At 40.8% G+C, this 72,089-nt stretch overlaps 2 protein-coding genes and 1 long non-coding RNA gene across 6 annotated transcripts; all 3 read left to right on the forward strand.

Moving 5' to 3' along the window:
• Positions 1 to 471: 471 nt before the first annotated feature.
• LOC116323218 (hemicentin-2-like) lies at positions 472 to 5,121 on the forward strand. The gene is made up of 7 exons (XM_031743492.2): positions 472 to 656; positions 1,877 to 2,055; positions 2,816 to 3,070; positions 3,224 to 3,478; positions 3,777 to 4,103; positions 4,299 to 4,562; positions 4,695 to 5,121. The coding sequence occupies exons 2-7, from the start codon at positions 1,965 to 1,967 to the stop codon at positions 4,853 to 4,855; spliced, it is 1,353 nt and encodes a 450-aa protein (XP_031599352.2). The 5' UTR covers positions 472 to 656; positions 1,877 to 1,964; the 3' UTR covers positions 4,856 to 5,121.
• Positions 5,122 to 12,432: 7,311 nt separating this feature from the next.
• Positions 12,433 to 31,946, forward strand: trip10a (thyroid hormone receptor interactor 10a). Of its 4 annotated transcripts, XM_031743495.2 has the most exons (16): positions 12,433 to 12,792; positions 18,391 to 18,506; positions 19,122 to 19,178; positions 19,620 to 19,767; positions 20,456 to 20,518; positions 22,528 to 22,632; positions 22,734 to 22,862; positions 23,206 to 23,352; positions 23,499 to 23,684; positions 25,912 to 26,073; positions 26,369 to 26,392; positions 27,137 to 27,246; positions 27,501 to 27,633; positions 27,831 to 27,919; positions 28,008 to 28,141; positions 30,402 to 31,946. In XM_031743495.2, exons 1-16 carry the CDS (start codon positions 12,769 to 12,771, stop codon positions 30,551 to 30,553), a joined length of 1,779 nt encoding a protein of 592 aa, XP_031599355.1. In that variant the 5' UTR covers positions 12,433 to 12,768; the 3' UTR covers positions 30,554 to 31,946. The 4 variants fall into 4 exon arrangements, with proteins under 4 accessions (XP_031599355.1, XP_031599356.1, XP_031599357.1 ...); XM_031743496.2 differs by lacking the exon at positions 26,369 to 26,392; XM_031743497.2 differs by lacking the exon at positions 25,912 to 26,073.
• Positions 31,947 to 49,234: 17,288 nt separating this feature from the next.
• LOC120439807 lies at positions 49,235 to 60,279 on the forward strand. The gene is made up of 3 exons (XR_005612784.1): positions 49,235 to 49,367; positions 51,379 to 51,459; positions 60,169 to 60,279. It is a non-coding gene; the product is annotated as an uncharacterized LOC120439807 (long non-coding RNA).
• The last annotated feature ends 11,810 nt before the right edge of the window (positions 60,280 to 72,089 follow it).

Raw genomic sequence — 72,089 nt, forward strand, 5'->3', positions numbered from 1 at the left:
AAAGGTTGGATGTGTATGTTGGATGGCATTACTGCAACCTAAACAAATTAAATAAAGTAGATTATTTTAAGGTGTAAAAAATTAATTTTCGGTGGTTAATCGTTGTAATCACGCAGTAAGTGTCTGCCAGCATCAGTCAGAGTGTTATGTAATGACTGAGGATAAACTCCATGGCGGGATTCATGTGGGGAAGTGTGGGATGGTCAATTAGGGAAGCGCAGAATTCCTTGAGTGTGTAGGTTGTGGAACATGCACGTCTTGCATAAATGTATCACTTTAACCAGTTAAGGGATTTAGGATGAAGCACAGTCTCCTGGCTAGTCTCTGTGTGGTTTAGGGTGATGTCCCTTTAAGATTTATAAGGATCTGGGAGTGGCGTGGATAGGAAACCTATTTTTATCCCATATTTCCTTCCTTATGTTAATTAACCAGACCCAGAATAACGAATTACAGCCCAAATTAACAGTTTGATCATTCTGATTCAGTATACATGCACAAAAAAGAAAAGGTGGAGCAGAGAAGCATTTACATTTGTGCTGGGATAATACTCACCATGGCCGTCCTTTGAGCTTTTGAGATAACTTTGGAAAAGTATTTGGAATAATCTGACAGTTTAACCAACAAGCTGAATATCTGATTTGGGCAGAGATCACTGGGTGAGTTTGTCAGCTGCTTGGCTTGTATGATATTGTCTGTATATCAAAAATGCAATTTTTTAAAGCAGTGCAAGCTGTGAAAGAAAGTGTGTAATTTTCACAATATGTCAAGTAAACTTAGAAGTACTTAATCCCTCCATTCAGTTTAATACAAAAAGTGTTTTTAGCTCGGTCAGTGGTTTCCTATCATGCTGAATAGAACATTAACTTAATTTTATAAATAGTTTTAATACTAAGAGTCAGAAAGTAGGAAAATTCAAGACATTCCTCCCATAAGTCCTGTAAATCCCATATTAGAGTTACTGTTATTCTTGCAATGTCCAACACCATTGCATGAGATCATGGGTAGGGCAAATCAAATTTGGCCCATTTTGACATTTGCCAGTATAAAACTCCCCAAAATGTCCTAAACTGACCCAAAATGTACACGAAAGCCTTACATTTTTCTGAAAGCATTAAATTTGGTCTTGTTTTACAGGTGCTGCAAATTTTTGTACACCGAGGCTGATCTGGGTCAAACTAGACCTGTATATATCCCAGTCAATTTAAGATCCACCAGTATGAGTCAAGTTTTTCATTAGAATCTGTACATCTATGGATGTCTTTTTCAAGATACATATTGAAGAAACTTAAGAAACTAAAACCGTCTTGGAGTGTGTTCACAATGTTATTGCTCAGGACCACTGAAAACCAACTACACTTTCATTAACCAATAGTTAGTATTATGGTGGCTGCATCCATCTTTTATACAGTCAGTATTAACACCAGAGGTCCTCTGTTAAGAAATGAATGTGTGGAAACTCTCTTATGTTTGCAAAATTGTGCATTCATAGACATGGCCCCATGCTTTCCCAGTCCTTTTATTTAACATTTAGTAGTTGAAGAGTGGGTTTTACATTACTGACATGCAGCTTTTGTTCAAAGTGAATCTTTTTGAAATTTAACCCTTGATGCATGTTTCAATAGTTAGTTTTTATCTGGATCTTAGCTTTACAGCTATTTCCTCCTCTTGGTCAATCGAGTCCATAAACCACATCATTTTTTAAAACCAAATGATATAACATTAATATCTGCACTTAAAAAAAAAGACAACTAGCCTGGTATTGATGAAAGAGGTCACTGCATACTTGTCACAGTTCTTGTACTGATACAGTCAAATGATTTTCATTTTGTGAAATGTATTTTTGAGCTTCAGTAACTGCCATTTTAATGATTATCAGCTGAGGACCTTCAGTGATAAATTTGACTCCTGTGCCTCACAACATCTAATGCAAATCCTGAAACTGAACTTTCTCTGGACGTTCCTGAATGACACCTTATCTCCTCCATCCACCTCCATCATCCTGCATGCTGCCTGTCACGATGCTGGGCTTCCTCATGCTCATCTTTTCATTGTGTGGTGAGTGCTGAAGACATCTCTGTGGATCTGATATACTGTGTATTAATTCATTTAGTGGTTAGAGACAAAACTTTTAACTTTCCCTTTTAACTTCACTCTTAGTTTATTGTTGGAAATTTAATTTCAATGGCCTCCACGAGTTACAAGTAAAGGTAACTGGAAACAGCAAAAATAAAAATAATGATTTGTAAATACTGAGATTTGAACAAAAGACAAAAAAATTAAAATTACCATTGATGGAAGAGTTATGGGTATGTGTTATTGCGGAACAAACTTCTGTTGTCAATTAATAAAGTGAGTGTGGTGATCAACAATTCACGACAATTCATTGGTCTGTCGGTTGAAACTTTGCTCACTGGAAACTTTATGACCAATAGGAGCTACAGTAGCATTACTTACCTGCAACTCACGCAAAAACAATGAAAGGATCATCACACAGCCCTTCAATGACACAACCAAAACAGCAGTAAATAAGTCCTCTATTCTGAGAGTCAACATCACCAGAGAGAAAAATGTAGTTGAGTTCAGATGTGAAGCTCAGCTGGACTTTGGACTGCATGGACCAAAACTTCATGCCGTTTCTCAAACACACAGTGTTTCAGACCACTGTGAGTAAATATCCTGCTGTTTCTAGGAAAATACAACATTCACTTAATTTTCCAATTTTGAGTCAGTAAAACGATGTCAAAACGAGTGTAGTTAGGTGCCATATATATATAACTGTGTAAATAACAATCTTATGTTTTCTTCTTTTTTTCAGATGCTCTTGAACTAAAGACAAAAAACAGTACTCATGTCATGTCTTCAAGTGAGGGCACTAATATTATGTTGACCTGTGAAGCTGTGGGAAACCCTCATCCTGTCTATAACTGGACTTGTGATGGGGAAAATATGTTGGAGAACACAAACAGTCTCAATATCACCCTAGTAAAACGCAACACAACCTGCACCTGCACAGCTACCAGTTATCTAGGAAACATAACTAAGACATTCCATGTTCATGCTGAACCAAGAGGTACACATTCCTGTTTACCTTACAACTACTGTCCATGTTTTAGGGACTTATGTCTTTTTATATCCAAAATCAGTTTTAAATGTTAACTTTTGATGTATTACACGTTATGCCAAATCAGTTTAAAGAGTTAATATGTGTACTTGTGAATGGCAGGTTGCCCTTTAACACTGACAGCTTCTGAAATTGTTGTGAAATTTGGAGATCCAATTTCAATCAACTGCAGCACATCAGCCACAGATGTTGAAGGAATGGGCTGGGAGGCTCCATTTGGAGGAACAGGATTTGAACGTCCTCCTGTTGTCACTTGGAGGGTTGACCAAGTGGAAGAGTGGACTCCAAGTCCTTCCTGCTATGCTACTTTGGTTGATGGATCACAGTGTACTGTGAGTCCACTCATCACTGTTTATAGTAAGTATATGTGCACAGACTGTGTTAATGTATTATGACCTGCATAAACTGGAAAATGTATATGTAATAAAGCAATGATTAAACTTCCTGAAATTTCTGGTCTAAATGCTGAGACATGATAAAGTCCAGCAGCCTGTAATTGATCCAATTCAAATGTTACTTATGTGGAAATCAAAAAGTGACTCTGGCACCTGCAAACAAAAGTACTAGCACATTGATGTAATAATGTTAAAGATTAAATTTGGTTTTTACATTGTAAATCAACAATACCAAAAAACAAAATTTGTTTTATTTACAGAAACTCCAGACTTTGTGTCAGTGTCTGACATGGATCATGGTCCAATGGTGGAGGGCAGAGAGCATGATCTGAAATGTGATGTCATCAATGTGGCTCCTGTACAGAATCTCACAGTGACGTGGTACAGAGGCAATGAAACTGTGCAAACAGAGACATTTAATCACTTCAATATGACTCCAGTAAACACATCTTCTACTCTGAGAATCTCCCCTAAGAGAGATTACAGTGGATTAACTTTTAGATGTGAGGCTGAGCTGCACCTCGGACCCAAAGGACCACAGTTCCTCCCTAATATATGTTCACCACCTTACACTGCTGTTGTTCTCTGTAAGATTTCCACCCACATATTTCACGTTTTTTTTCCACCTCAGAGCTCTGCAACAGAATCACATGATCTTTTTTAAATAATTTGTCAATATTGAATATACGTAATTTTAGTGTAGTGTATTGTAGTATGTTTCAATAGTAGTTTGAAGCATACTATTTTTATCTTATTAAATCTCTCCTGTATTTCTTCCACAGATGCCCCTGAGTTCAAAAAAGGAAATGAAAGCAAGGAGGTGCTCCAGGGTGAGGATGTTACTTTAAGCTGTAGTGCTGACAGTAACCCGCCCTCAAACATCAGATGGATCTACACAGCTGCTGTAAATTCAAACGTGACCACTGAGGGACAACAGAAGATTATCAGTATCACAGGAGTCACGTCTGCCAATGCAGGCATTTACATTTGTGTTGCAGAGAATGAAGCTGGGAGAAATACACGATTCGTCTCACTGGTGATTAAAGGTATGATTACTTTTTGCAGAACAGCTATGGAAATGTATAAAGAAAAGTGATAACTGATGTTTAAAATGAACAATATATGACATCGAGAACTGATCTTATTTTAATGTTGTTTTTATTTTGCTTGTCTTACAGATAAAGTCCCTTTGCTAGTCATTGGAGTGTTGCTCGCTGTATTTGCCATTGGCCTCATCGTCCTCCTGGTCTTTATTTACTATAGAAACAGGCATTTTTTTCTTGACACAGTATCAAATGCCACAGATGTCCCTCTTACACCAGCCAGTAGTAATGCTTAGGATATTTCCTGCATTATGAAAAATGAAGTAAAATTTTAATTGCATATGTAATTTATGATTTGTCCTACAAGTCAATCAATAATATTGTATAAATGTACATTTAATTTTTCCATAAATTAATTAGTTGAATTAAACAACTTCATATACCAGAAAACAAATAGCAGAAATATCTAAAATAATAGGAAGGTTATGCTTCAGCGATAATAATGTTATGTACATGTCTGCTAAACAGTGCACGAAACTGCTGTAAAAACAATTAACACTAAGCAATATTATGTCTTATGTTTGAATTAATTTTTTTTATTGTTTTTATGTTTTTTGACTCACAGTTCATTTTAATTGTGAAATATTAAAAGCACAAAGTGTAGCCCTAACTGGGATTACTGCATTTAAACAAAGTAGCCTATTTTCATTTGCCAGAACTTAAAGGCGAGTTATTAATGATTTGAATTAGAGGATGATCATCTGCTAGTCCAGGACTCTCTGTCAGGGAATCACTGATTTCCAGAGTGCACAGAATACTTTTTATAACATAATTCATAGACGAACACGGATTAAACAATAGGATGATTTTAACCAGTGGAGGCTGTCGGGTTACAGCACTGTCTCCTGGCTGGCGTCCTGTGTGGAGATCAGATCGCTTCCTCTTTAAGGCTTATTATGATTTTTGAGAGTGATGTGAATAGGAAAGCTATGTTGACCTGATTTCCTTCATCATGTTAAATATTTGGAAAAACCAGGCTAAAGTCTGGCAAGCATAATTAATTGTTTAAGTGTGATGGTTATTAAACAATTAATCAGCTATATGTGCTGAAGAAAGACAAAGCTGGAGCAGTCAGTGTTTATATTGTGCTTGGATCCTATTCAACAGGACCTTCCTTCAAATTGCTGGGATAACTTTGGAAAAGCTTTTTTGCTTTCTGAATAATCTGACTGGCCTGAAAATTGATTTTTGCAAAGAGCTTTCAGTGAGTGTATAATCTGCTTCGCTTGCATGATATTAAATAGAGGAAGAAAAGAGGAAAAATGAGATTAACGGTCATAATATGAAAACTGAAAGCAACTTAGAAATGGCTTTTTTTTTTTTAACTCAAGGGCCACCAGTTGGTGTCTAAGGTTACAAAAAAGAACCCTAGTCAAATTCAAATTCAAATTTTATTTATCACACACACAACCATACACAGACAAGTGGTGAAGTGCTTATTTCTGTGCAATGCCCATTAAATGACGGTAAAGAATTTACAGATTATGACAAAATTTACAGATTTAAGAGAGAAGTGTGCAAATAAAAACAGCGACGTGATGTATGAGAGTCCAGTCCTACACTTGGTTCAGTGCCCAAATAGCCTGGGGAAAGAAGCTCCTCCTCACTCTCTCTGTTTTGGCCTTAGGGGAGCGCAAGCACTTCCCAGACCCCAACAGTGAAAAGAGTCCATTGTTGGGATGGGAGAGGTCCGTCCTAATCTTCCTGGGTTTGTTCTTGCACCGCTTGGTGTAGATGGACAGCAGGTCAGGAAGCTCTGACCGAATGATGTGTTCGGTCGAGCGCACCATTCTTTGCAGATCTCGTCTGTCCTTCTTGGTGCTGTTCCCAAACCAGGTGCAGATGTTTCCTGTCAGGATACTCTCGATGGTGCAGGAGTAGAAGTTCTTAAGCACCCTCAGTGGCAGATGGAAGTCCCTAAGTCTTCTGAAGAAGAAGAGACGCTTTCCTCAGTCCTGTAATACTTTACGGAGCCTCATCGGACCCTTTCTTGATGACTGTCACTGATGGCTCAGTCTCTAGATTCAGGCCATTTTGAATCACCAATTCAGTTTTGTTTTTTTGTTTTTTTGTTAATTATGAGTTAGAGCGGAATAACCCCTCCACTGATATATGATTGCTCCCCTTTGATGTCACTTGGATGGATTACTAATGGTGATGAAAAACACACCTACAATACTATATACCATTCTGAAAAGTAACATTCTACAAAGCACACTTACTTTAAATATACATAGATTATACAAATCTGTCACAATTTGCAGGATAAAGACCCAAAAGTAAGGAGACAAGCAGGATTTAATAAAAAAAGTGGCCCCTTTAATTAGTGTGGTTGTAAAATTCCACAAAGTACAACACAAAATCCCCAAAGGGAACACTGAGGGGATAAATACTTGTTTCTGTTTGTGGTAGCTCTGGGGTGTGGCTGCATTGGAGGCAACAGTCTCTTCTATCTTAATACCAAAACTGTGAACTTTACTCTGTGAACTTTACTCCCTGACACGCATGACACACAGTGGATGTTTTAGAGTGGATGTTACACTCTAAAAACAATTCCACCATAAACATTACCAGGTAGGAACCAAAATGACCTCTCACAAGGTGCCATAATAAATAACTTAAATGTAACACATAAAATTATAAGGTGAGATAAATGAAGTTAGAAGGTTAGAGGAATAACCAGAACCCACAACATAAGAAGAACAGATTACTAATGAAAAAAAAAAAATTAAACCAGATGTATGTTTGAACAACACCAAGAACCAGAATCACTGGAAGAATAAAAATCAAAACTAAAATCAAATCAAAATCAAAATTAAATATTCTGATTTCCCGTGGCGCACCCCTGATTTGTTCTTGGTCTGCCCTGTGGCACTTCATTTAAAAGAAAATTTAAATGAATAAAAACTCTAGAACCTCTAATTTTAATGAAAGCAAATAAAGTAAGTTTTGCAGTAAGAAATGTACTTGAAGGATCTATGAATTTAAAAGTTCAAACAAAGTCATGAAATCATGAGGATGAAGGTGTCTTTTTTAAATAAAGCACAGAAACCAAAAGAAAAACAAAGGTTTCAGAGTAATACTATCTAAGATAAAGGTACAGTTGTGCTGCCACAGCTTATCTTTATGTATACATTTCCAGAAAACATGGATCATATCATTGCTCAAATGAACTGATACAATTTTTGGTAGAATGATGTTCATTGCTAGAATAGTCACTTTAATTGCTCACTCTCGATGGTATTAGTAGCCTGTACTTGCTCTCATTCAAGTGTTTGTACCACTGTGTAGAAATAAAAAACAATAACGTTTTGGAGAATTACACATTGACGTATGCCTACTAATTTGTCTCTGCCTTCTTCTCATTTTGATGTCATAGTGTCCGATACATACAGTTAACGCTATACATAATTAAATACATTTTATTGCGACTTTGTCTCTTTATACCATCATTTTGATGATCCTATCATTTTACCACAATTTTACATTAAATAATCAATATGTGATTGAAGTACTTAAAACACCAAACCTCATGACTTAAAGTTTAAGCTTTAAGTCACGAGGTTTAACAAAATTATTGCATTAGTTGTTTAGGAGCATTTTCTGAGGCTCAAAAGACAATTGAATGACAAGTAGTTTTGTGGTCAGGTGATGCCTGTTTCCTAGGATTTTGCAAATAAACAATTTGGACTTGATTTCAACTGTTCAACTTGCATTTGATAGGCAATACTGGATTTGGCAGAAAGCATCTAAAAGAGCCTGGACAGATATAAACAAGGTGAACTTCTGACACGGACGAAGATAAATCTGTAGAGAAGGAGAAAAACAACTCATGATGCGAAGCATGTTGTTTAACAAGGTGGAGGCATGTATGGCTGCCAGTGGAATCGGACCACTGGTATTTATTGATGATGTGACTGCTGATAGAAGTAGCAAGATGAATTTTGAAGTGCACAGGGCTATACTCTCTGCTCAGACTCAGACAAAACACTGGATGCAAACCTGATCCAACACCACTTTACAGTGCAAATGCATCATTAACCAAAGCAGATTTTAAAGCGACTCAGAAATCTCTCAAGCTAAAGAAATTGGATATTCTTCATTGGCCAAGCCAGTTACCTTAGCACAATCCAACAGAGCATGTTTTCATTTACTGAAGACAAAACTAAATGTTAACCAGTGGGATTATCTACACCCTGAGAATGTGTGAGAATGTTACACTAAGCTGCAGTGCTGATGGCAACCCTCCCTCTAACATCAGCTGGATCTGCATAGATGCTGTGAATGCAAAAGAGACCACTGAGGGGCGCCAGAAGACCATCACTGTCGCAAGAGCCACGTCTACCAATGCTGGCATTTACATGTGTGTTGCAAGTTGTGAGAGAGACAAGATTTGTCACACTGGTGAAAAAGAACCAAACTAATGACTGGCATCCCCAATTAATTGTTTAATCATGATACTGATTTACTCAAAGTACTGAAGGAAAAAAGCTATTCGTGTCAATAGAAATTTCAAACCACCATTTTTGTGAATGGATTATATAATCTGAGATACTATTGCATATGGAATTCAAAGTATTGTTTTAAGTGCCTGATCATCACTGCCTCATGTGCCCCTGAGCTTTCTCCAGGTAGGACATGCCTGGAGGCGCATAAGACGCTTCCTGCCTGAACCACCTCAACTGGCTATTTTCACTCTGGAGAAGAACCAGCTCAGAGGAACTCTGAGCCCCTCGGAGTTTCTCAAAGGGTGGAAGGTCATTTCTGCTGTTGTATCTGTGATCACTGTGATTCTGTATTTATTTACAACATTCAAAGAAGTACTTGAGAAGCTGTTGAATGCAGAAAATGAAAGAGACAAGGACTAGCTGAGAATCAGGGAGTGCAGCCAATTAGTAAGTGAGGGCAGCTATGAAGAGGATGATGAGTGGAAAGGTGGTTGGTTAAGATGACATACCTGTGGTGGTAGAGTGAGGACAGTCAACTCTAACCAGACTGTTTAACAAAATCCTGAAGAATGAGAGGAAGCCTAAGGAGCTGAAAAGTGTATTGATACTGATTTTCAAGAAGAAGATTGAAGGCATGAACTTGCGGAAAGAGTTGTTGAAGCTAAAAGATCAAAACATTGTGCATATAACATTACACATAGGAGGATAGGAGCTGCAGCTCAAGCTTTAGTCAAATGCATTAGTGGCCTGAACCACAAGAGGGAGGCAAAGATCCTGGATCCACTTGAGATTGTAGAAGACTATGGAGAAAATCCTTTCTCTGTAAAGTGTACCAGCACACTGAAAGGAGAAATAAAAGCTCCAGCTTTAAAGACAAAGACATTTTTATTTCCCATTCACTGCTACTGTTAGACTGAAAGTTCGAGTGCAAAAATAAAGCTAGATGATTCTCATTAATTGCAGTAAAGACTTATTGTATACAAAAAATTTGATTTAAAATGAATACATTGTAATGCTAAGAAAATTAAAAATGATGATGTATATGTAACTAACTTGTATCTATTGTTGTTTGCCAGAGAATCCAAAAGTTGTTCAATGGAAGAAAAAAGCAGAACTGGCTGCAGTGTGATGTCATCAGTTTTGTTCCTGTTCAGTACTTCACTGACGTATGAAAACAATGAAAGCATTGTGACAACTCATTTAACAATCAAACCAAACAACTAAATAATGAATCCTGTAATTTAAGAGTCAACATCAGCAGGAAAAAAAATGTAGTTCGATTTAATTCTGTTTTATTTATATAGTGCCACTTCATAAAAACAGTTGCTTCATGGTGCTTCATATTGTAAAGTCAAGACTATACAATACCAAAGAGAAACCCCAACAATCACACAACCCTCTAAGCACTTGTACAATAGGAAGGGAAAAAAAGGAATAACTTCCTTTTAACAGGAAGAAACTTACAACAGAACCAGACTCAGGGAAGGACACACATCTGCTGTGACTGGTTGGAGTGAGGCCAAAAAATGATTAATTACAAAAAGGCTAAATAAACACAGAGATGTTTAAAGAGATAAACAGATGACTAAATTCTCAGCGTATCATAAAAATCCCCCCAGCAGCCCCACGTCAATTGCAGCATAACTAAGGGAGAGACCACAACTTCCTGTTTTTTTTTCTCAGTCACACAGTGTTTCTGAACAACGTGAGTAAACATCCTACTGTGTCTCTCTCGATGCTCCTAAGCTAAACTCAACACAATGATATCTATCAACTTAAGGGCACTGATATTACCCTGAGCTCTGAAACCAAGGGAAACCCTCCTCTTGTCTATAACTGGAAATGCAATGGGGAGAACACAAACAATCTTAGGATCATTCCATTGCAGCAATGCAACCTGCACCTTGTCATATAAATCACTGTTTATCTTACAGGTAATATGCTAATGCATCCTTTAATAATAATGGGACAGTATCTTGCTCAGGGGTACCTCAGGGTAGCCGTTCAGTGGATACTGTTGACTTATTTCTTAATTTAGAAAAGAAAAGAAAAGCTCTAACTTATTAAGTCTACTTGTCGAAAATTGCCCTGTATCACTTTCGCCTTCTGAAATTATTGTGAGATTTGAAGATCCAGCGTCAGTCACTGTGATTTTATTTGAAGCTCTAGTAACCCTCCCTCCCTCAAACATCTGCTGGATCTACACAGCTCACAGCTGCTGTGAAATGAGACCACTAAGAGGCGCCAGACGTCTATCACTATCACTAGAGCCACGTCTACCAATGCTGGTGTTTACATTTGTGTTGGAGAGAATAAAGTTGGAAGAAAGACAAGATTTGTCACACTGGTGATAAAAGATATGATTGCTGACTGTGCAGAACAGATATGGGAAATAAATAAAGAGAAAAGGTAACTGAACAATGTCAAGAGGTGAGAAGAAATATGTTTTATTTTGCTTATCTCACAGGTAAAAGTACCCCCCCACCACACACACACATACACACACACTTTCCAGTCTGTTGGGTTTTGCCATTGGCCATCATCGTTCTCATCCTCCTAGTTCTTTTTCTCAAATGACAGAAGAAAAAAAAATATAGAGAGACAAAATTCCAAATGACATAGATGTCCTTTTATCATCAACCAGTGATAAGGCTAAGGGTTTTTACAGGATTCTGAAAACTGAAGTGAAAACTTAACTGCACGGGTAACCTAATTGTCTGTTCTTTCCTGTGAAAAAAAAAACTGTTTTCACTTTCCCTTTGTATGAAGTATTCGTAGCTTCAAAAGAAATTGTAGTAATATTAAAAAAAATGCTCATGTTTTAAAGGTAATAATACTAATAATGCATTGCTGAGCAGTGCTATAAATCAGGGTTTAAAAAAAACAACTGTTAACATTAAGAAATATTTATTTTGTGTTGTGTTTGAATTTAAATCTTCTTACATTTATAGTTTCCGTCTTTCGTTCCCCCATCACAGTCTGGCTGTTTTTTAGTCTGGAAGTATTGGATGTGTTCATTGTAGACCTCATTCGGCGTCATTGCATATAAGCAAATTAAACAGAGTAGCCTATTTTCTTGCATGAGAACTTAATTGTGAGTCATTAATGATTTGAATCAGACGGTGAGGCACTGCCAGAATCAGTCAGCGTGTTACTTGTTGATCGATGATGAACATAATGATATGATTCATGTGGGAAAGTCCAGGGGACGCTCTCTATCAGGGAAGCACAGAATTCCCAAAGCGTATAGCCTACAGGGGACTTTTTTTTTTTTTTTTTTTTTTAAATAACCAGCTTAGACAAGAACACGTCTTGAATAGAAGTAACTTTAACCAGTGCATGCTGTCAGGATGCAGCACAGTCTCCTGGCTGGTGGCGTGTGTGGTTCGGGGTACTGCCCCTTTAAGGCTTAGGATTTGGGAGTGACGCGGATACGAAAGCTAGTTTGTCCCTGTTTCCCTCGCTATGTAAAATATTTAGAAGAATCAGACTAACGACTGGCACACCTAATTAATTGCAGGATCATGATGTTGATGTATTGTGTGTGCTGAAGAGAGAAAAAGCCGGAGAAGGCAGTGTTTACGACCGATCTATCACGTTGGGATTATACTTGCCAGGGCCGTCCTCCGAGCTGTTGGGATAACTTTTGGAGAAGTTCTTTGTATTCGGGGTAGTCAGACAGCTTGGCCAACAAGCTGAACATGGATTGGGGCACAGAGCTTTGGGTGAGTCTATCATCTGTCTCGCTTCTGTCTCCTTTGATATTTTAAAAGGTTGTCTGGGTGTCAGGGTTGCAGTGCAGTTTTTTTTAAAGCATTGCGGGATGAGAAAGTGAAAAACGCTACACGACCTCCGGCGAGGAAGCATACATGTATCCAGAAGCGGTGTAACCCGCCTGTGTGCACAGCTGTGCTTTCATGATTATACTAACATGTTTCCATACATTTCTTCAACTTTTAGTACGTAAAAAAGGTATTAAGTTTACATACAACACCATACAAGCACTTTTGGAAAATGAAGGATCCACGTTTTGGATATTATAATTTTTTCTTTTTTTTTACACCTTTTGTTTTATCATTTCGTCCCTCTCTTTCCTCCAAATCTAAGTATTGATTAATTAATTAATTGGATCAAGTGACTATTTATGACCCAGATGACTCTTAACAGTTGTGTCTGATATCAGCCTAAAAACACTATTTCACATCTAGAAAGGCCTTTAAACAGTGCAGAGGTGGGTTGTGCCCCGTGGGATGGTTCATTGTGTACAGTCTGGCACACCTTGCTTCCATAGAGATGAAATCAGATGCTGTGATTTGCCTTGTGAGCAAGTTTCACAGTAAATCCCTGAATGTGTCCACCTCAGTGCCATGATTCTTTTTTTTATTCAACAAAGAGTGCAGATTGAGAGAGATTTTTATTCCCATGTGCTGCGATGATTTGGTAAAATACTGGATTTGTATAAATTGTGTTTTACAGACTGCTAGGTAGCCAGCTGTAAGCCACTTCCTGGATGCAGCTGTAAAGGCAATGACATTATCCAGAATCCAGACAAAGCCTATTGTTGCTCATGCACATTTTCAACAAACCTGAATATGTAAAATGGAGCACTGCAAAGATGAGGATAGTGAGGTTGTGACCTCATTACGATCTCCCCCTAGGCCTCTTCCCCTGTCCCTTTTCCATCCTATGTGCTGGTGCAACACAGCCTAATTAGTTTTGCCCTACTTTGATTGACTCAGAGAAATGTGGTACCCCAGGATTAATCAGAGGCTTTGTCTCTTTGTAAGGCTTTCCTGTTTTAGAACATGTAGTTGTTTCACTAGTTTTAGAGGAAATCCCTCACAGGAAAGCAAACTCTTCTGCTTTCAGTCAATATAGATTTCATTAAAAAATCTCATTGTAGGCACTTTGATGTATTCACCTGCTTGGTTAGACAAAGCCCTGCAGGCATAATTGGCTCTTTTAATGTTTGGCTAGAGGGCCCTCCCTCGGACCAAATCAGCTCTGTGACATCTGTCCCCTGATTGTCGTTAATCCAATGGCTATTTTAAGGCACTAGTTTACAGAGTACAAGATCATTGTCTGGGCATTAACTGTGATAGTGAGTGTTACCAGGGCACTCCTCAGAACTGCAGTAAGGCTGGTCTGGCCAGGCCTGGCCCCTCATTTTGAAGATGACAGGGTGACTCAAGGCTGAAATATCCATCCAAGCATTGTAGGTTGGTGACTTTCAGGGTGCCTCCTTTAGAAATTGTGTGGCTTTTACTTGATGCCAGTTCTCTTTTGGCATTATTTTGAAGACAATACATTTTGGATTTCTCTCTTGGTTTAGATGAGACCTGGGAGTTGAAGCACAAAGTAAACTGTCACACTTTTAACGCACCCCACATACATAAATCTGTGCAGTACAAAATAGGTTATGGCTCTCTATATTTGGAAGTTGTATAATTACCAGGGCAGAACTAGAATATTTAGACTATCCTTCAAAACGATGAAATAAGAGGAGGATAAAGATGCTAGTCATGGCTCAAAGTATTCCTGAGGAAAGGAGCGATTACTCCATGAAAAGAAAAAAAAAAAAGAACTATAGGTAAAGGCAAGTTAAAAGTGCAAATAAAAAGCAGTCATGCAAGCCACCACCATGACATTTGCTTTCAAAACAAAAACACGCTCATTTTAAAGTTGTTTGAGTCTTATGAAAATCAGTTCAGTACAAGCTCTGTGGGGACTTGTATACATAACTTTGACTGTGGCATTGAATGGTGTGTGAGAAGACACTGATTATATCTTTTCAAGTTGTTTTGATTTATTTTAAGATAGTTTTAATGGTTTTGCTTTTTAAGTGGAGCGTTCTTGTTCAGATTAAAGTTATCTTGAGTTTATAGATAACCAAATGTGACTTATTCAGCATTTTACAAAACTGCTTACAAGAAATCTGGCATACTCTCTGTCCATCCGTCTTCTTAGCCACTTGCCGGTTCAAGGTTGCAGGGGGTGCTGGAGCCCAAGGTGGTAGATGGGGTATACACTGGATAGGTTACCAGTCCATCACAGGGGAGATGGGTTGTTGTATAAATGAATGTTGAATAAAAGGAGGACACAATTTAAATGTTTTTATTTTTTTGTTAATAGTCCAAAGACCACAGAGCAAAGATTGAAACATTTGGGTTTTTTTCAACAATGAACTTGAATTTTATGGTAGCAACACCCATTAAAAAGTTTAAAAATGTTTTCTACTTCACTTTCCTCAGATGGAAAGTTTGAAGAACACGGTCTTTAGATGAGCTCTATGAGCTCTGTTATCCAACCTCATTTCTAGAAAAAGTGGTTTAAAATGTTAAAGAAAAAAGCAGAATGTAATTTTTGGAACTTATAGAAACTGAATATTTACCTAGAAATGGTTTTAATCATTTATTTGAAATTATTCCTAAAGTTGTGTTTTAGAGTGTGTCTTATGGGGTTCACACTAAGATTTCTCACATGTTTGTTTGTTTGTTTGTTTTTTTTTAGTTTTTTTTTTTAGCGTGGACCCCCCCCCCACACTCTTCTTCGATCATGTCATTTATTCATAATTACTTAACAAACTGATGTAGATGCTTTTTTAGGAGTGATATTGCAGGACAGATGGGCTAGTGTGTATGTGAAGACTTTCTTGTAATACTGGTATACTCCTATTGATAACAAATAAGCCAAACATCTTTTTAAAAAAAAAAAATTGAAACAGACTTCTGATATGAGCGTTAATCCAATGAAAAGTTTAAAAGTGTCATTTTCCTGTTGGATCTATAAAACAGGCGGTTCACATCCAACATCCAGACAATATAAGTGAGAGCATACAGCTTTACCAGATAAATATCCACTGACCTTATTAAAATATACCAGGTATACCTCAACTATTAAATAACCATTAAAGGATTGTCAGACCTTTAAACCTTTAGCTCTGCATTGCTTTATCTTGATGTAGAAATGGTGACATTTCCTGGATCGATAATATTTTCCAGCTGCAAGTATCTGCAGTTGCATTTTCAATTGAAGTGTCTCAATGTTAGAATGGTACTCAGTATTTGCAGTAGTACTTCAAGTATAGTATTTTGAAATTGGAGCCTAAATACTGGACTAAGGACAAAACCACACAAAGAGGTTACACCTAGCACAGCTTGTAGTTTCTAACCTCCCCTTAAATCTCCACAGTAAGTAGTAAGCTTTTTGCACACTGTGCCACAGGCTGGTCGGCAGTCCACAAACTGAATATGCAAATAAAGGGCTTATCTATTCAAATGACCTGTTCCAGACTACAGAGGCAGACTACAACTTTCCAAGTCTCCATAATATGATGAGTACATCTGTCTTAGTCATGCAACTAACAATCTAAAAAATAACCCATCAGAGTGATCAATTTGTAATTGTAATATGTCAGAAGTAATCTGCCTACAAGTCAAAGGCACTGCATTTTGACTAACCAGCTGTTGTCCAGTCTTGGACACTATTTTAAAGCCTCTGATTATCTGTCTTGGGTGCTACTAATGCCTGATTTATACTTCAGTGGGAAGTCTACATCGTAACTGGAAACCCCTTTTAACCCTATGCCGTAACCTGATTTGCACCTCTTGAGAAATGTAATTACACGCAGCCTGCGGCAACTTGACTGGCGTGGAATGTTGTGGTTAAGAGGGGTTTCCGGTTACATCGTAAGTTAGGATGCTTCCTGCAGAAGACTAAATCAAGCTTAAGAGTTTGAAAACGGCATTAGGTCAGGCCTCAGGCCTAAGTTGAATGGGTGCTAACAGGTATTGTAAGCTCATAGCTTACTGTGCTTTTTAGTTCGTACACATGTAGTTATTCCTACAATTTCCTGACTGAATAATATGGCTTTCGGTTGTGTTATTATTCCTGTTGCCTCTAGCTTCTTGGTTACTTTATGTGTAAATAGATTTTGATAGAGGTGCGCTAATATATTTACCAAATAAGGGTCTTGGGCGTGACATTTATAAGTGGCAGTGGCTGACTTTTATGTCTTGTGTCATAAAACGTTGGTGCTAGGTAAATGTTCAGAGATGGTGTAATGAGGTCTATTTTACATCAGTTCCCAAAATGGGGAGGAAATGTCAGCAAAAATTTAAAAAAAAATGCTATTTTAAACATGAGTTGAATTTTGTAATTGGTGTATTCCTGGTATTTGGTTTGCACTTTGACACCTCTCCAGTTATGAATCTAACCCTTAATTCCCAGGGCCTGATGGAGGAATCACTCATTGTCACATGCACTAACTTTGTGATCCAGGATTCTTGTGAGGCTAGTTTACTGTTATCCAAAAACTGTGTGGTAAATCATAATATGCTGCAAATCCAAATTTATTCATATAGTAAAAGAATTATTATTAGTATTATTACTGCACTCTACTCCACATCAATAATGTTTAATTTTAAATGATGCATAAATTGTAACCACTTACCTTTAAGTGGGAAACATTTTCGGCAATATACTAATCCTGCTTACTTGACTCCTTTTCTCTACTACAGTTACACAATTATTGACCCTTAATTAAAACCCCAAAACTGCCTACTGGCTAGGCATTGTAGCTCTGGATTGCGGGCCTTACTCTTAACTTTGAACTGTGTACTGTAGTTAGGTTAAATGCCATCTCATTTATGTGGGCTTTAACTCTTTTGTTTTACCTGAAGAGCGGGAAGGGTGTAGAATAACGTGGCTCAACACGTCAGGAATCCCCTTTCAACATGCCCGTGCTTCAAGTCTTCAGCATTGTTTCTCACTCTTAGTAGGCTTGTCAGAGCTTGAAGGTGTTATAAAGAGAGCAGTGAAAGAGGAACAGAAACCATATATGCCTCAGTCATACTGCATAATGATGAGGAGAAGTCAGCAAATTCGGCTGTAAATGGAACTGGCTTGAAAAAATTTTTTCTAGGGAATCAGGCGTCACGTTGCTATTCACTCCACACAGTCTGACCACATAAGGAAGAGAAAAGCACCTCCTTCTTTAATGCCTGAGAAGCATGACCTCTGTGTCCTTCTGACAGTTTTCTCCCCCTCGTAAGAAAAACGCAGGTCCCCCATGATTTAAAGCCTAGCGGAAGTGAAGAAACGGTCGCCAATATCTTGTGCACATGTGGCGAGCATTCTTGGGGCCTAGCATGCAAGAACAAACCTTGATGTGTTTTTGTTTTATTCCCCCCTGCTTAAGATGCAATTTGGTGACCTCAAAGTCGACCAGTGCAACATCCCGGTCATTACCTAGAATTTAACACATGTTCCGTACCTCGCTGTGTTTTGTCTTTTCCTTATTTGTGTCGTGCTCCTTCCACCAGGACCAATATGACATCATCGAAAAGCACACACAGTCTGGCCTGGAGCTGGTAGAGAAGTATGTGAAATTTGTGAAGGAGAGGACAGAGATTGAGCAAAACTATGCCAAACAACTGAGGTAGGCCTGTGTTTTTTTTGTTTTTTTTTTTCTTCTTCTATGTTTTTCATGTTGTTGTTGCCCAACTGCCACAAAGAATTGTGTACAAGTGTGTTGCTCAAAGCAGCTTGCAGCGTATGTGTGCTTTTGTGTTTGCATGGGTGCCTGTTAAAAGGCTGTTTATGAAATCCTTGTTGGTCTTATGACCACTGTGGGACAGAATCTAACTTGTCTGTGAAACACTAGCTCGATTCTCCAGCTGTAGCTTGTTGTCCCTGTATCTTTCCCCTCTCTCTCTCTCTCCTCTGGCCTTTCTTACATAGTCCTTCCTCTCCCAGTTGTTTCCCAGTTTGCAGGCCCCCATCTGTTGTAGTGCTGAGCTTTGCTGGAAAGGAGAGGAAGCGGGAGTAGACTGGCGCATGATAGACAGGAAGTGGTCAGAAGGAGAGTGAAAGGAGGAAGAACAGCTATTTAAATATGTTCATAGTGGACTGCTGTTGTTGATCCTATGGTGTGGAAACGAATCAAATGGTTGCATAAGAACATTTTAAGTCAGCGAGTTGTCTTCTATTGCCATCTGCCGTTTCAGCCCTTTCCCCATTTCAGATTGTGTTAATGATCTGTCACTGTTCACAGGAACCTTTCAAAGAAGTATAACCAAAAACGAAGCAGCAAAGATGAGCCAGAGTGCAGGTGAGTTGTTGTTGGTTATGTTGCAGGATTTTTCTTATAGAAGAGCTCGCTTATTTATATTTATATATTTTTATTTGTGGAATCTACTAGGATACCATTGCATTATCTCTAGTTAAAAATAATCCTTATTTGTCTAATACTGGACTTTGGTGCAGCCCCTAAGTTCATTTGCTATCTGAAACTAAAGGCTTTCCCTTCATTTCCCTCTGTTATCCAAGCAGTTAGTTGGTGTTGTTATCCACGCAGTAGTGCATTGCTGTTTTCTTTGCCATTTAAAGGCCTTTAGAAGGAAGCAGGAATAAGGAAGCCATAAACTTCTTATCGTGCCGTGGTCCACTGCAAACTTCTCTTTTAACCTGTCTGTTTATCATCTTATCAGCTGCCTCATCACAGTGTCCTTCTTTCTCCACCCTTTCCTTTCTCCACCTCTTTAAATGATAGGTTCTCCAGCTACCAGGCGTTTTTGGACATCCTGACTGAGATGAACGATTATGCGGGGCAGAGAGAGCTAATTGCTGAGAACTTGATGATGAATATTTGCATCGATCTTACCAAGTACCTGCAAGAGCTTAAGCAGGAACGAAAGACGGTGAGCTCAATATGAAATGGATGAGTGTTAGAGTCTTTAAAGTTCTAATCTGTGGCAACAAAGATAAACTGTGATGTTTTCATTGTGCGTTGGTCTTGTTTCCCACAGTCCCATTCATACTCTTTACCTGCAGATGGTTAACTGTGTTGATCTTTTGTTTCACTTCCATGCTGTTTTAACAGTTTTGTTGTTTACTTCTTGGGTTGAGTCATACCGTGTGACACTGGAAGCCCCCGTTATGTGAATGACGTAAATGAAAACACCTAGAACTCACTGTGTATGTGCCTATTACACCATAGTCAACAACATTCTGACAACATGCCAAATGGGGTTTTTCTTTAGAATATACAACAAACAGTGATAAGGAGGAGTGGAGATGCAGAGATCTTACTGCTGTGGCAGGAAAGAAGCCTCACTTAGAGTCTCCTGAGGGAGGCATGGTCTGAGTGGTGGTGTGCCTTTTCTCTGTGAGGAATGCTTTGGCTTTTTCCTGTTAGAACAGAGCAGCCATGTACAGGCTTCTACTGAAGACGTGATGTCTCAAACAGACACACTGGTATTTGTTTTCTTGTCTGTTGTGCTGTGTGGCTTTAGGCAGTCATTGTTTATTCTGTCTGCCCCTGCACATGGCTGTCTCTCTTTTTGTCATCTGACCCTCCTCTCCCTCTATTTTTATGGATGTCTGCAGTATCTGATGGATGCCAAGAAGGCCCAGCAGAGTCTGGAGAGCACCTACAAGCAGCTTGACAGTGTAAGTTTACTCTTAGAATTTAAAGATTGGTGAACACAGCACACAAGTAATTTCTACAATGCATGTTAACGTTTAAAGGGCCATCAAAAAAAATAAAAAATTCTCTGTAACCAAAACTAGAGTGTTTGATTTGAGTGCAAAAAATGAAAGATAAAGTGAATGGTTGCAGATTCTGTGTGCTCAGTCAGGTGACTACATTTGTCTATAGTAAAATCAGATGAACAGAGTGGAAAGCAAGCCTCCCTTTGAATTTCCACTGCTGGGCGGCATACTGGACAAACTGGTATGCCAGCACTAACATCATGAATTAAAACATATTTTTCCAAGTACCACTACAAAGGTGAAAAGTAAAAAACGCTACTGTGGCATTTCAAGATCCTGTCTACTATTATTACATTGGTCAATGGACAAGCTGTGCTGGCATTGAGAGGGAACCCATGTAAACCAACACTGAATGCTCCAAAACTACCAGCAGCACATACATGGCAGTGAGGTTTAGTTCAGTGACTTGAATTAATGGATGTGAGGCCTAGCACACACAAAGTGGCTACAACTACCGGTGTTGGGACACCAGCCAGTTGCCTTTTACTCCAGTATGCAAACAGAGTTTTAAATCCTAATAAACTGTTTGTTGACTTTAAGAAAGAATAGAAAAAACAAATGGTGGCATATTGCAAAAGGTTACTAAGCAGCCTGTTGAGGACTTCCTGTACCAAACAGATCTTGATTGCAGATGAATTCATTGTTTTGTTTTTTGTGTTTTTTCTTTTTCGTGATACACTCACTGACCACTTTATTAGTTCCACTTTTCTTGTTCCAGTTTGGATTCATTTTTCCCCTCGGAACTGACTTCCCCTCAGAAGTCTTTTGGGAATTGATTAAACAAGGAGCTGGAAACATTCTTAAGAAATTTTGGTCCTTATTGACATGATAGCATCACATAGTTGATTTGTCAGCTGCGCAATCATAATACAAATCTCCCATTTCACCACATCCCAAAATGCTCTGTTGGATTGACATCCTGGTGTCTGTGATTGAGATAATTGGGGCTTTGTGAGATAGCGAGTCACCCTACTTGAAGCAGCCATCTCGACATGGGCACACTGTGGTCAGTTACAATACTCAGGTAGGCTGTGGTGTTTGAATGGTACCATAGTGCTAATTGTACTCAGTTGGTACTAAGAGTACCGAATAGCAGTCTCAGTTTCCTGTTTGTAGCTGACAAGAGTGATAACCGGCGTGGTTTTCTATTTCTGTACCCCATCAGCTCCAAGGTTTGACGTGCTGTGCATTCCAGGAAGCTTTTCTCTGTGCTTGGTGATAATTTCAGTTACTTGCCTGCCTATCAACCCGAAGCAGTCTGGCCATTCTTCTCTGACCTCTGGCATCAACAAGGCATTTTGGCCCAGGGAACTGCTGCTCACTGGCTATTTTTCTCTCTCTCTCTTTTTTTTTTTTTTTTTTTTTTTTTTGGATCTTTCTTTGTAAACACCAGAGATGCTTGTGTGAGGGGAAAATCCCAGTAGATCAGCATTTTCTGAAATACTCAAACCAGTCTATTTGGCACCAACAACCACGCCACGTTCAAAGTCCCTTAAATCACCTCTCTTCCCCATTGTGCTTTGACCTTCACCAGGCCATCACGATCATGCCTACATGCCTGAATGCACTCAATTGCTGCCATGTGACCAACTGATAATTGTGTTAAAGAGCAGTTAAATGTGTGTACCTTATTTACATTTTACTTGTAGCTGTAAACCAATATAAAGGCGCACTTATGTAATACAAAATAATAATAAAATTGAAGTAATGTATTAAAGTAGGTCAGAGGGCCAGAATCTTAAGTATTACAGAGATACCGCCTCGCACTACACGACCTGTTTTCCGTCAAACCTGCCATGTCCTTTGCTTAAAGTTGTGTAACCTCTTAAGAGTTAATTCTTTACTAAATGAACTGAATGTAATGTTTTTCCTTTTCTTTCTCTATTTCTTTCCTCCATCCACACCAGAGTAAGAAGCGCTTTGAGAGAGAGTGGAGAGAAGCAGAGCGTGCAGCACAGTATGCAGAAAAGACAGATCAAGACATCAATGCCACAAAAGCTGATGTTGAAAAAGTAAACAGGAAACATATTGAATATCCATATCCTATTTGACATCGTCCAAAGTAATACTAGATGCGCTTTGTTAACCTGTTTTTATTTGTGCATGATTTTAGGCCAAACAGCAAGCTCACATGAGAGCACACGTAGCAGACGAGTGTAAGAACGACTATGCTGCTCAGCTCCAGAAATACAACAAAGAACAGAACCAATTCTATTTTAGTGACATGCCGCTCATTTTCAATGTAAGTCAATTATCTATTACAAAATGACAACCTACCACCATTATTTTAGGTTTTAGCAGAAAGCCAACTGGCAACACGTATTAGTTATTATGAATCAATGAGAAATGTAAAAAAATATGTATGTCAAAGTTACACTTTCAAGGTTTTTGAAAATCATAAACAGCTACAACTTGTTTATTGTTTTGTATTTTGTTTCAGATAAAGTTGAATATGATTTCAATATTTTAGTATAAACCTGATCTTTCTTTTTTAAAATACACATTTTTAGGTGCTATCTATTGTGCTTTGTTTTATCTCTAATAATGGCATTGTTTGTAAATAACTGTTAATTTGTATTCACTAGAAATTGCAGGATTTGGATGAGAAGCGAATACAGAAGTTGGCACAAGGCTACATCTTGTTCTCAGACACAGAGAAGCATGTGATGCCCATCATTGGCAAGTGCCTGGAAGGCATTACTAAAGCCGGAACTAATGTTAATGAGAAGAATGTGAGTGGATCTCAAAAAAAGAAAAGAAAAAAAAAAAGAACAGATATTAATGTGAAGCATGGCTTTGTACAGCTAATTCGTTTTAGCCTTAAATCTGCTTGACGATAGCTCTTAATTGCTCTTATCCATAATTGCATTTAATGCAGGACTCCATGATTGTAATAGAGCAGAATAAGTCGGGCTTTGAGCGTCCGGGAGATTTGGAGTTTGAGGACTACAGTCAGGGGATCAATCGAGCCTCTTCGGACAGTAGCCTCGGTACACCTAAAGTCTCCATGGAGCCATGGAAGAAGAAGACCAATAACTTTTGGCTTTTCAGCAAGCGAAGTAAGGTAGGAGATTTTACTATAGCGTGCAACATTAGGCTAATTTAGCCTAATGACATGGACTCACACTCACACAGATGTCCTTTATTGTAATTTTTTTTAAATTTTTCAATGAATCAGTGAGTCTTCAGGTTGGCAATCAGGCAGATTAGTGTGTGACTCCTTGCATGGCAGAGCCAGGAAATCCCCTACAGAGAGCACTCGTGGTGGACCTGTGGTTGCAGCTGCACACACTTGCAACACACACATACACACCCTTCTTACCTTTAATGCTCAGAATAATAATGCATGACCCTCTGCCATTGAGTTATACGGGCACTCTCACACACCCCAACACTTCTGGAAAAGGTCTTTTGCATGACTCTATGACTGGCTGTCAGTGTATAAACCTTGCCCACCCACACCCTCCCTATCCCTGGTTTCCAATAGGTCAGCTAGCAGTCAGCATTCTGCTGTGCTTGTGCTTTCATCAGCACGGGACCCAAACAACATTGAATTTTTCTCTATAGGCATCCACAAACACACTGCTTCTATTATACTGTGTAGAACCTGCCATTATGTGTTGCATCACAATAAAATCTTTGTGCCAACTTCAGAATGATACCACATTTTGTAGGTAAAAAAAACCCCTGACCAGTTACAGTCACACGTTTATGACCTGAATGTTTTCATTGACATTTATGTTCTTGCGTATGACTTTGTGTTTGGAGCAAGAGAGCTGCGCTACATTGAAAATCTTATCTCAATGGAGCACTTTTGCTGTGGTCCAAAATTAAGCCGGTGATATGAGTGGCTGACCACTAACAAGCTAATGGTCCCCCACCTCCAGTCCTAGCTCTAAATGATCCCTTCTTTCTTCCCTGCAGTGTTTGCTTGTTCAGCACCCCTCTACTCTCTGCATGTCTTACTGGCTGTGCACTTTTCCCGCTCTGTGTATGTGTGTGGCACAGTGCTCTGTATCATCAGTCATGCTCTCCCAATTAGGACTCGGCCGTGTGAATAGGAGGCTGAATATATTGGCTTGAGTGAGCTCTTGGTTTATGTCTAGCTCCTAAACATTCCCATTCTTAACTCCTCTCCTGTATTTAGGCCCCCGTAACCCTGAAGAAAAGCAGCACCTACTCAGTAGATGTTCACATAATAACAATGTTGTACTTCTAGCTCACAGTATTTACACAAGAAACCGTGTGTGGTTCTTTTAGACATTCATTATTGGAGACTAGAAGCCATCAGCCTCCTGTGTAATTTAGCTAATAGACCCCCACCCACCTTACTACATTTATGTACACCTCAGCGTCTAGTTCACCCAGACATGTTTGCAATTTAACCTCTTTCTAATAGGTCACAGAAGGCACTCATTAGACCCCCCCAGAAAATCTATGTGCAGAATCCCACTGCGGTAATTAAGCAGGCTATTTATAGCTACTGTTCTGGTATGTGAATTGATATTTTCTGTCTATATAGGTCAGACTTCTAAGAGTACTGGTTGAACTTTAAACATATACATTTAGTTCTGGATCAAACATTTTTCTTAGAATTTCGTCTCATCACAAAATAACTCTTTTCAGTGTAACTGAATCACATCCAAATTGGAAAAACATATTGACCACTGTCTATGGAGACTCAGCAAGCCAGTAACCATAGCCTATTGGGTGTATTGAGAGATATCATATCCAGTCCATAATTACAAACCTAGGTCTTGTTATTGTTAGCATTGAAACTGGGTAGTAAATATGTTTTTATTATGAATGACTATATTACTGCTATTACTAGTAAACAATTAAAGCTGTAAAAAATGCAAAGTATTTTAACCTAGCAGGCCTTCTTCAGCCAGTTCCTCACTGGAGCTCAGGCTGCCCATCAGCTGGGCTTGAACTTGGCTGCAGGGTTGCTGTGGCACCAATGTGGGAGCTGTGGTTGGTTGTTTTGCTGTGTAATCTTAGTGTTTTGGGGGGTTATTTGTAATTATTACTTGATGTATGCGTTTATGAGAGTGTTTTGTGCTTTCATGCTTATTGGGCTCATGTGCTGGGTTGGCTTCAGTGTTGTCTTCCTTGCTTTGTGGTGTGCTTTAAGGTGTTGACGGTGTCTTTTTCTTTCCCTTGTCATCTTGTTGTTCTTGTCTTCCCCTTCTTCTTTTCAATTATTCTTCCCTTCTCCTTCCCCAATACACCAATCTATGTCTGTGTACCTTATTTTTGGGTGCTGGTACTTTGCTCATTTCCCACACCAGCTGTCCTCTCCAGTGCTCGCTCCTTTCTCCACTCCCCCTGCCCCTTCACCTAACGGACCCCCTTCCCCCAAGTTTGGCCGGGACCCCCTGTCGTACTGTTTGAAGGAGATCAATAAGACAGTCAAACCCAGAATCTCTTCCTTCCGGACACTCAGGAGATCGGTGAGTCACCACAGAAGACGGTTCGGGTGCCAGGAGACGCTCACTCATAAGGGCTTACACGTCATCCTGTGTTCATGCCTCTGCAAGAGTCACTGAATTCCTGTAATGAATAATTTGATTTATATTTTTAGGACATGAACATGCTGTATTAAACTTACAGTCTGATTTTTAATGTTTATGTATATAAAAATGTAATTAAAATTAATGTCAAGGTAAAAAGTGAAAAGCAAGAAACCCACTTTAAGGTTATTTCACCATTTTTATATACACATACTCTTTCTTTTTTCCCCCTCAGAAGTTTACTCCAGAGAGGATAATGGTAATACGGGAAACAAAGCTGGGGTGTGGAGGTGTTTGACTCGTAAAAAGTAGCCACCTTTTCTTTACAATGGCTCATTTCATTGTAATTTCCCTTCGCATTTCATTGTAAATTCTCTGTAGTTTCCCTTCTCAACCAGCAGAAAGTTATGAAGTTTCCAGCAGAAAGCAGCAGGAACTTCATAAGTTTCTGCTGGTTTTTGCCCTGAACGGCCTCAATATGCCGCATCCTGCATAACCTAATGCGGTCTAGGACTTGTCCTATTAAGCCTGTATTGAAGAGGTGGCCACCTGGTGGTGGAGGAAGGGAGGAACGCTTGGTGACACACAGAAACACTGAGCAATCAGTAACCCAGTTTTCCAAATGGCCTTAATCGTGCACTTTTCTGTGTCACACATGTAAATCAAGACTTTTTTTTTTTTTTTGTGAAGATGATAAAAGATGGGACTGTACAAAGTTATTGGAATGTGGTTATTGGTCCATGGGTGATGGTTTTGTGTTCAGCTCACTGATGTTCTGTACTTCATTGGCTTTATATCAACTCAAAACCAACCAAACATGAAACTCAAAGAGCTGAAATGGTTTTTAGTTTGACGTCTCCTGAGCTGAACACAAACCACAGGCTTCCTCCGCAGTTGTCCAGTTCTCACACCACGGTAACTGTCATTATGAAAGTGTAAGAAGACGTTCAGTGCTAATACCACCCCCCACCCCCCACCCCCCCCTTCCTGTGCCCTCTTGCAGCCTACAGTGTCAGAGGACTTTGGCCACCTCCCTCCGGAGCAGCGCAGGAAAAGGTTACAACAGAAACTGGATGAAATCTGCAAAGAGTTGCAAAAGGAAGTTGATCAGAGGTGTGTGAAGTGTGCGTATATTAGACACACATGTGCGGATCCTTCTGTGTATTAATAACCATCTCTGTTAGAACTTCTCCACCGGGAAAGTGGATATAATATTCATGCAGAGTACACAACTGTGCCGTGTCTCTGTGTGTTTACCCACTCCTGAGGTCTGCAGGGAACTGATTTCTACTGAAAGTCACTTTCCCTCTTCTTCCTTTGTTCCCCTCTCTCTCTGTCTATCGCTCTCTCTTTTTCTCTCTTTTCAGTGAAGCGCTGGGAAAGATGAAAGATGTTTATGAGAAAAATCCTCAAATGGGAGACCCCGCTAGCCTGGCATCCCAAATCAACCAGACATCCCAGAATATAGAGCGGCTCAGAGGAGAGCAGAGCAAATATGAGGTAATCTAGCTCTCTGCTGCTGTCAAATGATGTGGCCCATATATGTTATTTCTAATAAATTATTAGGTCAACAGGTTTCCAGCCTTTTCTTCTAACCAATTAAAAGTTTTTAAAGCATGTTGTCACACAAACGCGGATTGCAGAATAATGGATTGATGGAAATTTCTGCTTTTTTTTGGGACCGTTCTCTCGAGTAGACATGGCTCGCTGAAGCTGGAGGTCGAGGAGACACGCTGCGCTATAAAGCCCACTCATTTAACAATAATGGAGCTAATGATGTACACAGGTAGGATTACATTCTGCTTGTAGACATTGCTTTGAAACACAGGTTTGTTGCCTACTGTGTACAGGAACCCTGTCTATTTTCTTTCCAGCCCTGATGGCGCTTACTCCGATGAAAGCACTCCTGATCCTTCCCAAGCCATTTATGCTGAGTTTGATGATGACTTTGAGGATGAGGACCTAGCTGCTCCTATTGGGAAATGCACAGCCATGTACAACTTCCCTGGTATGTAATACACTTACAATTTTTTAACTGATGGACTCATTGACTTACTGTTGTTGTTGAAAATGAGGCATAGTGAGTCTATGCTGTATGCTAGGATGTGTGATTACAAGAGTTGCACTCCTAAAAAGCTGAGTTATGGAAATATTATTTCTCACTGTTTAGTAAGAACCACTACAGTCTAAGAGTTTTATTCTCCTGCGAGGTGTACAACCCATTTTCAATAAATGTTGGGATGTTTTGTAAAATGCAAATAAAACATAATGCAGTGGTTTGGAAATCTCATAAACCCATAGTTTATTCACAACAGAATAGAGGAAGCATTATAATATGTTTAAACTGAGAAAATTATCATTTAAAAAAAGTTATTTTGAATTTGATGGCACCTACACATTTGGAGGAAGTTGGAGCAGAGCTAAGTTTAGCAGCATGTAGCATCCCATCTTCTTTTAACAACAGTGTCTGTAAGCATCTGGGAACTCGAGAGACTAGTTGCTTACTTAGTTGTTCTTGTCTGCTGCTCAATAATCCCGGGTTGTCTTGGTCGTATTTTTCTGACTGCAGGCATCACAGTTGAACATCCAGACTCTTCTACTACAAAGTTGCGTCGTTGTAGTAGATGTCATATGTCATATATTTAACATTGTCTTACATCATCTTGCAAGGATGTCTTTTAGTGACCTTTTGTCAAATAACCTAATCAGTTACCAAATGTTCTTTTTAAATACAACTTTACACCCTTTTTTGCTCCCTCTTTGTTATTGTAAATAAAATATGAATCTGTGAGATTTCAAAACCTTGCATTCTGTTTGTTTTTACATTTTACACAGCGTCCTAACTTTTTTTTTTTTTAGGATTTGGTTGTAATATTTGTGCTCTGTTCTGAGATGTCTCCAGACTTCCATGTTCATACATGGAAAATTGGAGGCAACAAGAGCAGCAGAAGGGCTCGCTTACAGAAGAAAGCGAACCTTAATGACAGCAGACATGACACCGATTAAGTCAGAAACGACATGAAAGAAGAAGCTGAGGTGGACGTGGTTTGCAAAGTGTATTTTTTCTTTGGTAAATCTAACTGCATGTGTAGAAGGGTATCAGGTGAGGTGTCAGCTGATCTGCCCCCCCCCCACTCACCCATAGTCACTCAGCACTGGAAAATAACCTGAAGCTGAACGTCCTCAATACAAAAGATGGACACAGACAGGTCCACTTCCCTCTCTTTATAAATAGAGAACGGGTGGAATCTGTCTCCACCTTCAGGTTTCTGGTCACTCACATCTCCACTGATCTCACCTGGATCCACAACACCAATGGCCTGGTAAAGAAGGCCCAGCAGTGGTTGCACTTCCTCCATGTCCTGAGAAAGAATAACCTGGACCAGAAGCTGGTGCTGGCCTTCTACCGGTCCTCAGTGGAGAGCGTGCTCTCCTACTGCCTGGGTGTTTGGTACGCAGGGGCCACTACTGAGAACAGGAAGGCTACACAGAGGATAATTAACACTGGCCCTCTGCCCTCTGCCAACCCTGGAGGCCATCACAGGTGACCCTTTGCATCCTGCTCACTACCTGTTTGACCCGCTGCCCTCTGGTCAACGCCTCAGGTCAATCAGGTCCCACACCTGCAGAGTCACGAACGGCTTCTTCCCCTGGGCCATTCGGACTGTCAGTAAACAATATCGCCCCCACCCCTGCTCACCCACCTCGCCAATCTCAGCCATGGTCGGAGTAACCCCCATCACTCTGGCTACTCACACTCTATTCAAACAAAGTCTTTTCTTTGCACTACTTCCAAGCACTTTGCAACTATTTTGTTTTCCAATGTGTGCATTTCTTATTTTTATTTTTTTGTATATATTTCTCCTGTTTGCTGTTTATTCCTGCTGTCTGCTGTTTATATTTCATTCCAACACAGTTGGTCTGGCGCACCCACAATTTTGTTGTACATGTACAATGACAATTTTATTCTTAGTTTTCATTATGGCCACAGAATGCTATTTGACAGTAATAAGTCCAGGGAGTGTGTTTGTCAGTTGTCTATGCATATTGATTTTAAAATTATAGTGCTGGCTTGGCTTTTGAAATTCTCCCTGTAGGTTGTAGCATAATTATACCATTATCAAATAAACTTTCAGACACAACAAACACAAAATAAGAAGTCAGTCATAAAATTATGAGTCAATTTTTTTCCCCCTCTAGATTTGACTGAGCAAGGTTTGTGTCAGCACATCGGCAAAAATCATCTCTAGCCTGTCTTTCTTTTTTAGGTGCCAGTGAAGGGACCATCGCTATGCAGGAAGGGGAGGTGCTAGCTGTGGTAGAGGAGGACAAAGGGGATGGTTGGACCCGTGTCCGTAGGAACAATGGAGATGAAGGCTACATACCTACATCTTATGTTACCATCACTCTAAAAAAGTGAAAAACACATTAACATTTCAAAAGAAAAAAACTGTATGCAATTCTTCCTATTGGACTGATCATAAAGAAGACAGCACTAATGGACAAGACTACCAGAAATATGCAGATGACGTATTTGATTAAAAGAGGTGCACCATAGAAGAAGAAGAAGAAGAAGAAGAATGGTGCTAACAGTGTGCTCATCATGGCTTCAATGACATTTTTCCCCATCCCAGTTACCTAAGCCACCTGAACCACTAAGACATTTTATTTTCTATTTTCTAGTCTTGCATCACAATATACAGTTGTCATTTTTGTTGTTGTTGTTTTTTTTTTTTAAGTCATTTTCAGGCACCATTAATGGTACAAGTGCTTGTCTCATTCCACAGACTAATGAGGCATTAGTTTCTGAGAGTGAGAGGAAGAAGTAAAGTAGGAGGAGTGCTGCTGCCATCTTTACACTGGGTGTTAACGCCATTAATACTTAGGAGGAAGTTACTTCTCCTGTTTACCTTTTCAGTTAAAAACCTGACCTCCTATGGCTCATGGCAGTCTACTCCACTTCTAGTTTTTATTTGCTTCAAGCATGCCACTCTCTACCCTTGATAGTGCTTGAGTGTCACCAGGTGGTGAATTTCATCTGGGGGAGAATACTTTACTTTTGGTTTTTAGCAGTGTGTAGCACCAGAAGTTGAGGACGGCTCTCCCGTCATAGCAGATTCAAACAACCATACAAATACTTTAATGTTCAGACAATCACAGCCATATCATTCTCACTTAAGTTAATTTCAGACCTTTAGCAGTAATAAGGATATGCAGGACCTATTCTTTTCTCATGGTTACATCCTGGTTATAGAGAAAAATAATTTATTGCAGATGCGCAAATGTTCATGTTTGAAAGAAGTTGTACTTTGTATTAAGGATGTTTTTATGTTCTTTTTTTTTGCTTGCACACATAGTGGACAGTTTGTAGCCACAAAAGGGAGTAAATAAAATGTATTTCATTAAGACTATTGTATTTATGTAATAAGTAATATATATTTTAGCTATTGCGACACCACTATTGTCTTATTAGCGGTTTAACCATTCAAATAAAAAAAAAAAAACTTACTTTTTAGAGAGAAAACTGAAAGTTAATTGTATGGCTGATAATGTTACTTTTTTCACACTTTAATTTGTCATACAATATCTTTTTTATGTTGTCATGAAGCCAGCTAGCAGCATTACTTATCCAAGTAACTGCTTATGTGTCTTTGGTGCCTTTCCGGTTAAAAGCAATGTGTATATACCATTTTTGCATATAAAATATTTTCTCTTTTTTTTTCCCAAGATTTAATAAATGTTAAGCACATTTCAGAGTTTGAAGTGGTTATGTCATTTCTGAAGTTGGAGAAATAAATAAATAAAACATGAAATCTGGTCATATAAGGTAATATTTGTGCCATTGTGTCACTGATTTAAGTTGACAACAGCTCAGTCTATACAGGGTGGGCCATTTATATGGATACACCGTAATAAAATGGGAATGGTTGGTGATATTAAAGTCCTGTTTGTGGCACATTAGTATATGTGAGGGGGCAAACTCGTCAAGATGGGTGGTGACCATGGTGGCCATTTAGAAGTCGGCCATCTTGGATACAACTTTTGTTTTTTCAATAGAAAGAGGGCCATGTGACACATCAAACTTATTGGTAATGTCACAAGAAAAACAATGGTGTGCTTGGTTTCAACGTAACTTTATTCTTTCATGAGTTATTTACAAGTTTCTGACCACTTATAAAATGTGTTCAATGTGCTGCCCATTGTGTTGGATTGTCAATGCAACCCTCTTCTCCCACTCTTCACACACTGATAGCAACACCGCAGGAGAAATGCCAGCACAGGCATCCAGTATCCATAGTTTCAGGTGCTGCACATCTCGTATCTTCACACCATAGACAATTGCCTTCACATGACCCCAAAGATAAAAGTCTAAGGGGGTCAGATCGGGAGACCTTGGGGGCCATTCAACTGGCCCACGACGACCAATCCACTTTCCAGGAAACTGTTCATCTAGGAATGCTCGGACCTGGCACCCATAATGTGGTGGTCCACCATCTTGCTGGAAAAACTCAGGGAACGTGCCAGCTTCAGTGCATAAAGAGGGAAACACATCATCATATAGCAATTTCAAATATCCAGTGGCCTTGATGTTTCCATTGATGAAGAATGGACCCACTATCGTTGTACCCCATACACCACACCAAACCATCACTTTTGTTGTTCCAACAGTCTTGGAGGGATCCATCCAATGTGGGTTAGTGTCAGACCAATAGCGGTGGTTTTGTTTGTTAACTTCACCATTCACATAAAAGTTTGCCTCATCACTGAACAAAATCTTTTGCGTGAACTGAGGGTCCTGTTCCAATTTTTGTTTTGCCCATTCTGCAAATTCTGTGCGCCAATCTGGGTCATCCTCGTTGAGATGCTGCAGTAGCTGGAGTTTGTAAGGGTGCCATTTGTGAGTAGCTAATATCTGCCGAAGGGATGTTCGACTAATGCCACTCTCCAGTGACATGCAGCGAGTGCTACGCTGTGGGCTCTTGCTGAATGAAGCTAGGACAGCCACTGATGTTTCTTCATTAGTGACAGTTTTCTTGCGTCCACATTTTGGCAAATCCAACACTGAACCAGTTTCACGAAACTTAGCAAGCAGTTTGCTAACTGTAGCATGGGAGATGGGTGGTCTCGTAGGGTGTCTTGCATTGAAATCTGCTGCAATGACCTGGTTACTGCGTTCGCCAGATATCAACACAATTTCGATCGGCTCCTCACATGTTAACCTCTTCGACATGTCAATGGCTGTGAACAAAGAGAAACTTGTAAATAACTCATGAAAGAATAAAGTTACGTTGAAACCAAGCACACCATTGTTTTTCTTGTGACATTACCAATAAGTTTGATGTGTCACATGGCCCTCTTCCTATTGAAAAAACAAAAGTTGTATCCAAGATGGCCGACTTCTAAATGGCCACCATGGTCACCATCCATCTTGACGAGTTTGCCCCCTCACATATACTAATGTGCCACAAACAGGACTTTAATATCACCAACCATTCCCATTTTATTACGGTGTATCCATATAAATGGCCCACCCTGTACATTCAATATGCTGACTGAGCTATTGTGTGCAAAGACTTATTCTTTTATTTTGTTACATTTTAAATGTAAACACCCCAAACCCAAATGTGTTTTCTTTTTTATCTAATCACAAGGCAATCCATCTACATAGATGACCTAGAAAAATCTGAATTATATATAATATAGCAATTATAGGAATTTAGCTGCATTTTCTTAGGAATACAAATTGAGATGGTGTTGCAACTAACTGCAAAATACAAAATCCCAGTACCTGCTTTAAGAAATGAGGCCCAGAATGCATTGGTATGTCTCACACTCTTAACTGATTACATGCAGCTCATTCTCAGTAGGTGGCATTGTTGCATCATTTCTTAAGTGATGCAACTTGTGTCATAGACCTGCCATCTACTCTCTTCTGCATAATTATGTTTTCAATATAGGCCATGCATTTGCATACCTGATTAAATTGCACTGGCTTCAAAAAACCATACTGTTCATAATGACTAATTAAATAACCCAAAATTGGCATGTGCCCCACTTTCGTATCACCTCATTCACAATACCACACAAGTGAAGTAAAAGGCAATGAATGTGAATTTAGTTAAAAACAAGGTTTAAATGAATAATATATCATATTTTTATAGAAATGGGGGGAAAAAATCACTGGCAGAAATGATAGTGCATCAGTTTGGTGTGGCCCTGACTGACTGAGGAATAAGATCATTATTTGTATGCAAAGCCTTTATTCTCAAGATGCATGAAAGGTCAGCTTTTAAATAAGGCTAACAGGAACCAGCCAACATTCTCCGTCTGCCTACAGCTCGGTGGGGACAACACTGCATCCTGGTACCTCTCGTCTCACCCTAGTGGCGATGTTAATGGGGAGGATACACAAGAGAAGACATTTAAATGGTTTCTCTGGACAGAAGAACAAACTTACCTGAAGGATGAACCGAGTCAGAGTTGGGCAGTGGCTTTCATGTGCCCTATTTTATTTGAATCTTTAAAGACTTATTTATTTAAGCAGACATCAGGCATATCCACTCAGTGTAATCTTTGATTTCATGTGTCTATAATAGTTTCACATCAAGTTTAACACTTTTATTCCCATGTGGGATTGACCAAGAATATCCATTATGGATACCTATAATTGGATATGGATACCCACATTTCATTTTTTAAAATCTACTATGTTTCTTCAACCTTACATAAAAATAGATCACAATCTACTGCAAAGGATTTCACTATAAAAATGTGAGGAAAAAAATGACTCATAAAAACATGTTGTCTTGGTTAACAGTGCCTGGTGTATTAATGCTGCTTTTGACACATGTCCAGTGGGAAAGATGAATCTAGCTGTTGGACTTCAAACGCCAGTTATGTGGTGCCATGGTTTTTTGAATTGCCTGCGTTTAACTAATATTTGTTTTTGTTCTTGCAGAATCAGAGACTGTAGAAAATTAATAGCGCTCAGACATAATTTTAACGCTCTAGTGGTGATCAACAAATCGACAACAACCTGATCACCATTAGCAATCCTTTTATTCGGCTGATTATTGGCACAAATGCTCCAAACAAGCATTCCCTGGCAGGAATTCAGTAACTGCATTATGTGTCACTCTAAGTGAAACACCACTTCCATTTTACTGCGGTGGTTTACAAAATAAGCAATTATTTCTCTACCCTTCTGCACCACAGGTGATTAAAGATTTAAGAAACAGATCTTTCAGGAGTCGCTAGAGAAAATAAAGACAAATATGCAGGATAACCTTTAAGCTTTTCATCAGCTCCGCATGGTCAAAGAGAGAATGATCAAACTACATCGTTAAGAAATTTGAAAAGGCAATTTACAAGATAAGCAGGACAATCTCTAAATAAATAACGTTTCCGGTTCACTCAAGTCGATTGCTTTGTGACATGTACAAAAATCCACAAATAAACAACAGAGTCAGAGTCAACTGCTTTGTAATTGTAGCTTTGCTGTAGATAAATAAATAAATGTCCCTCAGATTAATCACTGCCTCATGTTCATTCCTGCGGCACAGCTTGAGGCCAATTTTCTGTCTGTTTACAACTCCTGTCTTCTCACAGCCATTCTGTTGAAGCTTGTCCCCCCGTAACTGTGCCATTCTGCATATGTGGACCCAAAGAGCTTTTAATAAGCTCCACCAATCAAAAGTATTTTAACACTACCATCAAGCCAGCAGAGCTAGGAGTAACACAAAACTGCCTCGACTAAGTTGTCAGTTTCATTACTCAGACATAAATTATTAAACATTAGACTAAACCCTGTTTGAGTATAACCAGTAAATATTGATCAGTGTAATACTGAGGCATGTAATTCTCTCTGAGGCTCCACAAGACCTCAAAATGAATCAAATTTTAATATCATCGTCATTTAAAAAAAAAAAATCCCAACAGAAGTGAATAATTTTCTTTTTAAGTTTCATTTTAAACAGAAGCGCCTCCGGCCTTCACAGCCACAACCCCACTGCTCAGCTTCTCAGGCTGGTCAGGGTGTAAAAATGCCATTCACTTTTCTCTTTCTTTCTTTTTTTTTCTGTGGAAAACAAAAGGAAATATTTTTTCAGTGTTTTCATTTTTATTCTAAATAGATGAAGAACATAATTTAAAGAGTGCCGCAAGTTCTGACACATGTACTCATATCCAAGGAATTTGGCTGATAGTGGATGTATTTACTGAAATGAGTCTAGGTTAAGGGCAAAGGTGGCTATGGCACCTGTTTAGGTTACCTGGTTAAAGGTTCATTTTGGAGATTTTGGAGATACAACAAAAAATAAAACAACTTTACACTCTAAGATGGTTCCAGCCCAACCTACTAATTTACTCATTCAGTATGCAGAGGACATTGTGAGGAGTTCAAGCAGACCCACCTACTTTCACAGAAACACAAAATGCCAGCTGACTTCAATACGACTTATATATATATATATATATATATATATATATATATATATATATATATATATATATATATATATATATATATATATATATATTTAAAGCCCCTGAAATGTGGACAGACTGTATATCACAGTCTTTTTTAAAGATGCTCGTCCCATTTTTTTTCTGCAGTCTGTTCACAACAAAGAAAAAATATAAAACCCAAACATGATGAGTCATAGAGTTCCTTACAAGCTGTCACTTCCCTTTAACAGATGACATTTTATAATAATTTAATACAAGAGACATATCACGGTTGTTATTTTAGGCGTCTTTGTCGTGTTTGTGGTGTCCCTCTCTGTTTTTTCATTCTCACTTTATTTTGTAAGTTAGTTTTTTCATGCATCTTATTGTTGGTTTTACTTCCTGCTTTTGTTCCTTCCCCCACAGTGTTTGTCCTGCTTTAATTGTTTCCACTTGTGTCTCACAGTACTTGGTGTAATCATTAAATGTTTGCTGCAACACATTACTGTACTCAAATCATTAATCATGTTACACTTCCAATTATCTCCACTTGAGTTTCAAAGGCTAAGGGAATGTGAATGCTGGAGGTCTAAAACTTTTGAGGAATAGAGATATGAATATTAGTCCTTTCATGAAATAACAAGAACATAAAGTGAAAACTGCACCAAGGTTAGAAGGAACTGCTGCTAACACAGCACTGACTTTTTTCAGGGGTCTGCTGACGGGATGCATACAAAAGCTAGAGAGAATTTAGCTGAGAGTATGCAGGCCCCAGCCAGACAACCAGAGTGTGATTTTAAACAGTTACCAAAGCAGTGATGATGCTTCTAACGTCATTTCTACCGGTGCTTGTTTATACTGTAGAATTGCTGTGGCAGTAGCTGTTAAGTGCTGTTTGGGTTTCTAGCCTTAATATTGGCTTTGTGTTCATGCCTAAACACTAAAAGAAAGGTCTGCCTCTGTCCTCAGATGACAGGAACTTGTGTCAGTGTGTGGGTCTCTGACTCAAGGTTTTTATCATTACCGGGTAATTGAGAATCATCACAGGCCACATAATGAAGTAATGCAAAAGTACTTTATGGAGTAGTGTGCTACAAATGCGATGTGTAACTTTTTTTTTTAAAAGTAACTCTAACACTGGAATCCATGTACAACTCATTCCCAAACAGCCCTCTGTGTACTAAAGGTTGTCCTCCCTCAGTCAGATCATCATTGTTCCTCTGCACAGTTACCTGTTTGGTTTGAATGTTGCTGTCACAATTTTAGGTTATAAGACTTTTTTAAAAAGCACGTTTTTTGTTTTGTTCACTGAAATTCTTTGTTTGCATTTTACAAAGCAGCATTAAGGCATCATTAAAAAATATTCTTGTTTATTTTGAGAATAAAGTTGAAAATTCAAGATTAAACTCAAAATACTATTTTGATAAGTCGAAAAGTGGAGATTAAAGTTGTTTCAAAACAAAGGCAAGAAAGATTGTGTGTGTGGCCTCGTTACATTCTGATTTGTGTTGGTGTATGGAAGTAGAAACTCAAGTTTATATTTTTTTACTGTGTAACTAATTACTTTCTCCAGCAAGTAATTAAGTAACATATTGCATTACTTTTAAGAAAAGTAACAAGGAATGAGTAATGATCCTAGCATTGTCTAACCTTTTGAATCTGAATTTTGGTGAAGATTACAGGTGTGAATCACCATGAGACCCCATGGTACCATATCATTAAGATACTTTACAATGATATTAGATTGATTTTGAATTCTCAGGTTGGCAAAGTATTGCAGTAACATATATTGTGATTTATTATCTTTTTTGAAGGTGATCAATCTCAGTGATAAATCATTTTTGAGCAATGGGCTTTCTCCGAAGGGTGGCTGGCCTCTCCCTTAGAGATAGGGTGAGGAGTTCAGCCATCTGGGAGGGGCTCAGAGTAGAGCTGCTGCTCCTCCACATCGAAAGGAGTCAGTTGAGGTGGTTTGGGCATCTGATAAAGATGCATCCTAGGCGCCTCCTGGGTGTCCCACCAGGAGGAGGCCCCAGGGCAGACCCAGGACATGCTGGAAAGATTATATCTCTCAGCTGGCCTGGGAACGCCTCATCCAGACAAGCTGGAGGTGGTGGCCGGCGAGAGTAATCTGGGCTTCTCTGTTTAGGCTGCTGCCTCCGTGACCAGGGCCCAGATAAGCGAAAGAAGATGGATGGATGGATCTTTTTTCAACACATCTAGGGGAAATGCAACTCTTTTCACTATATTCAAACTACACTCAGCTGTAAGCTTCACTTCTCTGTAGAGTGTGGATATGGCTGTGTTTGTGAAAAAAATTCTGCAATGATGTCACATACCTGGGTTCCAGTGTCAATCATGTAACAAAAGCCCTTGTTTCCACACTGTTGTATGACTGTGGGTCTTGGATAAAAAATAGGTAACAGTTTGTGTTACCTACCTTCCGCCATCTCCAGCTACTGTTCATAATCACAGGATGATGGCCACATTTGTTCCATCCCAAGAACTAAAATAAGTTTTTATGTTTGATTAAAACGTGGATGGCACTTTTTTGATTTGTGTACTTTCATTTTTATTTTTCTAACTTCCACCTTCATGTTGAACATCACCTCTGCTGATCTCACCAGAAAAAAATCTCAACAGTAGGATCTGATCTGGTAGACTGAAAAAACTATTTATTTTATTATTCTAGTACTGAAAGGTTCAATTCACTTTTGCAATTACATTTACATGTTTTTTTATTATCAGACATTACACTCGCCCTGACTCCCTTAAGCATTTCATTTTTACTTTAATAGAACATTTTCACTGACATGCAGTGGTAGGGTAACACGAGTGTTACTCACATTTATTAAGGCTCTATATGTAATAGCAGAGAACCATAATTTATGCCACACTAACATGTGCTTACCTACTGTTTTGTTTCAAAATCACTCTGGTGGAACAGGTCTGCCTTACTTATTTCCATCACTAGTTTTCATCATCAGTTTTCATCATCAATCACAAGATTAGTGAAACTTCTTTTGAGTATTTGACCTTTTTTTTTTTTTTTTTTTTAACTCAAAGAGGATTATGAAATCAAAATGTCTACACTTTTTATGATAAAATGATTGTGCAAGTTCTGCCTCACCTCCTGAATTACTCAGTAGTTGTCACGGTTTGCGGGTGCAAGCCGTGTGGAAGTTAATTAGGACCGGGCAGCAGCAGCTCAAGTGCAGGTAAGAATTTATTAACAGTAGGCAAATAAACAGAAATGGCGAGTGACACTAACAGGTAACCTAAACTGGGAAAACTAACAAAGCAAACCAGAAACGAAGATGCAGGGAGGTCCGAGGAAACACACATGGAGAGACGCAGGGACATCTAGGGGAAACAACACAGACGAAACAGCAACTAACAGAGGCAGACACGAGGTTTAAATACACAGAAGGATAACGAGGGAATGAGACACAAAAGGAGGGCACAGCTGGGAGTAATCAGACCTGACGAGACAGGGGAAGAGTAAACTGAACACACTGAGATAAGACACAGACCGTCACAATAAAACAGGAAACACATACACACAAAGACACAGACTAGCAAACGCGGACTTAACACAGGGGTAGACGGCAGAACAGAACAACACTAAACCGGAGGAAGAACAGAACCAAAATGACACTAGTAGAAAACACAAAACGCTGGGTCAAAAGGACCCAGGATCATGACAGTACCCCCCCCTCAAGGGCTGGCCCCAGACAGCCCAAAACAAGAAAACCAAGAAACGCCCAAAACAGAAAACAACCCGACCAGGGCGGGCGGTGGGGGTCCAGGAAGGAGGGCTCGAAGCCAAAACAAAACAGGAGCACCAGAAAACACAACACGAGTCCAAAACCAAAAGAAGACAGAAAGGAAACACATCAGAACACAGAAAAACAGTCCAAAACAAAACACCTCAGGGGGCCGGCCGTGAGGACGGCAACGTGGACACAGTTCAGGGGGACGGCCAGGGGGCCGACCGCACCGGAGCCCAGACAGTTCAGGGGGCCGGCCGTGCGGAAGGCAGCGGCGGCCACGTGGAAGCAGTTCAGGGGGCCGGCCGTGCGGAAGGCAGCGGCGGCCACGTGGAAGCAGTTCAGGGGGTCGGCCAGGGGGCCGACAGCACCGGAGCCCAGGAAACAGTTCCGGAGGCCGGCCGTGCGGACGGCAGCGGCGCCGACGTGGGCACAGTTCAGGAGGCCGGCCGTGCGGACGGCAGCGGCGCCGACGTGGGCACAGTTCAGGAGGCCGGCCGTGCGGACGGCAGCGGCGGCAACTCAGGCGAAGGCGGTCCGGGGGCCGCCCACGACAGCGATGTCGCCTGGCCAGTGGCCTGGAAAGTGGCCAGTCAGCTGCAGACCCCGACGGGGTAAGACCAGGCGACGCTGAAGACCCGGGGGGTAAGACCAGGCGACGCTGAAGACCCGGAGGCTGGACCAGGCGACGCTGAAGACCCGGAGGCTGGACCAGGCGACGCTGAAGACCCGGAGGCTGGACCAGGCGAGGCTGAAGGCGACGGCGTGGAAGCCGGAGACGAAGGAGCTGCAGGCGACGGCGAGGAAGCCGGAGACGAAGGCGCTGCAGGCGACGGCGAGGAAGCCGGAGACGAAGGCGCTGCAGGCGACGGCGAGGAAGCCGGAGACGAAGGCGCTGCAGCTGGCGTGGATGATGAGGCCGCAGCTGGCGTGGGAGCCGGAGACGGAGGCGCTGCAGGCGGCGGCGTGGGAGCCGGAGACGGAGGCGCTGCAGGCGGCGGCGTGGGAGCCGGAGACGGAGGCGCTGCAGGCGGCGGCGTGGGAGCCGGAGACGGAGGCGCCGCAGCTGGCGTGAATGAACAGGCTGCAGCTGGCGTGGAAGCTGGAGACGGAGGCGCTGCAGGCGGCGGCGTGGAAGCCGGAGACGGAAGCGCTGCAGGCGGCGGCGGCGTGGAAGCCGTGGATGAAGAGGCTGCAGGCGACGGCGTGGAAGGTGAGGCTGCAGGCGGCGGCGGCGTGGAAGCCGTGGATGAAGAGGCTGCAGGCGACGGCGTGGAAGGTGAGGCTGCAGCAGGCGGCGGCGTGGGAGCCGGAGACGGAGGCGCTGCAGGCGGCGGCGTGGGAGCCGGAGACGGAGGCGCTGCAGGCGGCGGCGTGGGGAGCGGAGACGGAGGCGCTGCAGGCGGCGGCGTGGGAGCCGGAGACAGGCGCCGCAGCTGGCGTGAATGAAGAGGCTGCAGCTGGCGTGGAAGCTGGAGACGGAGGCGCTGCAGGCGGCGGCGGAAGCCGGAGACGCGCTGCAGGCGGCGGCGGCGTGGAAGCCGTGGATGAAGAGGCTGCAGGCGACGGCGTGGAAGGTGAGGCTGCAGCTGGCGGCGGCGTGGAAGCCGGAGACGGAGGCGCTGCAGCTGGCGGCGGCGTGGAAGCCGGAGACGGAGGCGCTGCAGCTGGCGGCGGCGTGGAAGCCGGAGACGGAGGCGCTGCAGCTGGCGTGAATGAAGAGGCTGCAGGCGGCGTGGAAGCCGGAGACGGAGGCGTTGCAGCTGGTGTGAATGAAGAGGCTGCAGCCGGCGCGGAAGCCGGAGACGGAGGCGCTGCAGGCGGCGGCGTGGAAGCCGGAGGCGGTGGCGATGCAGGCGGCGGCGTGGAAGCCGGAGACGCTGCAGGCTGGACGGGTCCCTCGGACCCTCCAGCGGAGACCAGAGACGAAGGCCAGAGCGGTCCCTCGGACCCTCCAGCGGAGACCAGAGACGAAGGCCGGAGCGGTCCCTCGGACCCTCCAGCGGAGACCAGAGACGAAGGCCGGAGCGGTCCCTCGGACCCTCCAGCGGAGACCAGAGACGAAGGCGGGCGGTCCCTCGGACCCTCCAGCGGAGACACGAAGCGAAGGCGGAGCGGTCCCTCGGACCCTCCAGCGGAGACACGAAACGAAGGCCGGAGCGGTCCCTCGGACCCTCCAGCGGAGACTAGAGACGAAGGCCGGGGCGGTCCCTCGGACCCTCCAGCGGAAGCCATGACCAAGCCAGCAGTCATGGAGGCCACTAGCTGACACAGTGGCGACTGACAATGCACTGAGCACTGGCTCTGCCCAGGCAACGCTGACATGAGGTGGTACTCAGGGGGCTGCTTAAACTGCAGGGGTCCAGAATTAGCTGGGGCCTGACACCTAGCCTCTGGGGAAGCCCTGGAGCGGCAAACTGTACCAACGGCGGCTAAACCCTGAAAAGTACACTGAGAAGACGTAAGACTTCCTCCCTGCGTGGAGTGAACGGGTGAACCTGGTGGCCCTGGGGCCTGAACTACAAGTAACGGTGACACTGGCGGCACAGGGGCCTGGACTACAGGCGGCACAGGGGCCTGGACTACAGGCGGCACAGGGGCCTGGACTACAGGCGGCACAGGGGCCTGGACTACAGGCGGCACAGGGGCCTGGACTACAGGCGGCACAGGGGCCTGGACTACAGGCGGCACAGGGGCCTGGACTACAGGCGGCACTGGGGCCTGGACTACAGGCGGCACTGGGGCCTGGACTACAGGCGGCACTGGGGCCTGGACTACAGGCGGCACTGGGGCCTGGACTACAGGCGGCACTGGGGCCTGGACTACAGGCGGCACTGGGGCCTGGACAGAGGGTGAAGCTGAGAGCACTGGAGACTGAACTACAGGCGAAGCTGAGGGCACTGGAGACTGAACTACAGGCGAAGCTGAGGGCACTGGAGACTGAACTACAGGCGACGCTGAGGGCACTGGAGACTGAACTACAGGCGACGCTGGGGGCACTGGAGGCTGGGCAGCTAAGTGGGGCACTGGAGGCTGGGCAGCTAAGTGGGGCACTGGAGGCTGGGCAGCTAAGTGGGGCACTGGAGGCTGGGCAGCTAAGTGGGGCACTGGAGGCTGGGCAGCTAAGTGGGGCACTGGAGGCTGGGCAGCTAAGTGGGGCACTGGAGGCTGGGCAGCTAAGTGGGGCACTGGAGGCTGGGCAGCTAAGTGAGCCACTGGAGGCTGGGCAAGAGTGGCGGAGCGAGGCTGGGACGAGGAGGTGGGAAGTTTGTGTAGCTCCGAACGTGGAAGTCCCAAAAACAAAGCAAAGGATTGTAGCGGAGTAAGCCCAGTGTCCTCCACCACATAATCCTTCCTTCGCCGCTGCTTGCTCCTCCTGCAGGGCCTGGCTTCTGAAAGCAGCGGTGGAGTGACACCAGGAAACTGAGCAGAGAGCGGCTGCTGAGCAGGCGATGAGCTGTTCTCAAAATCATCTGCCGCACAGAAGACAGCCCCAGAATGAACAGTCATATAGTCCGAAAAAGAGCCCTCACTCTCCACAACCGGCGAATTAAAAGTCCGGATGTCCGACTGTGGGGTGGCGCGCCGGCGGCGCGATCGACATTTCCTCCCCGCCGACGGCTCCGACGGGCCAGGCAAGATCATATTCGGCGAGTCGGGCGGCGAGGCAGGAGTGGCAGAGAGCAGGTGAGGTGTGCGCTGAAGGAAGGCCTGAATGGTCGGAGAGAGCGAGCCAAACAGCCACGGAAGACCAGAGAAGAGCCGCTGTAGGCGAAGTTTCCACAGCGCGACGAAGCTCCTCCGGGATGTTCCAACCACAGGCTGAGAAGGTTCTCAACGGAGAAAATGATGTCATCCTTCAGCTCCTCCGAAGGGTCGCAAGCTGCTGGGTCCATGTTGGCTGTTTCGTGCTGTCACGGTTTGCGGGTGCAAGCCGTGTGGAAGTTAATTAGGACCGGGCAGCAGCAGCTCAAGTGCAGGTAAGAATTTATTAACAGTAGGCAAATAAACAGAAATGGCGAGTGACACTAACAGGTAACCTAAACTGGGAAAACTAACAAAGCAAACCAGAAACGAAGATGCAGGAGGTCCGAGGAAACACACATGGAGAGACGCAGGGACATCTAGGGAAACAACACAGACGAAACAGCAACTAACAGAGGCAGACACGAGGTTTAAATACACAGAAGGATAACGAGGGAATGAGACACAAAAGGAGGGCACAGCTGGGAGTAATCAGACCTGACGAGACAGGGGAAGAGTAAACTGAACACACTGAGATAAGACACAGACCGTCACAATAAAACAGGAAACACATACACACAAAGACACAGACTAGCAAACGCGGACTTAACACAGGGGTAGACGGCAGAACAGAACAACACTAAACCGGAGGAAGAACAGAACCAAAATGACACTAGTAGAAAACACAAAACGCTGGGTCAAAAGGACCCAGGATCATGACAGTAGTTTTCTCTTCCCCTGAATATTTTTGAGATCTTCAGACTGAAAAGGATTCAGCCATTCGCATTCCACATTATTAAATGGCGCTCCAGACTCAATAAGAGTTCTAAATAGCAAGTTGTATGAATTACTGTTTTAAATTGAATTAGAGGACACACAACAGAGGCCACCACTTACTTACTACTTATTTGTGTAATGGGGGTGATTCAGTTTAATTGCTCCTCAGTCAAACTGACAGGTACTTAATGGGTAATAGGCAGAGTTCAGATTTTACATGTAAATAGGGGTGATTAACTGAGGGAGGCAATTTGTCTGGTGAGACATTTGACTAAACCGTTGACAGACACATGTATGTTTTTCAAAAATAAATATGCAAACAGTAAAAAAGTAAATAGTAAAGGTGTAGGAAATGGAAATCTTTTCATTTAGAGACAATGCTTCCATCCTGAACTGATCCCTTCAGGTAGGCATCATGCCTGCAGGTCATGCAGTGCTCACTAAAAATTCATCTAATTATGAGATATTTTTGGTTATATTTGTTTGGCATTCTGAGGGCTATGGCTATGGTTAGGGTTTGAGTGTCTCAATCTAAGACAAGGAGATGAGATCTGTATTCAGTGTGAGAGGAAGTTCTGTCTGGGAAGCTCAATTGAGGGCATGAGAAGCTAATGAGCTCTTTTCAGGGAGAAAATAAAGGGTGTCAATACGTTCTTTCCTTTTATTTTCTAGAAAGTTTTGAGTGTGATTAAATGATTGTTTCAGCTTGAGGAAATTCTGCATCTCATTTGTGTATATGTGACTCCAGTCATTTCTATCCACATGTTTCATGATCCCTTTCTGCTGTTTCTTCACCTTGGCACTAACTATTGTCAACCTTTTTACTTTAAGTGCCAACTATATGCAGTTTGTCCGTTATCTCCAACGTGACACAAAGCAGTCTGGATCTGACCCTCCAGAAGGCCTTTGCTGTGGCTGACCCTATGGCGAGAGCACATGTAGTACATGAAAGCACTAGCAAAACTGGAAATGGTACAAAAAAAGCATGTAAATAGGGAAAAGCTTAAACATCAAGGAAAATACAACCTATGTGAAGGTAGATACATTCAAAACTGTAGTAAAACAAACAAAATGAATCAAATGTAAAAAGAAAAACCAAAGTACACAAACAAACTTGATACTATGGCACAGCGCTACAAGCATATGGTGAAAAATGAGCTTAAGTTCTGCTTGGGTCTAGACAGATAAGCATGAAAATTACGACTTCCCCAGTGCCACTGGAGAACTGTCGTTGTAATAGTTTGCTTTCTAAGTTTGTGTATTGTAAATTGAATAACTGAGATGGATGCTGAGATGATACTGAGAACTAAAATGTTGACAGATAAGGCTTGAAATTTTGTTTTGTTGGGAAAATGTGTTATGCTTAAGAAAGAAAAAACCCAAATGGTTCCAAATGAAAAAAGCATCCTCCTTCCATATTGAAATCCAACTTCTTTTTTTAAAAAAAACTAGTGTCTCTAAATTCTACCATATACAGACCATAATGACGTCTTACTTTTATACTACCAGTAACCACGCTTCTTTCTGCTTGACAGTCACTTGCACTCATACTTATTCAAACCCTGTTAGTTACCAGAAAATACTGAACATTTTAAACAATAGTGGGCTATTTTCTTAAATGCTCATGTGATGTATTTTCACCATCAGTAGTGGAGAATTACCTTCGCAGTATCTTTCTGGTAATTTTACTACATTTGCAGTCATGTGCAAAACAGAGATTTTACAGGACTTGATGCAGTGCTTGTAGCTTGTAGAACCAACTTTAGCAACAATAACTTTAAGTAATCATTTTCTGTATGACTTTATCAGTCTCTCACATCATTGTGGAAGGATTTTGGCCCACTACTCTTTACAACATTGCTTCAGCTCATTGAGGTTTACAGGCTTTCATTTATGCGCAGCTCTCTTAAGGACCCGCCACAGCATTTCAATCAGGTTGAGGTCTGGTCTTTGACTTTGAAGTTTGGAGTTTGACATTGCAAAATCTTTTCTTTTTCGGCATTTCTGTTATAGATTTGCTCCTGTGCTTGACATAATTGTCCTGTTTGCATGACCCATTTTCAGAGTGGGTCTCCACTCTTGGTAAGACTGTGGCATTATGTTAACACACCCAAATGCTCCAGACCAAAGAAACCGCAAAAACTTCTCTTTTTATAGAGGCTGTCCTACATGCAGATGATGCTTTAATCAAGTGCATTTGATTAGCACTACTTGGCTGCTTCTTACCCTCTTATTTTCTACAGAAGCAGTAAGGGTGTTTCATGGGAATCTTGTGAATTTTCCATTTGACTGTATAATTGTGATTCAAGTAGTTAATTTCCTTTTTTGCTACGTTGTCATGTCATTAACCACAGGAACTATGATCATTTTAGAGCCATAAACAGAAAAAAATATATATGTTTATCATTTTCTACTGAATTTAACCCCCTTTCACCACCTCCATCACCTTCTTCTTCCACCCTAACTATTATAAAGACAAAGCATTCACTAGACCACACATCTGACCTTTGTGTAGTGTATGTGCAAAGGGGGGTATTGCTCAGCGTTCACACTGCGACGTCATCATGGATAAGGATCTCAGTCTCAGTAAGAATCACCATGGGCATACTTAAGCAAGTGCATAACAGCGAATCGCTCGACTGACAAAAGATTTTTATTTGTGAGATATACAGACTGATGAACACTATATAAAACCCATGGTGACATTCTTCTCTTACTTTCCCATAAATAATGCAGTATATAATTTTTTGTTTATATAAACAACATGTGAAAAAGTGGAAAACCTTTATTATAAACTCATTGATGTGCTATTGTTTGTTACTTTTAAAATTTTATATTTGAAACATATGTATATTAACAATTTGATGCATTTTTATTTGTCCAAACTATATTTTTCCCTTAAATAGCTTGAACCTGTAGTTTAACTTCTACTGTAAAATGTTAGTAGTTTCCACCTTTACCAAACACTGAATATCAGTAATTATAATAAGAAAACAGTTTTTATGATTGTTATTTTTAATCAAAAATCTTTAATGATGTCTCAACGCTGACATTTAATCACACATCACCTGTTTGTTTGTCAGTATACTGCAGGGAAAAGACAATTTACTTAACTTATATTAATGATCGTCAACAGTACTGCATACAATATATTTAAAAATTACTCACCAAACAGCAACCTAGTATTCCTCAAAAGAAAAAGGTAAAGAAAATACATATCCTGCTCCAGATGCAGTTATTCTTAAATTTGTAACTGTGCATAGCAGCTGCATATCATAGCTGTGGAAAGAAAGCAATAATGCCAACGCGCAGCTTAGAAAAAAGGTAAATCAGAGCAAAGATGTGCGGTTTATCTTTCCTCTCGTCAGCGTGCTTCCCGCCATTGGGGATGAATGGGCTGCTTTAAATAGCTCTGATTAATTAGAGGTTTTAATTGGAAGGGTGTTGGTGACAGCCGCACTCTCTCTCTCAGCCACTCATTTAGGGGAGTGGTGCCCATGTCAAAAGGACACCTGGCACTGTCTGACTCAACCCCATCATCCAGTGTACTCAGCCTTTGCTATATCGACTTTACAAAAGCTTTAACCACCACTGCATCCTCTTTGTGTAGGTGTCAGTGACAGGGAACATGGCTTCTTGTAGGTGCCTGCACTTTGCTTTTGTCCTAGCCCCCCCCCCCTTTTTTTGCTCTTTCTACTCTGTTGCATCACCACTTCTTTCCTGTGTATTGTGAGACATTAGTGCTCCCCTTTCGTCTCAGCTCTCATGGGACTCTTTCATTGTTCCTTGCATTGTTTTGCATCACTGTGACCCCCCCCTCCAGTACCTTCATTCACAATTGATCAGTGGTTTCTTGTTTTTCCCCTTAGTAACATCTTCAGGTAAGTGATGTATGATTCACAAACTGCTTGTATGTTTGAGTGACCTTCTCGTGAACTGTAAGTGATGCAGCTGTGAAGATACTGTTTTGTTTAAGCCGACTGACACAGAGTTGCAGATTACTGACCAGAAACTTTCTCTCTCTTAGCTGAATTTACTGTTTAAACTTCAGCTTTTTATTTAAGTTAATGTTCCCAATTAATCATGCATAAACACACAGAGATAGCCTGTTGCTTACTTGCATACTTAAGAAGAATGTGATCAAGTTTTTCCTCATCTAAAGATTAGTCTATTTATTTTTGACCTGTAAAAAAAAGTGGTTTAATGCATATATGCTTTTTTTTCTACATTGCAGGTTCCTTCTTGGCTTAGTGAATGACATTGCTTGGCCTTTCCCACCTTTCGCAAGCTGCTTGGGTATGCACAGTAGCCTGTTGTGATTGATGAGTGGGCAAGGGAAGAGGAAATCTATCCCCAGGTTACAACGCTGCTCTAGTGATGGATAGCCCCTTAGAGGTCTTAGCAGAAGTGATGGGTCATGGGCCTCAGAGAGCCCAGAGCAGGGTGTGGGAGCAGGAAGACAGAATAGCGAGGGAAGGCCAAGGAAGCTGAAACAAAGTATGTGTAAAGGCAAAAATGCCTTCAAATACAACATAACTGACTTTTACTCCCATCCTCAAGATTAGCTGGGAAATCACTGTGAAGTTCTAACAGTGTGTGGTTTCTTCTACATTCAGTTGTAAACCAAATGGAAAAAAGTTTTTCTTTTTCATGCTAGAGTTACGTATCTGACTTCAGTCTTTCAGGGAAAGCTTTCTCTGAAGTGACACAGTTATTTGTCTTTGCAAGGATTAGTTAAATTCTCTCTAGGAATGTTCACATTATTAAAAGAAGCGCATGCTTTTTTTGTGACAGCTAGGGAAGTTTGTATGGGAGACAAACTGTCACCTTTATAATCTGTTGGTGCACCATGTTACGGGACACTCATTTGATCATCCTCCTTCAGTGAATTACCTGAAAATCAATCATGGTGATGCACAGGCAGAGGAGAAAAACTGATATGAAATAATATAATCTGTTTTTTGTTATCGAAGGAGATGCAGAAGATGCTCCTGAGAGCTGGCGGTGATTCTAAGGAAATATTGTTTATGACAGATTTAGCTCTGTGAATGTATTCAGCTTCTATTAGGTGTGGCTTTTTGATGCAAGCTTCTTTTATAAGCAAGTAATGAATACGTGCACATTGGGGTTTTACATATGATCATCAACTAGTCCCTCAATGCAGCAAATATGTTAATGAACCTCTCAAGAATCTTTGTAATGCTCTTTTCTTCCCTAGACCACTGGAGAGATTCATTACTGTATCTCTTTACAACAGCAAACTTGGCCAGCTTCCAGGCAGCCATAAATGGTTTAGACAATGGCTTCCTTATGACAATTCTTTATTTTTTATTCAAATATGAACAAGCGCACCTCTTACCCCATGGCAACACATGCACCTCTATGTACACACACGGAAAGGCATAAAAGGAAAAAACCTGTCATTCGCTGTGTCTGTGCCAGAGGTTTACTATGAAGTAATAAACCACCCACCCATCCTAGCAGATACTACTGCTGGGGTGGGCTGCTGTAGTGATAAATTGGCATGGATTAAATGTCAAGACTGAAGCATAATAACACTCACTGAAGCTACATTGAATCTCTTCACACACTGTAAATTTCAATAACTTTCCTGACTTACTAAATGAAGTCAGTCAGGACATGAAGAATATATGCATTTTACTAGTTTTTATTAAGTTACTGTTAATTACACTGTGAAAATAAATGTATACTCCCTCATTTTGTGTTTAATGTTAATCTAAAGCATTTACGTAAACACAACAAAAACAATGACATTATTCTACCAATAGGAGGAAGCCCACTTTAAATTTTAATTCAATTTAGTTTAATTAAATTTCATTTTTTTAAACACTAAATCGCAAAAAGCTGTCAGCTCAAGGCGATCTATATAGTAGGGTAAAAAGCTTGCAATATTAGAGATAAACCTCAATAATCAAACATCCCCTGTGAGCAAGTACTTGGAGACGGTGGAAAAGAAAAACTCCCTTTTAACAGGAGGAAACCTCTGGCAGAATCAGGCTCAGGGTGGTGAAGTCATCTGCTGTGACTGTCTGGGGATGAGGAGAATGATAAGGGAGCAGAGTGAAATAGGACAAAAGACACATACAGGAGAGAACCAGAGTCTAAAATTAATTACTATTGTTAAAATGCAATAGTGATATATATGGAGAGTGAAGAAGAAATGCATCAAGCAGTCCAGCCCACAGCAGTCTAAGCCTATTTCAGTTGTTTAGTGCCACCTGATCCATTCCCAACTAGTCAGGTGATTGCATCCCTCACTCCAAGACTGCCTTATTCTGTAATATGATGTCCTCCTGGGTACATGTGTGTTCTCAGTGCAGGTGACTGGGTTTAGTGTAACCTTCAATACTATCCATCTATTACTATCTTTGGCCTTTGTTACCATGACTCCTCTTTCTGTTGATTTTTTTTTTTTTTGCATTTTTTTTTCATTTGTGCTAATCTCATATGCATCTTGCATACACTTCTTCCACTTTTCAATGTATAGTTAGTGATCTGGAGTCCCAGTCCCTGGTGTTGAGCTGAAAAGGATGTCTATAGGAAGTCCTTGGGCCATCCCAAAAAGCAGGTAAAAGGGTGAAAACCCAGTCACGTCACTTCTCGTGCTGTTGTATTCGTAAATGAGCTTATTTAATGACTCCTTCCAGTTTAATTTTTCCTCTCAGTGAATGTTTTCAACATCTGCAGGGGTGTCCTGTTAAAATGCTCTATCTGACCATTTCCATTCACAATGATTTGATGCTGTTCTGGAGCTTCCAATGCTACAGTTCTTTTACAGCTGGGCAAACAACCAGTTTTCAAATTCTATTCCTGGATCATGCAGGATCCTCAGTAGAAAGCCAGACTTTAGATCATAGTCATTAAAAAGCTCGTCAGCAACTGTGTTGCCTGATTTAGATGTTGTTGCATAAGGGCAAGCAAACCGTGTGAAATGGTCTATTACAATCAATATGTATTCTTAGCCTCCAAAGCATCTATCAACCTGTACAAAATCAATAGACACTAGTTCCAAGGGTTGGGTTGTAACTATGCTAGTGAGTGGTGCTCTGGTCTGTTTGCTGGTTTTTTTGTTTTTTATGCAAGAGCAGCTCAGGGAAACAATGCCCAGTGTCCTTTGCACTGTGGCCAGAAAAATCTGTTTCCTATAAGTGAGGGTGTCTGGTCCATCCCCTGATGTCCCATCTCATCATGTAATGCTGTCAAAACTATTTCTTTATACTTCACAGGCAGTACCAGCTGTATTCTGACTGCTGTTTTGCATTTCAAAACTCCACCACTGTCCAGTCTTAGTCTATCCCATACACGTATCAGTCATTTTGTCTCCCTGGTCAGAGACCTCAGCTGTTGACCTCTGGGTTTTGTGCCAGACTGCAGGTCAAGGACCATTACCAATGCATTGATCTTCTTTTTGGACAGCACAAATTCCTTCAGCTGAAATGGTCAAAAGTGTTGGGTCATCAATTTGTACATATTGAGCTACAAATTCCAGTTTTCTGGAGTGTAGGTGGTAGTTCTTCTAAGACTCTGTGAGCATGCGGGAAGCGTACGCTATGACATGCATTTTTCATCCTTGTTGTTGATATAGTGCAGCACAGAGGTCTGGATCAGGCCTAGGCTCAGTGTGAGTATGAACAGTTTACTGAAGTCTGGGAAAGCAAGTATAGGTGGCTCAGTCAAACAATCAATTAACTTCTCAAGTGTCCGATGGTGTTTTTCTGTCCATTAAATGTGCTGATGAGCGGGCACACACCTTGATTTTCGCTGCAAGTGTCTTATCTTGGTTCAGTGACCATCAGATCCACATGCATCTGAGAGGGCTGTATGAGGTAATACAGAGGTCCAGCGATACGAGGGAAATCTCTGATGTAATGCCTGCAGTAGCTCAGAAGGTCCATTATAGCCTTTTGTTCTCCAGCGGTCTTTGGTCTCTTTTCTTTTAAAGCTCTCACTGCAATAGTGTCTGCTGGGTCCATCTCCCCCCAGCTAAAACAATGCGACCCAAGTAATCTACTTCTTGCTTAAACAATTCACATTGAGTTCACATTGAGTCATGGAATCGCCTGAGCGCTCTTTACGTCCTCTGAAAATGACTTACTGAACACAACTGTATCATCTAGACAGGGAACGCAGATGTTGTCTCTTAAACCTTCCAGACAGTTTTTCCATACACCGCTGAAAGGCTGCTTGGGCGTTCATCAGATCGAATGAGATCCTAATCTACCGGCAGCCTCGCCTCTGTCAGTGCGCCCCAGGGTGGCTGTGGCTACAACGTAGCTTGCCATCACCAGTGTGTGAATGTGTGCGTGAATGGGTGAATGACTGGATATGTAAAGCGCTTTGGGGTCCTTAGCGACCAGAAAAGCGCTATATAAATACAGGCCATTTACCATTTATTTACCATTTTACTTATATAGACTCCATGGTGTCACAAATGCAATCATGTGTCTACTCTCGACCGCCATGAATCCTTGATGATAGGCCTTTCCCTTGTTCAAGAAGAGAGACCTGGGCATTTCCTCCTAAACCATTCATGATCTCTAGCACCTTGGGGATAAGTTGGTGGTCAGGGATAGCTCTTCATTCATTCATTCCTTCATTCATTCATTCATTCAAGAGTCCTGTTTCAACAATAAATCCAATCACATTTGAGCCAATAATTGCTCTGTTTAGGCTTCTACTTTGGCTTTACAGTTCTTTTGTTTTGGTGGGATGTTTTGAGTTTTCTTGCATAACACCTATGCACAATAATCTTTGTGATGAGTTTAGTGTCCTGCCTGACATGATTTGGAGCAGTAAAGCATACTTTTGCACAGTTTTACTTTACCTCCTTCCATGTAACAGTAGGAACTGTGTTGGGACTCCCTTTCCTGCTGGAGTGACTCCTGTTCATTTTAAGGGCTATTCCTCATTTGTCTTCCTCCCCTCATACACCAGCCCGCCAAGTAGTGTTCAATGCTACCACACATACTTACTTATAACTCAATACTTACTGTGATTTGGCTGAATGGATTTTTCATTCTTTGGTGTGGTGCTGTCGGTCTGTGCAGAATAGATGGCTGCAGTACGAGCTGGCATTAATATCTTCTTTTTGTCCTGCCTCTCACACTTGCATGCACAGGGAATATTAAGCTTCTCCAGTGACAGTACACCTGAGACATTGGTCAGTTCAAGATATAGCTGTAGATCACGCTTTATATTGTCATTTTGCAAGCTTGACAACACAGCGTGAAAAAAACATGTTTTGGACCAGCTCAGGATTGTACTTAAGTCGTATAAAGCAAATAAGCTCTTTTGCCTCAAGTTAAGGGCTTGGATAAATATTTTGAGTCATCTCCTTCGCAACTTGGACCTCAGAGCTCAGCTGTTTGTACAGATTTGTAGCACTCTTCTCCTGATTGTGACATCAAATTCTTCTTAATGTGGGAAGTCTCAAGTTTATTTTTGCCTCCAGATAGCTACAGAGCTGCATGCCAGGGGCAATCGCTCTTATCACAGCATCTACAATTTCCACTTCTGGAAAGCTTTTGACCAAGCCATTTTTAAATTGGTGTGCCAAACTAGAGAATGTAAGGCAATCCTTCTGCCCTGGCTCCCCTATTTGGCCAGATATTTTTAATCTTTATGCCATAAAGAAGGGGTTTAAGTGGCTGCCGGCCTTCCTTCAGCACTGTTTATCTAAGCTCACAGTTGCAAGTTTAACTGCAAAGCTTCAGTTTCCTTACAAAGTTTAGGCTGTTCTTCACTTCTCTATTGAAACACGTGCTGCTCCGGTTCATTTTGTAATTCTTTAGCTCGGTCAGTAGTTTGGAGCACAATCTCAGCAACCAGTGGTTCTGGCATTTTGCTATACTCATTAATCTTATCCTGAAGACAAAGAAGTTCAGACGTACCTTTATCCTCCAATTCCTTTAAATCCTCCCGCTCAAGGTGGCTGCTTATCATTGATATGAGTGCTGTCCTAATTTTTCTCAACCACCAGCTCAAGCTCTGGACCGGCTATGGTTAAAGTCACACAAACCCACAAGGCACTCCTTGGACAACATGCATAGTGCCTCTGTCACCTCCAACTGCAAATTCTCTTGTCCAGATGACTCCATTTTTCTGTTTTGTCGCCAGAGAAAAAAAGTAGGTCACAGCAGGTGTGCTGGTAGCTCTGAATATTAGCTTTAGCTCTAATGGTAAGTTAGCTTCCCCTCAGAGTACAGGCAGCCCATGCTCCAGCTCCTCCCCAAGATTTGCCGTGAATTTTCTCCTTCCTCCACACTTGGGATAATTTTGGAGGATGATTGTCAACTTGGTTAGCTCTTGGTTAGAAGGGCATTAACTAATTTAGAAACAACACAGCTACTGTTCTGCTCCCAAGCCAGTATATTTAATGAGAGGGATAGAACCAGCGCTCTCCCTACAGGCTACTCTGAAGATGGATGCTTCTGGAGACTAAAGGCTTTTCAAAATAAGATTACCAAAAACTATTAAACTCAACCTCATAAAGTAAATTAGTCAACTAATTAACTAACCTATACAGTGATATTTTACCCCGTGCATTTCTGCAAACATGAACAATATCTGTATTTTTGTAAAATAAGTAAGTCGTAGTCATTTATATTTCAATTTTTTAAACAGTCAGTTAAAAATTGATTATATGTTGCTTTTGTTTGTGTTTGAACAGGCTTCTGACACTGATAATGCCTTGGGTCTGCTAGGGATGCTGACTGTTCCCAATAAAGCTGTACCCATCTCTCCAAATCCTCTCTACTTTGATCCACAGTCTACTGATGTTTGTTTCTAGGAGAGATATTTTAATAGGTATTCTCAAGAACCAACATGAAGTACTTTGGTGCTGATGCTTTAGACTTGGACTACCACAAAAAGGCACAAAAACACATTCTTATTCATAGAGTGATGCTTGACTTGGGACAGAAAAGAAGAGCGTTACATCAAATCTGCAAGCTTTTAGAGTTACAAACTTTCAGTGTTTGAATGTAAGTAAATAAATATATTGTTTTCAGTATATCACATGTAAAACTATGATACCATGATGCTTTGTCACTTTTTATATGGAAGCAATGCCAACTCGGCAGAAAAAGTCAGTTTTCTGTCATTTGAACCTCATGCACAAATAATGGTACCAAAAAATGTCACACTGAACTGACATACTGTCCTCTTAGTGATACCGCTACTGCAGTAAATTATAGATTCAGATGAGCAGTGTTACTTGTTTTAGAAAGGGGAAAAACAAAACGTGCATATTACAGACTTTGAACTGTGTGTTTATCTTGATTTATTATATCTAACTGTATATGTGTGAGTATTTAAAGAGAATAATCTGCAATTTATTCGCTTGAGTCACACCAGTACATGTAACACATACACCCTATTTTAAAAGGCAATCAATTTGAACGCTTAAATCTTAAGATTAACGAATCAGAGTTTACAATGTATAACAACAGGTCAGACAAATGAGTGCAGGCACTATTGTCATGTTTTTACATGGGAAGACAGTTCAAGAGAGACTGACAGAAGCAGAAGTCAGATATGAAGGTACATACAAAAAGGTACTGGCTCTATCCGACCAGCTCTACAGCTGAAGTTTTACACCGTGTCATGCTGTTTCAGTGGCTACAGATCATTAGGGAATTATGACTGATTAAGAGATGCCACACTGTCTTTAAAATGGTACTAAACTTGCAATTTACAAACACAATCCCACTTGAGAATTTGCCTATTTCAGCACAAAGATATATGCTGCTCCAGAGAGTGTAATAACATCAGTGACATTTAGCATTTAGTGTGGGAATAACAGTTTAGACCACTAGAGTCAGCAGCATGTTTTCCCTCCTGCTAGGCCTGGTCTTGGCCTACATCGTTGCCTTTAGCTAAATGTCTTTCTTGCAACATGTCCAGCATAGTAATCTTTCTCCATTCTCATTATATCTCCATCATGTCCCTACACTAGCAGGAACAACAGTGCAGTAGTGGCTTTCAGAAAATAAAGGGCAATTAGATTGAACACTGTTTGGATTTTAGAAATTCATTTCCCCTTGGGCTATGTTTCAACCGAATCAGAAAGCTGAATGAGTGCCGTATAGCTCAATAGTGTGAGAGTAAGAGTCTGGATTTGTGTGTGCTTGTATGTGTGTCTGCAGAATTTTGAGAGCACTGTTGATTTGCCCAACGGCTGAGCGATTTCCTATGTGAACAGCAATTAAACAAAAGTCTCTAGTGTAGGAATAAAATCAAATCCCACAACGTAAATCCCTAAACTGTGCTTTTTTTAAAAGCTTGCACTATAGGTGTCTCTTGAGGAAGTCTTCCTTCTTCCTTTCCCTTTAAGCCTTTTAAATGTTTCCTTGTGCCTTGTCTTCTGGCTGAATGTTTAAAGTGGCTGTGATGTGATTCATAACAACCCTGACCTCCTTTTGGCAAGTTCAGATTTGTATATTAATTTAACAGAGACCCCTGCACCATGCTTGTTAAACAAGCAAATGCTGAAATTACTAATTGGCTTCTCTGTTAGTGTCTATACTACAGTATGTTCTCCCACCTCTGGTCATCCCACCAGACTGGCTGGCCTTCCATTATCTTGCTCTTACATGGGCATGCAGGGATGTATGATACATACAGGCATGAGATGTAGCTGCCCAAAGGCCCAAAGAACCATTACTGCTTTCTTCAAAAAACATAGAAACCGACTTAGCATAAATGTTAGAGCACTGAGGCATCAATCATTACCTCCCAACGCACTTCCAACTGCCTCATACATTAGACATTTTTAATATCTTTAACCTCTCTTTTTTTGGCCAACCTGGACTCAGTAAATGGTTGTAGGAAAAAATGCCAGTGCAGATAGCATACACATATCAGTTGTATTTTTTTTGTTTTTTAATAGCTGCCGAGGACAGACCAGCTTGTGTCTTGGGATTGCTGGTTTATCTGGCAGGAAACCAGGCAAGAGATGAAAGCTTGGGATGTAGCAAGCTGGACAAAATGGCTGTGCTCCCTCGTCTCAGTTTAGTCTCTCTCCTCCTCACTCCTTCTCACTTGTGTTGGACTCTGATGGACTACTGGCCAGGACAAAGATGTCTCTGGGAATGGGGGATTTGGAGTAAGACCACAACGCTTGTTCAAAGCAGGGGGGCAGTGAGGCTATTTTCACATTCTAATGAACACAGAGAGCAATCATAAAACACAAACTGCTTGGCAAGCTGGGTGCTGAAAATCCTTCAAAACGTAATCATTAGTGCTAGAAGGCATTATGTAAAATCAGCAAGCTGCACCACACTCCAGTTCGCAAACCGTTGTCAGCTTTCTCTGTTACTACTACCGGCACCTGTCAACAGCTACTTAGTTCCTCTGGATGGGCAGCTGATTTATAATGCACCTGTCTTTTCCGTATTGGCTGCTTGACTTCTGTGATGTGCAGCATCACAGAAGGGCTGTGTAGAGCAAAGGAGGAAAGCAATTTGTGTCTCGGCTAGGGGCCCTCTCAACAGCTTCAGTAGGCACTCCAATTTTGCTTTTATTCTTCCCAGAGCTTTTGTCTGTGGATAAATGGCAAGCTGTGAATTTCCTCTCATCACATGGGCTCTCTGTTACTCACACACAGACATGGAAGGGTTGGGCTTTTGAGTGTTTTCAAGGCAGAGTGAATATGAGTGGATTCTTTACTTCTGATGTGTGAGTAGGACTCACAATGTCCACACAGCAAAAGAAGAAACGGGTGTGTTTGGGTTTTTAGCAGAGAACTGACTGAAAGGCTGTTTGGGCTGAGAATGACTTTTGGCATTCAGCTGCATCACTGAAGTGTTTCCATGTGCACCTCTGTATAAAGACGCATTTTCCTCAGTATTTTGGACCAACAGCTGGAACAATTCCCTGCATTTGTAGTTTTAGAAAGTAGATCACTGTTGTGACAAAGCGTAGCACTGACAGTAAAGTCAACTCTGAAGAGATTATTTATATATTTTAATATTTATAGCAGCTAAACAGCTGGCAACTGATTAATGTAATGATGACAGACTTTTTATTTCAGATATTTTTTTCTTTATGACATTAGTTGGAGTAATATTAGCAGCAGTAATCATAATTTACTACTATAAAAAGTACTATTAGTCCATAAACGCTGACAATGCTGTCATCTCCGTTCTTAAAATAGCTTCAATAATTCTTGTCCACATCAGATGATATGGCTCATCAACTTTGTCTGTGGCTACTGCAGTTCTGCATATCAGGCTGGTTCTTAACAACTGGTACCAGTACACCTCCTCGATTCCTCAGGCTCTCAGACAAAATTGTGAGACTGGGTGAAAAGTCTATCTTTCATCACTATGGAAGTGTACTTCCATGCTTATCTTTAACCATCATGACCTGTTGCATATCCTTTCCAGCTCAATCTCTCTGCCTAGGCAGTTGATAGTCCATTCTTTCTCCCTTGGTGTCCAGCTTCACTTACAACTTACTATTTTCCTTTGCCACCTCTCTCTTTGCCATTTTTCTAGCTTCCCAATACTCCTGTCTTTTCTTCTCCCTGACTATCCTACTTTTTTTTCCCTTCTTCCTCTTCCTCCTCTCTTTCCTCTTTCTCTCCCTCCTGGGGATACTCTTTAGCACTTACTCTCTTTCTCTTCTGACACACAACTTGCGGGGTATATGCTCTGACTGTTATGGTCCCTGGGTCGTTGACCTAGAGTTTTCTGATTTTTCATTGATTTATTCTTTTTGGGGTTTGAGTTTTGTGAGTTTATGTTTCTTCTGCATCTTGAGAAGGACCTATGTTTGGGGTTTTTTTTCTTTCATAAAATTACTTCCTTTGGTTATTCTGTATCGCCTCCCTTGTGGTCTTGTATATATTTAGTTTGTCAATAATGTCTCACAACTAACTTGTTCTAGTTAGTATTTACTTGCTAATTCTCAAGTGATTATTTTAGTTTAATTCCCTGTGTTTAGAAGTTGTGTCTATTTTTATGGTTCTTGTTAGTTTTAGTTACTGTTGACATGCAGGTTGCTTGTAGTTAGTTCCTTTTTTTGTGGCCCTCAGTGTTCGAGTCTCATCTGTGTTTTCCTTTGTCTTTCCAAGCTCTTCTGTTTAGATCTTATTTTCTCCCCAAGTCAAGTTAACCCTTATTCCTCCTTCAATTGCTGTCTTCCTATTTTAACTGTTTGTGGTGGAGGTGTGGTCCCTGGCTCAGCTGCAGGGGAGGCATGGTGCAGTGAGCTCAAGGGGCAGTGTCAGGGAGGGTGAGGTGATTCATTTAACAAGGTCTTCCCTTCTTTATAGTGACATCAGAGACCAGAAGGGAGGACGTGCGTGTGAAGACAACTTGAAAGCTGACCGTGCTGGGACACTGGTGCTGAAGCAAAGTGCATCTGTGTGTAATGGAAATAAAATTATAAACAGCTATCAAACGCTGTGTAGGGTCTGAATTATTCGCACTGTTGTTTGCTGCTTTTTCTTTGTGTTTACTTCCCTTGCCTAGTTATGTCTATAATTTCCAGCTCTGCTCCCACCTGGTTCTGCTTCCCTCATTACTTTTTGTGTAGTTATACCTCAGTTCTCCTCTTATCCTGTGCAATGTCCTCAGTACTATGTGCTACTGTGCACCTTGTTTTCCACAGTCCCTGTTTTCTCTCTTGGTTGCATGCTTCCTTACTGGTTTCTCACTTTATTTTAGTGTTTCCATTCCTACCATTATTTGTATTTTCGTGTTTCTGGACAACTTTGGCATTAAAGTTCTTTTTCTAACTTCTCTCAGTGTTTCACTATGGGAATCGCCTTGGCATGACCAACTACGGAAGCTCCAAAGACACCACGTCTGTCTATGACAGACCTGTCGAGCTGTGCTCAGGGCTCCACCCCCTCATTCTAACACAGCCAACCAGCCAGTCCTAACTCATTATATGAGAAACTACTTTGAGCTCCCTCAGCATATCCAGGCTAACTTGATTAGCTGCTTAAGGTGTCCCGTGTAGGAGTACATCACTGAATGCAGTTTTTCCAGTTCCAGTTTGAATTGTGCTGAGTAAGTCCTTGAAAAGAAGTGTACTTATAGTTACACTCTGTTGAACAGAGTGTAACTTCAATCAGTTGTATTGTGCAGAAGTCAGGTTGGTACACAGCTGACAGCTCTATTTGACAATTTTTAGAATTCATATTATGGCAAGAACCAAACAACTAAGTAAAGAGAAATGACAGTCCATCATTACTTTAAGAACTGAAGGTCAGTCAGTCAAAAATTGCTAAAACTTGGGATGTGTCTAGTCCAGTCGCAAAAACGATCAAGTGCTAGGTCTGGTCACATGAGGACCGCCCCAGGAAAGAAAGACCAAGAGTCACCTCTGCTGCTGAGGATAAATTCATCTGACTCACCAGCCTCAGAAATCCCAAGTTAACAGCACCTCAGATTAAAGCCAGATAAATGCCACACAGAGTTCCATTAGCAGACACGTGTCTACATCAACTGTTCAGAGGAAACCGGGCAAATCAGGCCTTTTTGGTCAAATAGCTGTTAAGAAACCACTACTAAGGAAAAGCAACAAGCAGAAGATATTTGTTTGGGCCAAGAAATGCAAGGAATGGACATTAGACCAATGGAAATCTGTGCTTTGGTCCGATGAGTCCAAATATGAGATCTTTTGGTTCCACCGCCATGTCTTTGTGCAATGCAGAAAAGATTAACGGTTGGTCTCTATAAGCATGGTTCCTACTGTAAAGCTTGGAGGAGGAGGTGTGATGTGGGGTGTGGGGGTGCTTTGCTGGTGACACTGTTGGGGATTTTTTCAAAACTGAAGGCACACTGAACCAGCTACCACAGCATCCTGGAGCAACATGCCATCCCATCCAGCTTGTGTTTAGTTGGACTATCATTTATTTTTCAACAGGACAGTGACCCAAAACACACCGCCATTTGACCAAGAAGAAAAGTGATGGAGTGCTGAGCCAGATGGCCTGGCCTCCACAGTCACCTGACCTAAACCCAGTCGAGATGTTTTAGGATGAGATGGAGCGCAGAATGAAGGCAAAAGGGCCAACAAGTGCTCAGGATCTCTGGGAACTCCTTCAAGACTGTTGGAAAACCATTTCAGGTGAGTACCTCATGAAGCTCATCAAGAGAATGGATGTTGGCTGGGCTTGGTAAGGCATCATATACAACCTGAACAAGGAAACGGACACGATGGAAATTTGCCTCAATGATGTTTGTCCAGGTTACTTTCCGCTGTAAGATGTTCTCCCACTTTGTCCATGCCCCCTGTCGCCTGAGCTCCACTGTCTTACTCACTCGCTCTTCCTCCACGCCTGCTCAGACCTCTTCCTGAATAATACATTTATGATTTTAATTTATTTTTTATTTAAACTTGCCATTGCTTTGAAGAATTAAACAAATGTCTGAACTTATATAAATGAACCATCTCTGTTGTTTTTGTTTTTTTTCATCTGGGCCATCGGGACCAAAAGTGCCAGGGTTGATTTTTTTGTACCAGTCCTGACCTGAACCAAACACCCTTTTCTCTACCTTTGTCTTCAGTCAGCTTCAGCACAGTTTCCACCCAACATAATGCTCATCATCACCGTAGGGGGTTGCTTTTAACCTTGGTCCTGAATCACATTCTTGATCAGCAGCATATTTTATTTGGCAATGATTTTACGCTGGATGCTCTTTCTCACACAACTCTCTCCATTAGCTTGGGAATTGTATTAAGAGAATACTAGTTTGTGGCCGCTTTTCGGCTGGTTGATTTTTTTTTTAATTCACATGCAGAAATTGTGCAGGAAATTAATACAACAAAACCTGTGTGCCTTAAGGTGAGAAATTAGTATAATGAAATTGGCATTGATGGTGGACCAATGCTTAAAGGTCTCTATTCAGGGAGTCACTCTCTTAATGTTATAATGTAGTGTTCAGAGGCAACTAATTGAACAGTCTATCAAAGTATGATTATTAATAATCCATTAATTATTGTCATTTCTTTATTGCCATGTGGATGGCAACAGAGAAATGAAACAAACATTAGCAGACCAGTTTTTTCATTCATTCATTATTCATTATATGTTCCTTTTCATTCAAATATAGAATAATATACATTCTTTTCTAGTTTTTAAAAGGTTTTGCTTGCATTATAATTGAATATTTTGCAGGATCTGATGGTTAATCATAAGCATTTAGTGTTGATGTAAAGCCGTGTCAGTGTTTATCTACTCCATTCATTTTTCCGATATTGCAAGGAAATTAAACACTGCTGTCAGTTTGTGTTTCCAGCAAGGTCCATCATGTTATGACAAAGAGGGTGCAGTATTTTTCTCTCCCTTACTTTTCCAGTCTCTCTCTTTTATTGTAGACACACAAACACAAACACACACACACGCACACATTCTAGTTTCTGCTTCGCTGCAGTTGCTTGGCGTTCCATACCACATACATCATTTTATTTCCCGTGTTTGCACCTTATGGATGTCAAACAGGATTGTGATAACAACAGTAATGCAAGGAGGAGAAAAGATACCCTAAAACGTGTCTAGAAATTGTGCCATATTAAAACTTTACTTTCTGAAATTGATCATATGTTTAATCTGCTACATTTTTGCATAATTACATAGTTTTCAGTTCCCATGGTAATATGTTTCATCTGCGCTATCTGTGGTTTCCGTGGTGATGCTACTTTTCCCTGTACTCACTCAGAAATATCAATGCTATGGGGTAGGGGGTGGTCTGACTCCCCGGAGAGTTTGGACTGCTGTCTTAATGGTCCAACTGAAATTATGTGAATCATTGTAGCACATCTGAAAAACCTCTTGACATTAATTAAACAACCCTCTACTGAAAGTAACTGCTGCCTATCCCTTGAATTAGTCCATAAACCCATATGCAAATTCATCTCTTCATCCCCTCAGTTTCTTAACTGTTGCTACTTTTGCAGATGGTTTAGAGAGCCAGTCACCCTCCTCTGCATCATTCATAATGCATAAGCCAGATCATATCAGTTGGTGATCAAAATTCCCTCTTTTTCATGCTCTCTTCCTTCAAAGTCCATATTTTCTTCTATTATTCTCATCTTTTCCCCCCAGATACATACACATGCGTGCAAAGACACGCACCCACACATGCACGCGAGCAGCTTTTTCCTTGAAACAGAGAGCATGTTTATATTCTTTTCATTTTTTGAGGTTATAAGCATTTTCTTTTTATCCTCTTCAGTTGAAGAAGACATGTACTGGCAGAGTTAGACATGAGAAAATTAGAAAATGTCTGCAAAAAGCATAATTTCACATCTTAAATACAAAAAACCCTATAGAGGTCATTACAATTGTTTTCAGAGTCAGAAAATATGTGGTAATGTCTAGAAATAATTGAACATATTTCAAGTTAATTACTTGTAATAGGCCTTCTCTAATTTAGTGTAAATCCCATATAGCTTTAGATGATTTAGGTAACTGGTGATTAGTGAATAATCTGTGTAGAATATTAATGGATTCTACATTCTGTAATTACACTGCAGAAATGAAGTGCACTTGTTATTTTGGAAAATATATTGGATTGCTCTGGTGAATCTCTTTGGCTTGTGAATTTCAAAAGAAAGCACCGCATAGCTTTTCACTATATTTCTCATCTTAATTGAGTGAAATTTATAAGTAAGTAACTGATGAATTTAAAAGTTCACAGTATATTTTATAAAAGACTTATATATAAAATTGTCCTGAAATCATCTTGCCCTGATACAATCTGAGTATAATAATGAACATCCTAAAGTAATTTTAGACATAATTATTGAAAAACACTTGGTCTTTACACTTTGTTAATATTTTTTATGACCTGAGTGAGCAGACACTAAGCAGCAGTTTATTCTGCCAACCTAATTTTAAATTCGAATTACTGTGACCTCATTTTGTTATTCATTGTGTTCATTTCATTGCTGCTTCCGTCATGTCTGGAGTTCAGGACTTTCTTACTGCTATTGCTTTTTTTTTCTTTTTTGGTTTTGGTTTGTTTTCTTTTTATAATTGTCATTATGGGTCTACTGAAAATACAGGGGCTGTTAAGTGGAGCTGTACCCCTTGTAAGCACACAGCCCAGGGAGTCATAAAGGACCAATAAGGAGACAGAATAGAATAGAAGTAGAAAGGGATAAGCAAGAACAGCAAAAGGACCCCTCTACGATGGTGAATGTGTCTTCCTGTGTATGCCTCTGTGTGTGTGTGTGTGTGTGTGTGTGTGTGTGTGTGTGTGTGTGTGTGTGTGTGTGTGTGTGTGGACTATACTCTGATGTGAATAATAACTCTTTTCATTCACCAGTGGCCCTGAGTGTCGGAGAAGTCACTGCAAATCCTCATTTTTGCAGACAAAGCAGAATGCCAAGGGGAAAGAAATGAGTTTTATTTTAAAGCTTTGTCTCATTCAACAGATTACACTCGTCTCCATCTTAGGTGGCTGCACACAGCCCAGTTATCTGACTGCACTGACAATATGTGGAGACTGTTGCCCAATTCTACAGCTTGACTTATAATGCAGCATTATTACCATGGCAATTTACTCCAACTCAGCTTTTGCGCTCGGGGTTATTTTGTTGCCTGGACCATAGTGTATTCATATAATATCCATATTTTTCTCCAGTCAACCCCAAACCTTGAAATAGAATTTCCGTGCTTCAATACAATCTATTATTTTGATAACACCTAATCCCCATATTTGTATTTTATGTTCTCTTCCAAAACCCAATTATATGTTGCTTGGAGCTGGCACTAATTGAGAATTTTGAAGTGCTATTTACAATTTCAAACATAACAGTGATTTATATATTTATATGTATGCACGCCCCCTCCTGATTCCCCTGGAGTTATAGTACTATTATAGAAGAAAACCAGAAATGCTTGCATTTCCCTAAAGGTGTGAACACCTATTTGTTCAGCTGTACAGATGTCTCTGGAGAGAACGCCAGACCTTTCTTTAAAATGAAAAAAGGATTCTTTAACATTTCCATACTGGTCGCTGCATTAATAGCTTTGTTTTTGTTTTTGCTTTTGTTTTGTTTCTTTTACTTTCATACTATATGACAAGTCCAAATAACAAAACAGTATCATAGACAAACATGGCAGGCAAGCATGAGCAAAATGTTTTAAATTAGTCAGAAAATGAGTTAGAAAAGCTTTTGTTTAACTTTTTTTTTGTTTTTTTAATGCAGTTCATTTTCAATTAGTTTCTAGAGTGTTGGCTGTTTTGTATCAGACTTGCCAATCTCAAAAAAATGTGCTTGTGTTAAACAAACAATATAACTAGTATATATAATTATATATGGTAAAAATATACTTACTTACTTACTGTACTTCTGTTATCAGTTTTAGAGGGGTTTATTTTGGGGGGGTTTTGGTACAATAAGCATGCTCTGTATTTGCAGTAGCTGTTTTAGGGAAGAGGACATCAAATATCCTCAAAATAACAAATTTCTGTGAAAAGCCTAACCAGCAGCCCAGACCAAGGCAGTTACCAAGCCTTCCTGCAGTGTAATTGGGCACCACATGAGTCAGCAATTTAGCTGGCTCTCACAGTTAATTTACAGCAATTCTTTTCTCCTGGCTTTCTCCCTCTCCTCTGATTCCTCATTCATTCCCCTACCCATTTAGGTGCATATATACACACCTCATGCTAATGCATACTCGCATGTACACATAATGTGTCACGCAAACAAATACAAACTTTGTGCACAATTGCAGCACCCAGTTACACAACTCTTTTATAAACTCCCCTTCCCTTCCTTTCTTTTGTTAGCATCCATAATAAAAAAACAAAACAAAAAAAACAACAATAAAAAAACAGCCTCCCTTTTCGCCACATACTCTACGACAATCCTTGTAGCAGCAGAGCTTAGCCAGCTCCAGGGAGCCCAAATCCTTTTTGTTGCTTTTTCATCCTTTGTTTACCTGTTATTTGTTCCCACAATACCTACTGAAATGGGAAAAGCTGTGTTTTTGTTGGGGTTTTTTTTTTTCATTTTTGAATGACTTTGACAGCTTCTGTAAAACCCAAGAGGTCGGTGCATTTTTGACATGACCACTTGTCAAATGCTGTCATTTCAGTGTGACAGGGTGAGCATTGCAATCTTGAACTATTTGAGGCTTTGTTAAAATCCCAGATCTGTGTCGTTCTGCTTGCCGGTTTTTGTAACTCTTCAAAAATCACATTTATCAGTTCATCACATTTATCAGTTCTGACAGAGTCAGAACATATATGTATATATAGAATTCATTCATGGGAAAACTTTTTTTATTGTGTAAACAGAAATAAATCGATACCTGCTCTGCGTCAAAGCAAACAGTTACAGAACAATTGAACCGATGCCCCTCCGACTGAGACAAATGACTCTAATCTATGAGTGATTGGACCATTTGTTGCCTCGCCCCTCGCTACCTTACATTTATCCTTCTTTCCCTTCTTCCTGTTGCCACCAAATTGAAATTTAAATGAGCCTCCGTGGAACGACAGCAAACAATATTTGTCTGCCAAATTATCTTGTAGACACTGTTGAAGCAGGCGTTATAAAAGCTAAGATGAGATAAAATGGAAGCTTAACATCACATATCCATATTAGCTGCCTGGAGGTTCTTGTTTGAACATTCAGGTGCATTTTTGCTTCATTATCATTTTATTCCCCGTTGACACCACAGCTGATACCCACACAAATTGACTCAGTGAGAGTCTGGCAGTTTAGTACTTTAGAACAAAAAGGGATCTAGAGCCCAATTATAGATATAGATGTCTAGTTTAATTTTTAACAATATGCCCCGAAAGCTGGGTAAGTGGTCTGTGTTCTGCTTCATTGCCAAGAATATTCTTTGTAGTTCTTATTTTACATTTGCAGAGATAGTATACCTTTTTATATCTTTTTATATATCTCAGTGTATGGGCAGGGTTTGTGGACAATGTATGATTAGGTGCAGCTTGTCCTGACAGGTGTAGAGTGCCTTATTTTAAATTTCTCAATTATTTTCATTCACTTTAACTCCATTCAATACCACACAAAAGTGGAATTTTGAAAGTAAAGCCCAAATAATTTGTAAAAAGCCATTTTGTGATGATGTGACTTGAACTTTTTTGGCCACTTATTCTTTCTTCTACTGTTTTTTGGGGTAAGTGTCAAAGAAATACAATTTTTATTAGTATTATCTTAACAAAGTCATACAGTTTCTCGACAAAGACTGGATATAAACATTACCTGCAGCAGCACGGAATAACTTTATCCCTTGTTAGTGGGAATGCTGTTTTGTCAGGATCAGTGTGTTCTTGCATATATATGTAAGCAATGCTGTTATATGTAGAGAAAGTAGGGCAAAACCTATTTAAAAAGTTGGTGTTAATCAAAAGCACCGTCTATAATTGGAAATCTGAGACAGTAGTGGTACACTCATAAAGTTTTTGTTGGTATAGTGTGGTGAATTGTTATGTTGAAGTGTATAGTGCTGTTTTTATCACTGGCTGGAAAATACTGCAAAAAGCAAATGGAAAATCCTCAGTAGTCCAGCCATACTGAATGAGATTTACATTGCCAAGTTAGATTTAAATTGTAAATGCATAAAGTGTGCAATCTTCTCTCTTAACGACAAATGATGTTCAGAGGTCAAATACAAGATTGTTTTTTTCACCTCATTGTGCTTTATGGGAGTAGTCAAGAACATTTTTGTTTTCTATGATGTCTGTCCCAGTAATGTCACCTCTTTTTTAAATGTGCGTGGGAGAGTGGTGATTAAATAGCTTGTTTCACTTTATGAAGTGACAGCCTTTGGAAAGACCTCAACAAAGATCAGGATGCAGGATGCAGGATGACCTCAATCTCTCACTCATCATGAGAGCTCCCCATTCACATTTCGCTGTCAGCATCACACAGATTGCTTGTATTTCCTCTTTGATGTAGATGTGACACATTCCCACTATATACAGTATTTATACAAATTAACAGGAAAAAAAGAATATATGAATGAAATAAAAACAACAAATGCAGGTACTTCCACAGAGGTTTACTGCAAAGGCTACATGTAATATAGGATAATAAAAATATAAGTGACTTCTTCTGTTCAATATTAGAAACATTATTAATCTGGAGAAGACCAAAAGAAAAATGTGTAAGATTTGTGACACAGCATGGGAAAAGCCAACTAACAAAGCAGGCTGAGAATCCCATCTGTGTGAATTAGATTGTGTGCCGTACTGAGAGGTCCAAATAGCTCCTGAGACAGTGTGCAGCTTTGGAGTGCATTTTTCAAGTTTTGTGATGTGCAAAGCTTAGTGTGCATATGGGATGATCTTCTGTCTCTGCAAAGGACCAGATATGTGGCGGGATATGTGATCCCGCTGGAGTTTAGGAAGCCGTTCCGAGGCTGTTCCAAAGAGATAAGGGAAAGGGTAAACTAAATGCTAGTAGGTAGAAGTACAAGCTGTTTCTACCATTAGTTCTGATGGGAAATGTCAACTCACTAGTCAACAAGGGATTCGACAGGTTGGAGGCACTTGTGAGAAATCAACGACTCTACCTGGAGTGCAGCCTGTTGCATTATGGAAACATGGTTAAACGGCAGCATACCTGGTTACTGTGTGGACTTACTTGGCTTCATTATTGCGTGAACTTACAGAGGTAAGATGATGAGCCTTAAGAGCAAAGGTGAGGGTCTGATTCTGCTTGTGAACAATAGATGGTTTGAACAATAGAAGGTGTCACCCCACAGATGTTACAGTGAAGGGTGTGATCTGCTCTTAGGATATTGAACTGTTGGAAGTCAGCCTTATGCTTGCACTATATGTGTACTATATACAGAGTGAATTGTCACACATTCTCGACATTGTTGTTTACATTCCACCACAGGCAGAAAGTACATGATGTAATTGAATATGAAGTGAAACCGTTGCAAGAGTCCAGACCACCATAACACCACTCTCATCTGCCATCTGACTGTATTTGTACAGTATGTCACAAGAGAAAATAATGATTTTTTTAATTCTAATGTGAAGGATGCTTACTGTGCCTCTGCTTTACCACCGCTTGGCAGATCAGATCACAGTCTGATTTTTTTCCAGCCCACGTATAAACCCTGTGTAATGAGGTTGCCTGTTATCACCCGCTCATTCAGGAAATGGTCTCCTGAGACCAGCGTTTCTCTCAGGGACTGTTTCAAGTGCACAGACTGCTGGAGCCACAGGATAAAACATAAATGTCGACGCTGACAGCTGGGTGAACACTATCATGGACTACATTAACTTCGCTTTGGCTCAGGGTAAGAACCCTGTTCTATGAGTTGGGGGGTGGGGATGATGATAGTGGGCTGACTTTGTTTTCATGTTGCCTGTCTCTCTTTCAGGTGTCTAGTAGGTGGAGCTGACCCATTTCAGATGCAGCACACCTGAGCAGGCCAGGCCCGAATGAACCTCTGCTGGCTCCTTTTGTTGCTCCTTACTCTTGTGTATACTGCTTGACTGATCAAGAATTTGGTTAAAATATCTTATAGCCTCCAAAGCCTGTGCGTGGTCTCCTTCCTCCTTGTCACATCCTTTGAGCCTGGATGTGACAAACTAGCTCTATAGAGACTCTCTGGATCCAGTCTGTAGAGTTAGTCTGTGTTACTGGTGACCAATAATTAACCCTGGTCACCAGTAACATTAAGGAACTGCTTAAACAGAAAAAGCAAGCATTCAACGAGGGGGACAAGTAGAACCTCACGTGTATGCAACAGGAACTGAGTGAGAGTCTGATGCAGGCTAAAGTGGAGTGTGAGCTGTAGAAGAATAACAGCAGAGAGGTGTGAGGGGAGTGTGGAACATCACTGGCTACTCCAAGAATGTCCAACTCATGGATGCTAACAAGAACAAGGCCAAGTTTCCTTGAAGTTGTTTCAACTCTCATCCGAGAAGCTTCTTCAGTTCTAAGAGCAATTAGTGAAGAGTCCCAGATTTTAAGGCCTATGGGAGTGACCCCAAGATCCTCCTCTTGATCCTCTACCTAATCACACAAGCCAAGGTGTGAAAACGGGTGTGGGTCACAATCAGCCAAGGTTTCGGGGGAACCCATTGTGAAACCTAGCCCCACCCTATCATGTGATTTACTGAGGTCAAATGGCCCAGGGTGTGAGTGGCTGTTATGGTGTCTGGGAAGGGATCTCAAAACTGGATTATAGATGGCTGACAGTTGGTGTGATAAGCCGCTGCCTCTGCTCAAAGATGGTCTTTCACAGTGGAAAGAAGTGGTTTCTTTCACTCCTCTTTCAAACCATCTGTCTTTTTTTCCCACGCTTGTTAGACTATGATAACCTGGATGACTGAGAACCTTCACAGACAACCATCTCATGAGTCTAGAGGTCACACATCCAATGGACCCCCCCACTAAAAAACACCAGTCACCCATACACATTTGCCCTCCTGCTCCAATTTTTTTTATCCTCTTTATACAGTTTTTTAAAATTATTATTATTTTATCCCAATTTTTAATAATAATAATGTTTACTTTATTCCTGTAGGAAATTGCTTAGTCCATTAACCCATTCACTCATTGAAGTAGTGGGCAACTACCAATCCAGCGACTGGGGAGCAGTGTGTGGAGACGGTACCTTGCTCAAGGGTAGCTGAGGGTAGCCGTTTGGTGGATTTAAACCCCTGACTTTCTGATCATGGGGCGAACACTTCGCCTACTGAGCTATCCCTGTCCTGCTCAAATTATTTAGATTATTTAGATTATATTTTATTTATGGTTATGACTGAATGTTTTTTTAATGGAGTTGCCTTAATCAGTCTGTCTGTTGGTCTGTCTGTCTGTCAGTCACAGGAAAAGCCAGCCAAAGATACAGACTGAGAATTCCAGCTGTGGACAAAAAGTGTCAAACAAGACTTTATAATGTTTATCTAAACTTCTGTCTGCAGCAACTCTCAAAACTGTCTGAAAAATGTAGTTTATTGAACAATTTCTGATGCAAACTGCCAATAAACATTGCACTAATTTGCTCCAAATCCTTGTCAAGCAAACCTCTAGGCTATTAGAAGTTGTGCACAGCCCCATGGGCATGAGAGTCTGAAATAGCCAGTGAGTCAGTGAAACTAACCTTTCAGTTGTCGCTGGAGACTTTTCTGTCTTTAGCCTGTGGTGGTATAACTTTGTGGCATGTGATCTATTGATTGTTTTATGTAAACCTAGTAGAGTTAACAGAAGTTTAAAAATTTATGAATTGAGTATTTA

The sequence above is a fragment of the Oreochromis aureus genome, linkage group 4 (assembly GCF_013358895.1).
Source record: "Oreochromis aureus strain Israel breed Guangdong linkage group 4, ZZ_aureus, whole genome shotgun sequence".
In the NCBI taxonomy this organism is placed as follows: domain Eukaryota; kingdom Metazoa; phylum Chordata; class Actinopteri; order Cichliformes; family Cichlidae; genus Oreochromis; species Oreochromis aureus.

Excerpts from the sequence above, each read along its gene's own strand:
- LOC116323218 (XM_031743492.2), top strand. The coding sequence starts at position 1,965 with ATGACACCTTATCTCCTCCATCCACCTCCATCATCCTGCATGCTGCCT. Across the intron at positions 2,056-2,815 it reads GCTCATCTTTTCATTGTGTG|ATGCTCTTGAACTAAAGACA; the intron begins GTGAGTGCTGAA and ends TCTTTTTTTCAG. Across the intron at positions 4,104-4,298 it reads TTACACTGCTGTTGTTCTCT|ATGCCCCTGAGTTCAAAAAA; the intron begins GTAAGATTTCCA and ends TTTCTTCCACAG.
- trip10a (XM_031743495.2), top strand. The coding sequence starts at position 12,769 with ATGGATTGGGGCACAGAGCTTTGG. Across the intron at positions 23,353-23,498 it reads CTAATGTTAATGAGAAGAAT|GACTCCATGATTGTAATAGA; the intron begins GTGAGTGGATCT and ends CATTTAATGCAG. Across the intron at positions 28,142-30,401 it reads AGCCATGTACAACTTCCCTG|GTGCCAGTGAAGGGACCATC; the intron begins GTATGTAATACA and ends TTTCTTTTTTAG.